The sequence below is a fragment of the Arvicola amphibius genome, chromosome 7 (genome assembly GCF_903992535.2).
Source record: "Arvicola amphibius chromosome 7, mArvAmp1.2, whole genome shotgun sequence".
Classification (NCBI taxonomy): Eukaryota; Metazoa; Chordata; class Mammalia; order Rodentia; family Cricetidae; genus Arvicola; species Arvicola amphibius.
The window spans coordinates 60,329,112-60,401,200 of NC_052053.1; the positions used below are offsets into that span (position 1 = coordinate 60,329,112).

Genomic DNA, 72,089 nt, shown 5'->3' on the forward strand with positions numbered 1-72,089 from the left:
TTTAATGTGGAAATTCTTGCAGAATGTTGGGCACCATATGTAAACAGTGACAGAGCTTCTCTTTTGTCCCAACCATCCAGTCCCAAATAATGACACAAAAGCTTACATACAAAGTGTGTTCAAGGAGATAAACAGATTAAGAAATTAAATAAAGAGAGTGATGACCTCAGAGCAAGATCCCACCCAGATAAACTTCAAATTTGTGAAAATGAATTAAAGAAAATATTAGAACCAGATGTGAGTGAACGTCCTTGTGGTTTGAGTGTGCATCTTTTGGGTATATACCCAAAAATGGTATTGCTGAGTCATAAGATAGATTGATTTCCAATTTTCTGAGAAACTGCCATACTGATTTCCAAAGTGGCTGTGCAAGTTTGCATTCCCACCAGCAATAAAGGAATGTTCCCCTTACTCCACATTTTCTCCAGCATAAGTTGTCATTGATGTTTTTTATTATAGCCAATCTGAGATGGGTACTGATCTTTTTGAGTTAATCTTGTATACTGTCTTATTACTGAAGGTTTTTATCAGCTGTAGGAGTTTCCTGGTAGAATTTTTTCGGGACACTTATCATATCATCTGCAAACAGCAAAAGTTTGAGTTCTTTATTTCCAATTTGTATCCTCTTGATCTCCTTTTGTTGTCTTATTGCTCTAGCTAGAACTTTGAGTATTATATTGAATAGAATGGAAAGAGTGGACAGCCTTTACTTGTTCCTCATTTTAGTGAAATTGCTTTGAGTTTATGTCCTTGTAGTTTGATGTTTGCTGTTGGATTGCTGTGTATTGATTTTATATTTTATATTTTAGGTATATTCCTTGTATCCTGATCTTTCCAAGTCCTTTATCATGAATGGTGTTGAAATTTGTCAATGGATTTTCAGCATCTAATGAGATAATTATTTGTTGTTTTTTCTTTCAGTTTGTTTATATGGTGGATTACATTGCCAGATTTTTATTTGTTGAACCACCCCTGCATCTCTGGGATAAAGTCTAGTTGATCATGGTGGATGACTTTTCCTGATGTGTTCTTATATTTGATTTGTCAGTATTTTATTTAGTATTTTTGCATCAATCCATGCTCATTAGGGATACTGGACTGTAATTCTTTTTCTTAGCTGTATCTTTGTGTGGTTTTGGTATCAGGGTAATTGTAGCCTCATAAAAAGGGCTTGACAATGTTCCTTCTGTTTCTATTAGTTCTTCTTTGAATAATTATGAACTGAAACTATCTGACCCAAGACTTTTTTTGGTTAGGAGACTTTTGATGACTCTTTCTATTTCCTTAGGGGTTATAGGCCTATTTAAATTATTTATCTGGTCTTGATTTAATTTTGGCATGTGCACCATCTTGAACATTGTCCATTTCCTTTAAATTTTCCAATTTTGTGGAGTACATGTTTTTGAAGTATGACCTGATGATTCTCTGGATTTTCTCAGTGTCTGTTGTTATGTTCCCCTTTTCATTTTTGATTTTGTTAATTTGGATATTCTCTCTCTGTCTTTTGCTTAGTTTGAATAAAGGTTTCTCTATCTTGTTGATTTGCTTATAAAACCAACTCTTTGTCTCATTGATTCTTTGTATTGTTTTCTTTGTTTATATTTTATTTATTTCAGACCTCAATTTGATTATTTCCTCTTGTCTACTCCTCCCGGGAGAGTCAGCTTCTTTTTTGTTCTAGAACTTTCAAGTGTGTTGTTAAGTTGCTAGTGTGAGATCTGTCCATTTTTTATTAATGTAGGCACTTAGTGCTATGAACCTTCCTCTTAGCACTACTTTCAAAGTGTCCCATAAATTTGGTCATGTTTTGCATTCATTTTCATTGAATTTTAGGAAGTGTTTGATTTTTCCTTTATTTCTTCCTTGAGCCAGTGGTGATTCAGTTGAGCAGTGTTCAATTTCCATGGGTTTGTGGACTTTCTGCGATTAATGTTGCTGCTGAATTCTAACTTTAAGTCATGGTGATCCGATAAAATATAGGGGGTTACTCCAATTTCTTGTGTATCTGTTGAGGTTTGCCTTGTTATAGAGTATGTGGTTGATATTAAAAAGATTCCATAAGGTGCTGAGAAGAAGGCATATTCTTTTGTGTTTGGGTGGAGTATTCCATAGATGTCTGTTAAACACATTTGAACATCTTTTCCAAAGTAACATATACTTAGACTCAAATTTTAAAGTCAAGATACCTTTATAGTACCTATGTAGGTTTAGGTTAGCAGCCCCAAGAATCAAAATTTTCTCAACAGTTAACTCATTAACAGTTAAAAATAAGAAAACATAGAAATACACATAATCCAGATATCTGTGTATATTCCATCTTGACATGGTTTTTAAAAATCTATTCCTTCTTAATATTTATTTTATTATCTTTACTCCTTTAATCTATGACTGTCTTATTCTTTCTTTTCTCTCTCCTAAGCCCATGCACATTTATCCCACACTGTGGCCCATTTAGAGGTCTTTTTTAAATGAATCTGTCTTTATTGCTTATCTGTAACCCTTTTCTGACCTGGAGTGCTAAGGCTGAAGCTTTGTCTTTTGTCTCCACCCAGTCCAACATGGTAGAGGTATGTTCCCCACCCTGCTCACTACTCCAGCTCCAGGGACACCATGAAGCAACTTGTAGCACTCTGTCCACAAACTCCATTTAAATTCTCAATACAAGTCCTCTTGAAAGCTTCAGAGCCATTAATGCTACCAGCACTAACCAGGAAGCAGGCTCTTAAGGAAGCCATGCCTCTGCTCACTACCAGCAAACAGAGCCTATCTGAAAAATGTGGCTACCAAGAAGTTCCAATTAACTCCCATTTTTTGTGGGTCTACAAGTCCCTTCCCTTTTTTTGGTTTTATAGGTTTTATGTGGATGTACACTGCCTAACATTGGGCACCATTATGTAAAAAGAGACTTTTTTTCTGTTTCCTGGCCACCTGGACCTGAATAATCACATAAAACTATATTAATTACAACACTGTTTGGCCAATGGCTTAGGCATATTCCTATCTAACTCTCATATTTTAAATTAACCATTTCTATTAATCTGTGTATTGCCCTGAGTCTGTGGCTTACCAGTATGGTTATAGCATCTTTCTCTTTTGGCAGCTACATGGTATCTGCCTGATATGGCTTTCTTTCCTCCTCTATCCCTGTTTGGATTTTCCAACTTGTTATATTCTGACACATAGGCCAAAACAGTTTTTTTATTAACCAATGGTAATAAAACATATTCACAGCATACTGAGGTGAATCCCACATCATCTGTTAGTTTCTTTATTTCTTTGTTAAGTTTCTGTCTGGCAGTTCTGTCCTTTGGTGAGAATGGGGTGTTGAGGTCTCCCACTATTTGTGTGTCAAGGTTGATGTGTGATTTAAGCTTTAGTAATGTTTCTCTTACAAATGTGGGAGCCCTTGTATTGTGGCATAAATGTCTAGAATTGAGACTTTATCTTGATAGTTTTTTCCTATGGTTAATATGAAAAGTCCTTCTTCATTTCCTTGGTTGTTTTTAATCTGAAGTCTATTTTGTTAGGTACTAGGATAGCAACATTGGCTGGTTCTTAGCTCCATTTGATTGGAAAATTCTTTTCCAATCCTTTACTCTGAGGTAATGTCTGTCTTTGAAGTTGAGATGTGTTTCTTGTACGCAGCAAAAGGATGTGTAACATATATGGTACAGGTCTCACTACTGTACCTTTTGTGAGCTGGGCAAGGGCCTGGAGATTAAAGGAACACACAAGAGACATGGGTTATTTGTGAGGAGAGAATGCTGAATGCCAGTTATTCAAGCTTAGAAAAAATTTATATGCCTAACTGCTGCACAATGAAAATCCCCCAAGCAGGTGGGAAATTACCAGACTCAAGAGTAAACAAATTCCCTAAGCTAACCATCAGTGGGTTGCAGAGGGAGCACAGGAACAAACAGGATGTTTAGTTGGAAACTGCAACAAGATATTTGGACAGAAACTGTCCTCAAGATAAACCCTGGGAGAAGGGGTAGCCCTGTGGGCCCTACAAATCCCCCTTTATTATAAATTACATGACTAGGCCTGTCTTAGGTGGCATTGAACATCAGGCAACACCCCTTACCTGTCATGAGAAAGCATCCAGATCAAAATACATTTCCTGTCTTAGGTTGGGGCAGCTCCCCAAACACCTTTCCTGTCATTGGCTCACAAGTCACCCATCACCATGTTCAGCTAGATTTGCACTGAAGGATCCTCTGGGGCAACAGCTAAGAGGACTCGCCGAATGGTGACATTGACCTGAGCTTGCCTCTAGCTCTGATGTCATGAAAGATGATGCTCCAGCACATATAAGCGCTCCAAAGGAGGCTGTGCCTGCTCAGTCTTTAATGAGTCTGCTTGTAAATTGGAGCTCTGTAAGTAAGGTCTCAGTGCTGGTGGGAGGAACCCTGGTATTGTTAACTAGAATAATCTCAAGAGTCAATTTGTAAATTGTTCACTACAGGGTCCGTGAATGCCAGCATTAAACATTATCACTGTATCTGTTAAATTGTAGCCTAGCAGTGGTCTTGAACCAAGACCAATTGCAAATTTAACTGCAATATTTATTTTGAGAGGCTGGAAAGATGGCTCATTGGTTAAGAGCACTGGCTGCTCTTCTAGAGGTCCTGAGTTCAATTCCCAGCAACCACATGTTGGCTCACAACCATTTATAATGAAATCTGGTGCCCTCCTCTGGTGTGAAGGCATACATGGAGGCAGAATGTTGTATACATAAAAAATAAATAAATAAAAATAAATATTTTTTAAAAAATATTCATTTTGAGCGGCAAAGGCATTTGCAACCTGCCCCAATAAGGTATCCATTGTGCTATCAGAAGCAACTGACTGACTAATGACTAATGACTGACCATTATGGCTGCTGTAAAGTCAAAATCTCTTCTTGTTCGATGCAGGGTGAGTTGATCATCATGGGATGGGTTGACAGGTCCTCCGCACCCAAACACCACAGCAGAACCCCAACAGCAATGCTTCAGTTGACAAACCTGCTCAGAACATTTGAAAACTCCAGAAATATTAGCAGGATGATAAAATACAATTTTTTGTTGAATGGGAATAAAGACTCTAGCAGGAGGTGGTAATGCACTCGGCCCAAAGTATGGAAAGATTCCTATCATAACTCAAGGGCCTAGGTCAGTAGTGACTGACTGGAGCCGGGAAAATTCTGCTAACAAAAGTATCTACAACTAAGGAATTTTCCAAAGCCCTGTGATAATATTTTGGGTAGTACCCAAAGGCACAGCGGGTTTACCTGTGCTAAAATTGGTAGTAAGAAATAGAGTCACACAGGGCTGTCCAACCCCACTGCCTGAAACAGAGGATTCTTCACCAGTGTCTATCTGATCTCTTGGCCCTGTCCTGTCCTCAGGCTCCTGGACAGGAAAATCCAAGCATGCACCAGGTGCTCAAGGACCCACACTGGACTGTCAGCATCCTGCAGGAAAACACAAACAGTCCCTCTTCCCGACAACAGTACAGGATCTGAACCACACCAAGTGCATCTGCTAGATTCTTCCATTTGATATGAAGCATTCCAGAAGAAACTGGCCTCCAATGCTGGTCGGCTGTGGTATGAAATTGAGCATCAACAGTCAAAAAATGTTAAATGTATAAAATAAAAGATAAATGATCTCTGTGGGTGGAACCATATTCCCCCTTTTGTGTTTTTTTGCCAATAGGCTTTGAGCGTACGATGCACTCACTCCACTATAGCCTGTCCTTGAGAATTATAAGGTATTCCTGTTTTATGAGAAATCGAGAACTCAGAGCAAAATTTAGCAAAGCCAATGCTGGTGTAGGCTGGCCCATTGTCAGTTTTTATAGTTTTTAGAACTCCCATGTAGGCAAAAACCTGGAAGACTGACTTTTAGCATCCCTTAATTTTTCTCCTGTATGGGCTGAAGCAAAATTAAGATGAGAATATGTATCCATGGTTACATGAACATATTGTATATGCTCAAAAGAAGGAGCATGGGTAACATCCATTTGCCACATGTGATTGGGGGCATGCCCATGATTATCTCCCAAATGGGGAACAGCTAAAAGTTCTGTACACAGAGAACATTTTTTTTAACAATATCAGTGGCCTTCTCTTGAGGCACATTAAAATGAAATCTTAAAGATCCAACATTGAGGTGAAAATGATTATGAACTTTTTCTGCAGCTTCATAAGATTCTTGACTAAGTGCACAAATTTGGCGAGTAAGCTGATCAGCCAATGCATTCCCCTTGCTCAAGGGACCAGGGAGGTCAGTATGTGTCTGCAAATGCCCTATGTAAATGGAAACAGATCAGGCCCAAAGCAATGTTTGAATAGCCAATAACTGCATCTGGTCTTGAAATACAGAGAAAATATAAGCTACAATATCCAAAGGTTAAATGGAATATCAACGTATTTTTCTAGGGCTATATGTACAGCGATCAATTCAGCCACCTGAGCAGATTTAACATCAACAGGCTGAATATCAAAATCAGGAGGGGAGGCTACCACAGCTCCCATCAGTAAACACATTCCAAGCCCCTGCCAGAGCTTGCAAAAAAAAAAAACTTTAGGGAAGCATACTGGGTGGTTTTTGAAAAAGGTTACCAACCTATCAGAAGGATAATGAGGATCAAACTTGTAGGAATTAGTACACAAAAACAAGGCCCAGTCAAAACAAATTTGCAGTGAAGTTATTTCTGCCTGGGTATATGGTGTAATAACCTTATCAGGTAACATTCCAAAGGTTTGCAAACTTAGTTTATATTCTTTCTGAATAACACATAGCACAGCAGAGGTGTATGAGATAAATTTTTGCAGGTGACACATGTTCATGTACCCAAAGGATGGGTTCTTATTGCCAAAAAACTCCAGTAGGGCTATGCTGAGAGTAGAAAATTATCAACAGCGGAGGCTGATTAGAGTCAATAGAATGAATACAAGCAGAGGCAAGCTTTTCTTTAATTAAAGTAATACATTGCCTTGCCTAAGGTATCAACTTACCAAAGGAGGATGGATCTGGATTCCCCTGAAGAATGTCAAAAAAGTGGTTTTAAGGCTCCTGTAGGAATTCCCAAACTGGGCCAGACCCAACTGAGGTCTCCAAGCAATTTTTGAAAATCATTCAAAGTGTGTAGTTTATCTAAGTAAAGAATAACTTTGTGTGGTTTCACTCCTGTCTGCAACAGCTGACGCCCCAAGGATTGATATGGAAACTGTTGTACCTTTTTAGAGGCTGTCATCAACCCAGCATGTGCTAGGCATTCCTGCAAGTCAGCAAAAGCATCAAAAACCATATCTGGGTCTTTTCCAGCTAATAGGATGCCATCCATATAATGAAAGATATACAGTTGAGAATACTTATACCTTATTGGGACAATAATCCAGGTAACAAACATTTGGCAAATGATAGGACTATTAGCCATGCCTTGGGGTAATATCACCCATTGGTAGATCTATATGGTTCCTTGAAATTTATAAATGGTACACTGAAAGCAAATTTATCAGAATTTTTTGGATGCAGTGGAAGCAAATTTATCAGAATCTTTTAAATGCAAAGGAATGGTGAAAAAACAATCTTTCAGGTCAATAACTAAAAAATGGTATCCTGCAGGAATACTCACAGGCTGAGACAGCCCAGGTTGAGCTGCCCCCATAATTTCCATACAATCACTTACTGCTCTTAGATCTTGCAGTAGCCTCCATTTACCAGACTTAATAACTTAATAACAAAGATAGGAGTATTCCTGGGAGAAGCGGATGGCATTATGCATCCTGCCTCTAACTGTTCCTGTACCAGGGTATGAGCAGCCTGTAATTTTTCCTTACTTAGGGGACATTGCTCTACCATACAGGTTTTTCAGTTTTTCATTTTATGGAAATGCTTTCTGGCTACTCTGCAATGGCCCCTAAGAAAAATTTCCCAACCCTGCATGCTGTCTGGGTAACTGTTGTATTATTTTCTTGTCTGCTAAAATTTGCAGGTCTCCCTGCAGATTTTTGTCCAACCCCTGCCCAGGGATAAATTCTTGATCTGTTAACATGCACTGCACAGGTTCAGTGGTCAGAACTGCTCCCATAGCTTGCAAAATATCTCCTTCACACAAATTGAGAGGAAGGTATTCTAGGAAAAATGGTTTTTAAATGCCCTTATTGCCTTCTTCATCCTTCCAATCTAAATATTGGGTACTGCATTCTGGAGAACTGGCCATTCCTATCCCCTGTAATGCTATAGAGGCTGGCTATAGAGGCCAGGATGCAGGCCAGTGTTTTTTAGCAATCACAGAAGAATCAGCTCCTGTATCTGGAAGGCCTTGGAACCATTTCCCATTAATTGTTAATTTAAGTTTGGGGCAGTTCTCTAAATTAGAAACCCAAAATGCTCCAGAGATTCCCGTGAAGCCAAACCCTTTGTCCCCTTGTTCTTGTTTACAGAATGGATTAGTAGAGCAAAACATGGGCAAAAGCAACAGTTGAGCTATTCTGGCTCCTTGAGAGATGACAAGGACTCCCACCCCAGCTTCAATCATAATTTTAATTTCTCCACTATAATCACAGTCTATAATACATGGTAAATTTTTAATTCCTTTAAGTGCCGAACTACTTTTACCCAAGAATATACATACCTACTTAACCCTCTGGAATAGGTCCAAATACCCCAGTCCCCAAGGCCTGCACATCTTTGGGGTCAATACTGCCCAGGTGGAGGTACAGAGGTCCAGTCCTACACTTCCTGGGGAGCCTCAGACAAGATCATGGACAGTGAGGCATTTCTGTGAGGAATGAATCTGATGGGAATAGCTGATCTGCTCATGGCCTCATACATTTGTGTTTTGGGGGCCCAGGACAGGCCCTTCCTAACATTTCCCAACATGGGAAGGGATTTCCTTGAATGCCAGTTTTAGAGAGGCATTCATTAGCCCAAATGGGCAAACACCTGGATTTCCCCTGTGTTGACTACCCATCTCTTTACCCACAGGGCAATTCCTTTTGAAATGTCCCAGTTGTCTGCACTGAAAACAAGTCTTTGATCTAGCTCCACCTTGACTTCCCCTAAGGGCAGAAACAATCACCTGTTCCATCACATGAGTGCCATCAATGTTCCTGCATAAACAGATATAGTCATTTAAGCTTCTATTTCTATGGGAGTGCATAGCCTCCTGACAGAATCTGTTAGCATTTTCATAGGCCAATTGCTTCATGACAGGCATAGCTGTGTCCAAATCCCCCAAAATGCAACCCCCCAGTTGTAACAGATGGTCAATAAACTCAGTATAAGGTTCTGAGGATCCTTGAAGAACCTTAGACAGTTGTTCCCCTGCTCCTTTATTAGGTAGAGCTTTCTACCCTTTAATGGCCATGGCAGCTATCTGAGCATAAACAGCAGGGTCATAGGTAATCTGTGCTGCTAAGCCCATGTACTGTCCTGCACCAGTTAACATGCCAAGGTTATGCTGGGGAAAACCCACAGTGGAGTTATGCTGTGCAATATCTGTGCAATTTTTCTGCATTTCACCTCTCCATAACAATCTCCTCCTAAAAGACAAGCCGTGCAAAGCTGAATCCATTTAATGGGCATAAGGTTGAATTCCACAAAAGATTCCAATAAAGCCACAGTGAAAGGGCATGGGTCCCAGAGGCCATAACTGCTTCTTTTAGTTGCTTAATGTCCTGAAAAGCCAAAGGGTTATGCTGCCTAATCCTCTGTCCTTGTGGATCAAAAACCTCCACAACAGGATAAATTTTCCTCTCTACTTAAATTATGTAGTCTATCCTGGATTTCTCAGATTTCTGCCTTTAAGTCAATAGGGGCAGAGGCAGCAGCAAAAGGATTTGAAGCAGTAAAAAATGGATTCTGCCATGAAGGTCTCCTAGAGACATCTCTGCTTGTTTTTTTTTCCTTTCTTCTTTTTCTAACTTCTTTTTTAGCAGTACAATCTCCCTTTATAAACTCTCTTCTTCCTCTTCTATATCCCTTTTAGTACTTTTAACTTCCCCCTCCTCAATGCTCTTAATAAACTTCACAGATTCTTCATCCTGAATCTCCTCAAACATTTTGACCAAATTCTCTAATTGCTCTTTCACTTTTACATTATCATTGAGAAGAGTGTCTTTGACTAAACGCCATAGTGAAAATGTTGCTATGGGAAATTCTTCTGACCCTCGCTCTTTTTTTTTCCAGTTTATTTATTTTTTATTAAAAATTGCCATCTCCTCCCCTCCTCCTCCCGCTTCCCTCCCCTACCCTCCACCCACACCCCCACTCCCTCCCTCTTGAGGCCAAACAGCCATCAGGGTTCTCTACACTATGTTGAGTCCAAGGTCCTCCCAACTCCCCCCAGGTCCAGGAAGGTGAGCAACCAAATTGACAAGGCTCACACAGAGCCCATCCATGTCGTAGAGACCAAGCCCATCGCCATTGTACTTGGCTCCTCGGTCAGCCTCCACCATCAGCCACCCTCAGAGAGTCCGATTTGGTCGCATGTTCCATCAGTCCCATTCCAAGTGGACTTGGTGGTCTCCCATTAGTTCTGTCCTGCCGTCTCAGTGGGTGAACGCGTCCCTCATGGTTCTGACTTTCTTTCTCACTCTCTCCATCCGCTCCTCATCAGAACTTTGGGAGCTCAGTCTGGTGCTCCTATGTGGGGCTCTGTCATTTTCTCCAGCCAATGCCAGGTGAAGGTTCTATGGTGATATGCAAGATATTCATGAGTATGGCAATAGGATCTGGACATTTCTGGCACCCTCTCCTCAGCTGCCCAAGGACCTAGCTGGGGGCGTCTTCCTGGACACCTGGGAACCCCTCTAGAGTCAAGCCTCTGCCAACCCTAGAATGGCTCCCTTAAGTAAGATATATAATTCCTTGTTCCCATATCCACCCTTCCTATATCCGAACCATCCTATTCCCCCAAGCTCTTCCCATCCTCCACTTCACACTTTTCTTGCCCCATCCCCCCTCCCCCCATCCCACCCCACCCCTATGTTCCCATTTTTTGTCCGGCAATCTTGTCTACTTCCAGTATCCAGGAGGATAACTATATGTTTTTCTTTGGGTTCACCTTCTTATATGGCTTCTCTAGGATTTTTACGAATTATAGGCTCGATGTCTTTTATTTATGGCTAGAACCCAATTATGAGTGAGTACATCCCATGTTCATCATTTTGGGCCTGGGTTACCTCACTCAGGATGGTGTTTTCTATTTCCCTCCATTTGCATGCAAAATTCAAGATGTCATTGTTTTTTACCGCTGAGTAGTATTCTAGCATGTATATATTCCACACTTTCTTCAACCATTCTTCCACTGAAGGGCATCTAGGTTGTTTCCAGGTTCTGGCTATTACAAATAATGCTGCTATAAACATAGTTGAACAGATGCTTTTGTAATATGATTGGGCATCTCTTGGGTAAATTCCCAAGAGTGGGATTGCTGGGTCCTGGGGTAGGTGGATCCCAAATTTCCTGAGAAACCTCCACACTGCTTTCCAAAGCGGTTGCACAAGTTTGCATTCCCACCAGCAATGGATGAGTGTACCCCTTACTCCACATCCTCTCCAGCAAAGGCTATCATTGGTGTTTTTGATTTTAGCCATTCTGACAATGTAAGATGGTATCTTAACGTTGTTTTGATTTGCATTTCCCTGATTGCTAAGGAGGTTGAGCATGCCCTAAAGTGTCTTTTGGCCATTCGAACTTCTTCTGTTGAGAATTCTCTGTTGAGTTCAGTGCCCCATTTTTTTAATTGGGTTCATTAGCATTTTAAAGTCTAGTCTCTTGAGTTCCTTATATATTTTAGAGATCAGACCTTTGTCTGTTGTGCGGTTGGTGAAGATCTTTTCCCAGTCAGTAGGCTGCCTTTTTGTCTTAGTGACAGTGTCCTTTGCTTTACAGAAGCTGCTCAGCTTCAGGAGGTCCCATTTATTCAATGTTGCCCTTAATGTCTGTGCAGCTGGGGCTATACGTAGGAAGCGGTCTCCTGTGCCCAAATGTTGTAGAGTACTTCCCACTTTCTCCTCTAACAGGTTCAGTGTGTTCAGATTGATATTGAGGTCTTTAATCCATTTGGACTTGAGTTTTGTGCATGGTGATAGACACGGATCTACTTTCATTCTTCTACAGGTTGACATCCAGTTATGCCAGCACCATTTGTTGAAGATGCTTTCTTTCTTCCATTGTGTGCTTTTAGCTCCTTTATCAAAAATCAGGTGTTCATAGGTTTGTGGGTTAAGATCTGGGTCTTCTATTCGATTCCATTGGTCGACTTCTCTATTTTTATGCCAATACCAAGCTGTTTTCAATACTGTAGCTCTGTAATAGAGTTTGAAGTCAGGGATTGTAATGCCTCCAGAAGTTCCTTTATTGTATAAGATTGTTTTGGCTATCCTGGGTTTCTTGTTCTTCCATATAAAGTTGATTATTGTCCTCTCAAGATCTGTGAAGAATTTTGATGGGATCTTTAAGGGGATTGCATTAAATCTATAGATTGCCTTTGGTAGTATTGCCATTTTTACTATGTTGATCCTCCCAATCCAAGAGCAAGGGAGATCCTTCCATTTTCTGGTATCCTCTTCAATTTCTTTCTTCAGAGACTTAAAGTTCTTGTCAAATAGGTCTTTCACTTCCTTGGTTAGAGTTACCCCAAGATATTTTATGCTATTTGTGGCTATCGTGAAAGGTGAAGCTTCTCTGATTTCTTTCTCTGCTTCCTTATCCTTTGTATATAGGAGGGCGACTGATTTTTTGGAGTTGATCTTGTAACCTGCCACGATACTAAAGGAGTTTATCAGCTGTAGGAGTTCTTTGGTGGAGTTTTTGGGGTCGCTTATGTACACTATCATATCATCTGCAAATAATGAAAGTTTAACTTCTTCCTTTCCAATATGAATCCCCTTGATCCCCTTGTTTTGTCTTATTGCTATTGCTAGAACTTCAAGTACTATATTGAAGAGATAAGGAGAGAGTGGACAGCCTTGTCGCGTTCCTGAATTTAGTGGGATGGCCTTGAGTTTCTCTCTGTTTAATTTGATGTTAGCTGTTGGCTTGCTGTAAATAGCCTTTATTATATTTAGGAATGACCCCTGTATCCCTAATCTCTCCAAGACCTTTATCATAAAGGGGTGCTGAATTTTGTCAAATGCTTTTTCTACATCTAATGAGATGATCATATGGTTTTTATCCTTCAGTTTATTTATATGATGGATTACATTGATAGATTTTCATATGTTGAACCAGCCCTGCATCTCTGGGATGAAGCCTACTTGATCGTAGTGGATAATTTTTCTAATGTGTTCTTGGATTCGGTTTGCCAGTATTTTATTGAGAATTTTTGCATCGATGTTCTTGAGTGAGATTGGCCTGTAATTCTCTTTCTTGGTTAAGTCTTTGTGTGGTTTAGGTATCAGGGTAATTGTAGCTTCATAAAAGGAATTTGGCAATGACTGTTCTGTTTCTATATTATTAAATACCTTAAGGAGTATAGGTATTAGGTCTTCTTGGAAGTTCTGGTAGAATTCTGCATTGAACCCATCAGGTCCTGGGCTCTTTTTTGGTAGGGAGGTTTCTGATAACAGTTTCCAATTCTTCGCAACTAACAGGACTATTTAGAGCATTTACCTGGTCCTGGTTTAACTTTGGTACATGGTACTTATCTAAAAAAGTGTCCATTTCTTTTACATTTTCCAATTTTGTGGCATACAGGCTGTTGTAGTAAGATCTAATGATTCTTTGGATTTCCTCTGTGTCTGTGGTTATGTCCCCTTTTTCATTTCTGATCTTATTAATTTGTGTGTTCTCTCTCTGCCGTTTGATTAGTTTGGCTAGGGGTTTGTCAATCTTGTTGATTTTCTCCAAGAACCAGCTTTTTGTTTCATTGATTCTTTGGATTGTTTTCTGTGTTTCTATTTTGTTGATTTCTGCCCTCAGTTTGATAATTTCAAGTCTTCTACTCCTCCTAGGTGAGTCTGCTTCTTTCTTTTCTAAAGCTTTCAGGTGTGCTGTTAAGTCTCCAACGTGTGCTTTCTCCGTTTTTTTTAAGTGGGCACTTAGTGCTATGAATTTTCCTCTTAGCACTGCTTTCATAGTGTCCCATAAGTTTGAGTATGTTGTGTCTTTATTTTCATTAAATTCAAGAAAGACTTTAATTTCTTTCTTTATTTCTTCCTTGACCCAGCTGTGGTTCAGTAGTTGACTGTTCAGATTCCATGAGTTTGTAGGCTTTCTGGGGGTAGCATTGTTGTTGAATTCTAATTTTAATCCATGGTGATCCGATAAGATGCAGGTGGTTACTAATATGTTTTTGTAACTGTGGAGGTTTGCTTTGTTACCGAGTATGTGGTCAATTTTCGAAAAGGTTCCATGAGCCGCAGAGAAGAAGGTATATTCTTTCCTGTTTGGGTGGAACGTTCTATAGATGTCTGTTAAGTCCATTTGGTTCATTACCTCTATTAAGTCTCTTAATTCTCTGTTAGGTTTCTGTCGAATTGACCTGTCCATTGGTGAAAGAGGAGTGTTGAAGTCTCCCACTATCAGTGTGTTTGGTTTGATGGCTGTCTTGAGTTCTAGTAATGTTTCTTTTATATAAGTGGGTGCTTTTGTATTAGGGGCATAGATATTCAGGATTGAGACTTCATTCTGATAGATTTTTCCTGTAATGAGTATAAAGTGTCCCTTTCCATCTCTTCTGATTGATTTTAGTTTGAAGTCAACTTTGTTAGAAATTAGTATGGCCACACCCGCTTGTTTCTTAGGTCCATTTGCTTGATAAACCTTTTCCCAACCCTTTACTCTGAGTAGATGTCTGTCTTTGTGGTTGAGGTGTGTTTCTTGTAAACAGCAGAATGTTGGATCCTGTTTTCATATCCAATCTCTTAGCCTGTGCCTTTTTATAGGTGAATTGAGTCCATTGATATTAAGTGATATTAATGACCAGTGGATGTTAACTCCGGTTGTCATTTTTTATTTGGTAGTAGAGATTGTGTGCTTCCTTTCTTTGGGATGTGCTGGTGAAGGGTCGCTAGATTTCTGAGTTATTTTGGGCAATGCTGGACTCCTTTGTTTGTGAATTTCCTTCTATTACTTTCTGTAAGGCTGGATTTGTGGCTATGTATTGTTTCAATTTGTTTTTATCCTGGAATATTTTGTTTTCTCCATTTATAGTGAATGAAAGCTTGGCTGGGTATAGTAATCTGGGCTTGCATCCATGGTCTCTTAGTTTCTGCAAAACATCTATCCAGGACCTTCTGGCTTTCATGGTTTCCATAGAGAAGTCAGGTGTTAAGCTGATAGGTTTACCTTTATATGTTACTTGACCTTTTTCCTTTGCAGCTCTTAATATTCTTTCTTTATTCTGTATGTTTTGTGTTTTGAATATAATATGGCGAGGGGAATTTTTTTTTTGATCCAGTCTATTTGGTGTTCTGTAAGCTTCTTGAACCTTAATAAGAATATCTTTTTTTAGGTTTGGAAAGTTTTCTTCTATAATTTTATTAAATATATTTTCTGAACCATTGAGCTGTATTTCTTCTCCTTCTTCTACGCCTATTATTCTTAGGTTTGGTCTTTTTATTGTGTCCCAGATTTCCTGAATGTTTTGTGATGAGGATTTGTTGGATTTGCTGTTTTCTTTGATCAGTGCATTTATTTTCTCTATGGTATCTTCAGAATCTGAGATTCTTTCTGCTATCTCTTGTATTCTGTTGGTTATGCTTGTTTCTGTAGTCTCTGTTCGTTTACATAGATTTTCCAAATCCAGTTGGCCCTCGGGTTGTCTTTTCTTCCTTGCCTCCATTTCAGTTTTCAAGTCTTGCACTGTTTCCATTATCTGTTTGATTGTTTTTTCTTGGTTTCCTAGGATATCGTTTACAGATTTACTCAATTCTTCAAACTTTTTGTTATTCTTCTCGTCCATTTCCTTAAGGGAGTTTTTCACCTCCTGTTTAAGGGACTCTATTACTTTCATAAAGTCAATTTTTTCTACTTCTTCTTGATTAGTGTGTTCAAGTCCTCCTGTTATAAGTTCGCTGGGTTCTGGTGCTTTCATGTTGTTTTTCAAATTGTTGGAGGAATTCTTGCATTGGCGTCTGCCCATTTCTTCCTCTGAATAATCCCCTTTGGGTCTTCTTTTAGAAGTTCAATTCCCCACTGCAGCACTTGAAAGAGGCCTCCACAGTGCCCACGGCAGCAGCTTCTGTGGGGTCCCTGGTGATAGGCGCCAGACGGTGGAGTTCCTCGAATAACTGCAGGTGGTAGATGGTGGCCTCCGCCTCACGGGCAATCAGGTGCTGCATGCGAACGGCCTCCAGAGGATAGTCCCCTTTGGCGGTCTCTCCTGACAGCATGATGCAGTCTGCTCCATCTAGGACCGCATTGGCCACATCACTGCCCTCAGCACGGGTGGGGCGGGGCTTCTTGATCATGCTCTCCAGCATCTGTGTGGAGCAGATAACTGGCTTCCTGGCGCGGTTGCATCGGCCAATCATCATCTTCTGAGCCAGGAAGACTTTCTCTGCGGGAATCTCAATGCCCAAGTCACCATGAGCCACCATGATCCCATCACTGGCCTCCAAAATCTCATCAAACCTGCGGACACCTTCGTGGTTCTCGATTTTGCTGATGATCTTGATGTTCTTGCCCTTCTCTCCCAGGACCTTCCTAACCTCGTGCACATCGGCTGCCTTGCGGATGAAAGACGCAAACACCATGTCTACATCCTGCTCCACCCCAAACTTCAGGTTCTGGATGTCCTTTTCTGACACAGCAGGGAGGTCCACAGCAGCTCCAGGGAGGTTCACCCCCTTCTTGCTGCCCAAGGAACCACCATTCTCCACCTCTGTCACCAGGAAGTCAGCGCCTTTCTCCTTCACTTGTAGTGAAATGAGCCCATCATCTACGTAGATCTTGCTGCCCACTTCCACCACCTTACAGATGTTCTTATAGTCCAGCCACAGCGTGTTCTCATCACACTTTTCCATGTAGGCGTTGTCCAGGGTGATCTTCAGGGTAGCTCCCTTCTTTAGCTCCACTTCTGCAGTGCCGCTGCCTTTGATGAGTCCAGTCCGGATCTCAGGCCCCCTTGTGTCCAGAGCCACAGCAACAGGCCGGTAAAGAATGGGATCAGAGGCGAAGCTTTCTGTGGCTGCACGCACGTTCTTGATAGTTTCTGCATGGTACTCATGAGTTCCATGAGAGAAATTGAGACGAGCCACGTTCATTCCCGACTTGATCATCTCCTTCAGCATCTCCACAGACCGGGAAGCAGGACCAATGGTACAAATGATGCCAGTGTTGCAGGCTGTGATGGGTGCGGAGTCAATGTCCAGGCGGCACATATGTTCTAAGAAGGTGTCAGCCATGGCTGCATGCAGCTGCTGGGTTTGAATGAAGGCAGTCCCTGCTTCGCTGTGTGGTTTCGGCATGGTTCCTGAGGTCCTCGGGCGTACTCCGGATCCTGCAGCGATACCCAAGTCGGACGACTGGAGGGTCAGGACGAGTCTCTGCTGTGCGGGCTGACCCTCGCTCTTTTAACACTTTTTGAAGGTCAGCTTTTACCTGCTCCCAATCAGGAATATTAAAGCCCCCTGCTTGTAGAAACCAGGAACTACACTCTAAAACCATCTTAATGATCTCTTGTGCTTCTCTAAAAGAACTATCAATTGGCCCATCATTCAGCCCATCAATACTGGACTAGAATTACTAGCACCCATCTTCAATTCACTCTCACCATCAATTTCTTACCTGCTGGCCAGCCTTCCAAGGGTGCTCTCTCAGGAGTCCCCTACTTGCTTATCTTGCTAGTGGCCTCCAACTGTAACACCTGCATTACTATCTACAGCACAGTTCACACTATTGTACCATCCATGAGCTGGGCAAGGGCCTGGAAATTAAACAAACACACAAGAGATATGGGTCATTTGTGAGGAGAGCATGCAGAATGCAGCTTATTCAAGCTTAGAAAAAACCTTATATACCTAGCTGCTGCACAACAGAAATCCCCTCAGTCAAGTGGGAAATTGCCAGGCTAAAGAGTAAACAAAACCCCTAAGCTAACCACGAGTGGGGGCAGAGGGAGCACAGGAACAGTCCGAAACTGCAACAAGATGTTTGACCAGACACTGTCCTCAAGATAAACCCTGGGAGGGAGGGTAGCCCTGTGGGCCCCTACAGTATGAATCCTCTTTTGTATTCATTCTGTTAGCCTCTATCTTTTTTATAGGTGAATTGAGAACATTGACATTAATGACCACTGATTGTTAGTTCCTATTATTTTTGGTTTTGTTGTCGTTGATGGTATTATGTGTGTGTTTTCCTTCTTTGGGTTTTGTGTGTGATTATCTATTGTCTATGTTTTTGTGGGTGTAACTAACTTACTTGGGTTGGAACTTTCCTTGTAGTACTTTCTGTAGGTATGGATTTGTGGCTATGTATTGTTTAAATCTGATTTTGTCATGGAATATCTTGTTTTCACTGTCTGTGGTGATTAAAAGCTTTGCTAGGTATATTAGCCCGGGCTGGCATCCATGATCTCTTAGTGTCTGCAGAACATCTATCCAAGACTTTCTGGCTTCAGAGTTTCCATTGAGAAGTTGGGTGTAACTGCAGAACCATATTCTTAGCTCCTGGTCTCTGATTTTTGACTGCAGACACCATGGGACTGGTTGCCTCATGCTTCCGCAGCAATGCCTCTCCCCTGTGATTTCTGTACCCCTTGAACTATAAGCCAAAATAAGTCCTTACTCCCTTAATTTGTTTCTTGTCAGATATTTGGTCTTCGTGATGAGAAAAATACTACTACAAGATTATACAAAGGAAGACTAAAATTTGATGATGTACCTTTTGCTCTTCTAGGCACTATCAGACCTCAGAAGAATCCTGTGAGCTTTAAGTTACATCTCAAGCATTAAGTGGAGGCCAGTGAATTTTGACAATTCAGTTTCAAATGCTTAATGATTGATGAGCTAGGGTCCTGAATCTACATTTCTAAATTTATATCTTATATCTTGTTGACCACAGCACATCACCTAATACTTGGAGAGAATAAAATCTTTCCCACAATATTCGCGAGGGATCAAGGAAGCATCTAATCAATGAAATATAAGAACAGTTCCCTTCAGAACAGAAGCAATGGAAGAAAGATTTCTACCTTGTTCCTGTCGGCTTCTGCTCAGCATCTTTCATATACAGCCCAGGACTATCTGCCCAAGGGCAACACTATCCACAGTGATGTGGAATTTTCTCCATCAATTATCAATCAAGAAAATGTTCCACATACTTGTTACAGGTCAGTCCAGTGGAATCCATTCCTCCAGTCAGATTCCCAGGTAACTCTAGTTGGTATCAAGTTGACAAGTAAGACAATGACACTGGATTTCTACAAGTTCTTATCTTCCCCACAACCTTTTTCCATTTCCTCTCCTTACTAGTTTTTCCTTTATATACAAACAGTTCCTTTAAAATTCCAGTTCAGAAGCTTATAGATGCCCACTACTGAACAGGAGGGGAGAGAAGTACAAGCAGAGGCACTAAGCAGGGATTTCATGGGGAAATGTGAATGTTTATGGCCTCTCTCATCTACTCTTCACCTGTAAAATAAGATTGACAGTTGCTTTTGTTTTGTTTTGTTTTCAAGATAGCTGTGGCTATCCTGAAACTCACTCTGTAGCCAAGGCTGGCCTCAAACTCATAGAGATCTGCCTGTCTCTGCCTCCTAAGAGCTGGGATTAAAAGTGTGTGCCACCACCACCCAGCTAGATGACAGTTGCTTTATGTCACAATGTGAGTGGTTTGCTTACCCAAAAAGTAGAAAGAATTTGTTATTACAGTATGCTCTCAAATGTATTAAATAATTTAGTCTCATTTTTAGCGCATTTACTAACAAAGTGACCATATTAAAGTCTAATTTTGTTCTCACCAAATAAAGTCTAATCAATTTAGAATGCAACTCTGAATCTTCAAGATGAAGCCACAAAGCAAATGTTTGGCACCATCACCCATCTCTTCTCTCTTAGGGCACACATATTTATCATTTGTGTTTGTTTGTTTGAGGTAGCATCTCACTGTGTGGTTCAGGTTGGCCTTGAACTCTTAAACCTCCTGTGTCAGCTGCACCGTGAGGGCCAAAATTACAGGTTAGGACCACCACACCTAGCTTTGTTATTTAGAGTTTTATCAATATCAAATAAACTTCCATTTTGAGCCCTCTACCAGTTCTTTCCCACGTGATCCAGTAACAGTGAAACATTGCCTTCACATTCCCTTTAAGCATTGCTGATAGGTTTGCTCTGCATTCACACAAGATGGGAGAAAAAGAGATAGCTGACTGCTTTTAACTTCTCCCTTCCCTAGGTAAGAGGCCTTCACCATGTCCTGTAGTGAGGAGCTGCGGGCAGGCCTGCTTTTTGTCCCACCCGGCTCCAGCATAGCTAGCTTTACACCCGAAATAACAAGACACAAAACTGTATTCATTTAAACACTGCCTGGCCCATTAGTTCCAGCCTCTTATTGTCTAATTCTCACATCTTACTTTAACCTATATTTAGTAATGTGTGTAGCACCATGAAGTGGTGTCTTACTGGGAAAGATTCAGCATGTCTGACCTGGTGGCTGGCTTCATGGCATCTGCCCCAGAGGGGAGAGGCATGGTGACTGTCTGAGCCATCTACCTCACTTCCTTCTTCCTGTTCTGTCTACTCCACCCACCTAAGGGCTTGCCTATTAAATGGGTCAATGCAGTTTCTTTATTAAGAAATGAAATCAACACAAACAGAAAACTCTCCCACATCAATGTCCCAAAGGTTCATCAACTTGTACAGTTTGCCATGGATCTTCCCAGGAGAATTGGGAAATGAAAGAAAACACTTAGAGCATTGGAGGGGAGGTTGCCAATCCCTGGCATCATGGAGGAGAGGAACCATCTTCAAGACAGGAAGGAGTCTGATGTTTCATGGTAGGTGAGTGAGTTGGCATGGCTGAGTACCCAAGGAGTAAGGCTGTCTTGGTGGCCGTGGTGAAACTAGCACTTGAGACCACACCTCTTTGGTCACTCCACCTGTGCTGGACTTATTTATTAGCTAACTCTGACTCTACCCCTTAGGTTTTAATTTCTTAAAGTCAAATATCATTTCTTTTTCCATTTTCTATTAAGATCTCATCTCTGTTCTGTCTCATCCCACCATCCATTTATCAATATGCTTTGAAAGTAGCAGGCACTTGACAGGTCATTTCTCCCTTAAGTCTGCTGGACAGTCATGGTAAGTGGAAAGATCCCCAGGTGCTATGCTTCCGTGCCTCCATGTAAACTGGAGAGGTACCACTTCCAAGCTTGGTTAACTGCTGAGCATGGGCATTGCTAGATTCCAACAACAAGTGCTTTCCTTCCGATGGCAGTGGCAGCCTCACCATATGCCGTGCCGTTCTGGAAGACATGACGGTTCACAGCAACTCATCACCGCCAGCAGCAAAGCGAACCAGCTCGTGTGCTCTGCAGCCCGTGGTTCACCTGGGAGATAAAGGCTAAGACTGCACTGGCAAGTTCTGTGTCAACTCGACACAAACTGGAGTCATGTGGAAAGAGCTAGGCTCATCTCAGGAAATGTCTCCACAAGACTAACCTGTTTCCTTGATTGATGATTGATGTGGGAGGGCCCATATCACTGTGGGTAGTACCATCCCTCAGCTGGTGGTACGGGGTGCTATAAGGAAGTAGGCTAAGCTAGTTGTGAGGAAGCAATGCAGTAGGCAGTACTCTACCATGTCCTCTGCATCAGCTCCTGCCTCCAGGTTCCTACCTTGACTTCCCTGGATGGTAGACTACAAACTGTAGTTTGAAACAAACCCTTTCCTCCCCAGTCTGCTTTTGCTCATGTTGTTTATCACAGCAGTAGAAACCTTAACTAACACAGATACCTTCTTATGTTTTCTACTAAATTGATAGTGCTGACTAATTTAGTTTTCAAATAATTTGGCTTCAAATCTATTTGGACAGCAAACTGAAAACCTGCATAGTGCTCAGGGTTTTCTAGAAAAATAGAACTGTTAGATTAAATTCTCTCCCTCTCTCTCTCTCTCTCTCTCTCTCTCTCTCTCACACACACACACACACACACACACACACACACACGATTTATTAGAGCAGTTTACAGACTGTTGCTCAGTTAATCAAAAAATGGTTGTCTACCAAAAAGAAAGCAGTAGTTGTTCAGTCCATGAGACCAGTTGTCTCAGTTGGTCTTCAGAATATGCCAGAATCTCAGAAATATGCTTGAATAACAGAGGAAGAATGGACTTGGCAGCCAGAGTGAGGGGAGACAGGTAAAGGGAGAAAGAGAGAGAGAGAGAGAGAGAGAGAGAGAGAGAGAGAGAGAGAGAGAGAGAGAGAGAGAGAGACAGAGAGAGAGAGAGAGAGAGAGAGAGAGAGAGAGAGAGAGTTTCCTTTTTCTATATCCTTCCATAGGCTGAGAAGTAGGTGGGTCCAGATTAAAGGCGGATCTTCCCAGCTCAAAAAATTCTGGATTACTTCAAATGATTTAATTGAGAAATATCCCTCCTAGGTGTACCCAGCCTCTTGGGTTTAGTTGCATCTATATGTAGTCAAGTTGATACCAAGAATAGCCATCACAAAATTGTCATTTTATTTTACTTTATTGTTTGACAGTTTCATATATGTGTATAGTATGGTATGCTCTAATAACACTCACCCTTCACCCACTCATATTTCCCTCCCACATCAATTCTGCCTCTCACCTTCATATCTTCTTTCTTTTGTGTTGTTTTCCACTGAGTTTAGCTGGGTTACCCACCTGGACATGGTGGAGCTCCAGATATTGGTGCCTAGCCATCTTAGCAGTAGCTGCATTACTGAAGATAATGACTCTCTCTACCTCATCATATATCAACTACCAATAGCTTCTTAAGGAGGGGTCAGACCCCGATGGAATGTGAACAGGCCCTGTTACGTGTGGCCAGCTTGGCTGCTGTGAGCTCTCAAGTGCCATATCATGCCCAGAAGACATTTTACAGCCCTCTTCCCTCTTATCTAGTTCTTACATTCTTTCCACCATTTCTTCCATGTTTGTGTTTCCTGGTCCTCTAATGCAGTTATACACGTCCTGTTCAGGGATGCTATATAGTCACTTATTCTTAACATCCTGACCAGCTAAAAGTCTCTATATCAACTACCATTTGCTTTAAAAAGAATTTCTTTCTCATCAAGGATGAAGGCAGAAGTAATCTATGGGTATAAAAATACATATTTAAAAGGCAATTTGAGAACAACCTCATTTAGCAAAACAAAAGCAACAGGTTCACTGCTTCCCTCTTTGGAAGTGGACCTCACATCTAATCAGAAAGTAGCTGGTTATCCCCATATCAGTGATACTAAAGTAAAATAAGCTTGAAAATTGTGTTAGATACTGATTTATTGATTAAGCACTACTTATACTGCTTCCTTGCCAAACAGGACTTCTCTTTCTCCTTAACACAAAATGAACTGAAAAAGTAGCTGAAACAATGGGCCATTGCCCTTAACAACCTGTTGAATGTCAAGTGAGCTTCTGTAAAATCTTCCTTGCTTACCTATCACACCTTGTAGTTTTAAAATATAAAATAAAAACACAAATTGGACCTGGGATTGAAGACTTCCAGGAGCTGCCCTTCATTCCCAGAGACATCCACTTTCTTCTGATCTCACTGGTGTTGGGGTACTTATTCCAGAAAGGTTCTGACCCTGTACAATTTTATTTTAGCTATTTGTAAACAGTCTGTTAGCTTTCCATTTCTGTGACTAAAAAAAAAAGATAAACATCATACAAACAACAAAATGTTTATCTTGGTACAAGGCATTGGAGGTCTCTATCCACTGTCAGTCCTCCTTGTCGTCTTGGTGTCTGTGGTGAGGAAAGGTTACTCAACACATAATAGATCAGAAACACACAGAGAAGGGAAAGGTAGGGGATTCTGGTCTTCCTTTCAAGAGCTTCCCCTCCATGGCTTACTGTCTTAGTTAGGGTTCTCTTGCTGTGATAAAATATAGGAAGAAGCAGTTTAAAGGGGAAGGGTTTATTCTGGCTCACAGTTTGAGAAGGTACAGCATATAGAAACATGCCAGCCACAACACCTCCTAGATTGGCTATTAGGAGTATGAGCTAATGTTACAATGGGTAGATCTGCAAACAGCCAGTCAGAACCAGAATCAGAGAAAGTATGACTCCCTAAGCCTTCTCTGACAGCTTTACACATGCCAGCTAAACCTCATGTCTGAAAGGTACTGTAGCCTCCTACAATAGCGCCACCAGCTGGGGGTCAACTGTTAAAGCATACGAATATATGGCAGAGGTATATACAATAGAAATAATTTGAGTCTGTGTTATTTACCACGTAGAGAAGATTGACTGAAATATCTATGTTTCAAATTCCATCCTCTTTCAAGCTGTGAAATATAGACACTTTGAGATTAAGCACCCAAATCTATGAACTAGTTCTGAAAGACCCCTGGAGTGGGGAAACTCTCACTTAAGTCTTGGGATAAAATGACCCCACAGGAACTCACAAGAGACCATCCTTGCTACAATCACATGAGGTTTATTGACAGGACAGGAACCAGTGCACTGCGCCCAAAACTCATATCCCACGCAGGGGTAGAGGAGTTTGACCCCGAGTAGCTGGGTGAAGGGGCACTTAAGGGAAGAAACCATAACCCAATAACCCATAGGGGGTAGGGAGGGCATCACTGGAAAATTTTGAAAATACCAGTGATAATCACAAGGGGGCAACTCCCTGTTTCTCAAGATTATAATCTAAATTTGTGGTCAGCTAGTTCCTGGAACAGAGTCACTGAACAGCTAACAAGATTTTTGGTTCTTTTCTCCCTGCTAGATTGTTTTTTGGCTCTACTCTTCTCATTAGAGGGGTTTGAATTTATCTAGGTTTTCATCTCCCCACTTTTTCTAGTACTAGATTTCAATGTCTTCTTGACCTTATAAAATGCTATATTGGTGGCATAATATCAAAATCTGAACAGCACTTATTCTTTCTCTAATGAAGGTAATTAGTTTATTTAATATGCATGAACCTATAATCAGTACTAGAAGCAAAATTAGAAATGGTCCCATAAGGGAAGATATCAGAGTAGTCATCCAAGGAGATCTACTAAACCAGCTCTCAAACTATCCCTGATGTGTTTCTTTCTCTCTTTGTCTTTTGTCTAACCTTTCCCTAAGTTTACTCATGGAGTCTTTAATTACTCCTGAATGGTCCACATAAAAACAACATTCTTCTCTGAGAGCAGGACATAATCCTCCATCTTTTAAGAATAACAAATCTAGCCGGGCAGTGGTGGCGCACGCCTTTAATCCCAGCACTCGGGAGGCAGAGGCAGGCGGATCTCTGAGTTCGAGGCCAGCCTGGCCTACAAGAGCTAGTTCCAGGACAGGCTCTAGAAACTACAGGGAAACCCTGTCTCGAAAAACCAAAAAAAAAAAAAAAAAAAAAAAAAAAAAAAAAAAAAAAAAAAAAAAAAGAATAACAAATCTAATCCCCTTTTATTCTGTAAGACCACTTCTGGGAGGGAAGTCAATGACTCTTTGAGTTTGAAAATAGATTGTTCTAGAGCCCTCAAATCTTCATCCATGGCTATTCTTAATTCATTAAAGTACTGAGGGGCCTGTATTAGGGCAGCGGTACCTGTCCCATCACCGGCCCCCAGGCCCAGGATTACTGCTAGTGTCAGAGAAATAGGCTCATGTCGAAAGCGAGTTGGTGCTTGTTAAACTCATCTTCAAGCATGTTGGATAATAAAAGACCCTATGTACAAGTTGTATAAGCACACAGTAATCCTTGATGTTATTAAAAACTAATGTCGACAGGCAAGGCATCAGGCCTGTACTACAAGCCTACCATTTATCTAAACCAGGAAGCAAGTACCTGGTGTCAGAAGTCTTAAGGCTCTTAAGAGTCTCATTACACAAATGTTTGTAGGCAGCCAGTGGACTTCCCAAGCATGACCCTACACCTGTAACCTCAATAAGAGTCATCTTATGATTAGTCCCCCAAACACAAGCATCCTGACTGGTGGTGGTGTTGAAAGCCCCAGATACTGCAATTCTTCAAGAATACCAAGTATGGCCCTATCCTTCAAGATTCCCAACTCGATGCTGCTGGACAAAATCGGCATCCTCTAACTTCGAGCTGATGTGGCACGTGTGAGTCTTCAGCATTATATACTTCTTTTAGTTGTTCCCAGATCTGGTGTCTCACCACTTCAAGGGCCTTTAGGTGGGCAAATAAAGGTCTAGAAAGAATAGCATCAGGATTATACTCTCTATCCTACTCAGTGAGCAATGGCAGTCCCCCACATAAGATCTCAAAAGGGGTGAGTTTAAATCGCCCTGGGGTGTTCTGAACATGGAACAGGGCAAAGGGAAGGAGGGCTGTTCAGTCATTTCCACCAATCTCTAGGACCAATTTTGTCAGGGTCACTTTAAGGGTTCTATTCATCCTTTCTACCTGACCTGAGCTTTGGGGTCGGTAAGCACAATGCAATTTCCAATTGATTCCCAGTTGGTATCCAGTCCCTGACTTACATGGGCAACAAAGGCAGGTCCATTATCAGACCTGATTACCTTGGGTATCCCAAACCTTGGGAAGATTTCTCCTATGATCTTAGCCACCACATTGTCTGTCTCAGTCCTGGTAGAAAAAGCTTTTACCAAGCCTGAAAAAGTATCTATAATAACTAATAAGTACTTGTTACCATATCTGGCTGGCTTAATTTCTGTAAAATCTACCTCCCAGTAGGTCCCAGGCCAGTCGCTCCTGAGCCTCTTCCCAGGAATATATATGGAATGTCCTGCATTAGTCATAGCACAGGACTTGCAGCTTTTGGCTACTTCTTCTGCCAAGTCAGAGAGTCCCATAACATAATAGTCAGAGGACCTAACCACATCTTTTAGTTTCTTGGCCCCAAAGTGGGTCAGGTAATGTATGCTGGTAACATACTTGTGTCCTTCTTTTCGTGGGAGAACTAGTTATCCTCCTTCTGTCTCTACCACCGCATATGGGATTCCTTTACCAGTCCTAATTTTCCCATGACTTGATGGTCCTCAGAGGTGTATCTAAAGTTGGTTTCACTGATATCATGATAATCTTTATGTTCTTTGACTGCCAGGACCATTGCTCCTTGGGCTGCCTGTTTAGTGGTTAGATCTGATTTCCTTTAGCCACAGCATCTTGAGCTTTTGGTGTCCTGGACAGTGTATGATGGCTACCTTCCTTGGCAAATGTATGGCTTCCAGGAGGCTCAAAATTTTTTCGTTATTTTTTATGTCTTTTCCTGTAGATGTTAACAGTCTTCTTTGTCTGTATATTGCACCATGTATATGGGCAGTGGAAAAAGCATACCTGCTGTCAGTGTAGATGTTGATAGACTTCCCCTCTGCCATCCATAGAGCTTGTATCAAAGCCACAAGTTTGGCTTTCTGGACTAACATCCCTTTAGGGAAGCTACTGGCCCAGATCATTTGCTTTCCATCCACCACTGCTGTCCCTGCCTTCCACTTACCTTCAACCATGAAACTGCTGCCATCTGTATGCCAGCTTGGACTCCCAGGCCAAGGCTGATCCTTCAAATCATTATGGGTACCAGCTTCTTCTGCCAAAATGTCAGCACAATGATGGGTAGGTGAGGAGTCATCAGTCTCTGGCAGTAAGGTAGTGGAATTGAGGACAGCAGGGGAAGTGAAGGTTATTTGTTCAGTCAACAAAAGGCTTTGCTCACCTCTGGCCTGGTTTGAGTAAACCTGATCTGGGCCTTCAACTTTGTTAACAAGTTTCTTTCTAATAAAGGCATGGGACACTCAGGGATAACCAGGAAGGAATGAGTCACTTGTCCTCTCCCCAAATCTATAGTTTGTAAGGTGGTCCACGGATATTGTTTCTGTCCAGTTGCTCCAATTACTATAGTTTTTGAATTCCTTAGATTCCCCAATGGTTGTTTCAGCATAGAGTGCTCAGCCCCTGTGTCCACTAGAAAATCCATAGGAGTCCCCTCCACAGTCAGGGTTACTCTAGGATTGGGGAGGGGGTTCGAGCCCCATCCCCTCTAATCATCTTCTTTGAAGGCCAGTACCTTAGAGGCCCTCCCTTTCTTCTTTGGGCATTCTCTTGCCCAATGTCCTTTTTCTTTGCAATAAGCACATTGGTCTTTGTCCAATCTTCACTCATCTTTGGTCTTCTGTTGCCCAGGTTCTAGTTCTATCTGTCTAGGTCCTGTCTTTTCTTTCTCTCCTATCACTGTGACCAAAATTCTAGTCAAATTTCTCTTTTGTCTACAATCCCTGTGGTCCTCTCTTTCCTCTGCCTCCTGCTTCTCTCTCTCTCTCTCTCTCTCTCTCTCTCTCTCTCTCTCTCTCTCTCTCTGTCTGTCTCTCTCACTTTTCTTCCTCAGTCTCTCACTTATGAAATACTTCTTCTGCTTCCTTAACCTGCAAGGTATAATCCTGCAACCCTTCTAACTGATATAACTTTTTCTTAATATCTGATGCTGACTGTCCTATGAAGGCCATAGCTACCACTGCTTGCTGACCCTCAGAGGTTGGGTCACAGGGAGTATAATGCCTGTATGCCTCCATTAAGTGTTCAAGAAACACAGATGGTGATTCAACCATCCCCTGAAGAACCTCTCTTACCTTGGCCAAATCAGTGGGGCATCTTGCAGCCTCTCTGAGATCTTCCACAAGAGCTCAGCGATAGACTGTCAGCAGCTCCCTACCTGCTGCTGTATTGAAGTCCCAATCAGGTTGGTTAAGAAGAAACCTGGCATCTATTTCATTCAGAAGATTGGTTGGTGCCCCATTTGCTCCTTTCTTTCTCTTCAGTAGTGAAGAGAACCTGTAGAAGCTGGTGACAGTCATCCCAGGTGGGTTGGTGGGAAAACATCAAAGACTCCACCCATCCTGTCAGGCTGGAAGGATTCTCTGAAAAGGAAGGGTGATTAGTTTTCAGTTTTAAAGATCAGTAGAGGAAAATGGCCAATACTGGAGGGGTTGGAGTTGGGGTGGGTATACCAGAGGCCCATAGATGCGCAGCAGCAACACCACTGTCAAATCTGGTTCTCTGGGACCCTGTGCACGGCTCTGAGCATGCCAACTTCGTGTGCCCGTCTTGGCCCCCACCTTGGCACTGCTGCTAGCACCAGGATCAGGCATCTGGGGCAGTGGCTAAGGGGGTGGTGGAGGGCTTGGCCATTCAGGTGGCTCCTCAATCATGGGATAGATTTTAAAGGAGCCAAAGGTTGGATCTTGGGTGAATTCTCAGGCCTCAGAGCTACAGATTTTGGTTTGTGCTCTGACTCTCGGAGATCCAGGGCTCGGGAGCCTAGCTTCCATCTATGCACCCAGAGTTTAACCCAACGTGGGGGATCCTGGACCAAATCTTGCCATACAGTAATGTATGGTTGTTGATCAGGATGGGATCCCTGTCCTTCCTGAAAAACAATAGCTTTAATTTAAAAAATAATGATTAAATCAAGGGTGCCCTCAAGGACCAGCCACTCCAAGGAACAAAAAGTCTTTCATTGCCCTTTCTTAATCTCAACTGACAAGTTGTGTGCTCTAGCCCTAACTTCAGTTCAAGGATCCAGAGTCAACATTCACAGTCTGTCCCATTGTCAAAGTCACAAGTAAGACAAAACAAAGACTGAAGACACACAAACAACACACAAACAAAGGCTAATAAATGTCCATCTCTACCTAGACAGACAAAACCACTCCAGAAATACAGACGGCCGGGAGGGCATATAGCTTCTAGAACCCAGGAGAACTTCTGTATCCTCACCAGCACCCAGACGGGAATCTTCCAGGCATCCATGGGGTCCCTCCTCACCTCCCAGGACATCTCCCAGGGTGTCAGTCAGTGATCTCCTAGCAGGTCTGCTGATCACTCCCTCCATCTCCTCCAAGATGCAAGTGGCTTTAAAACTGAAAGTACAGAACCTGAATTCAGCCAGCATAGAAACAAAAAGACACAGACAATGTCTCACTTCCAAGTGGGTCTTTGGAGACAAGGGTGGTTGCCAATCCCGGGACGAGCCCCCAAATGAAAGACCCCCGGAGTGGGGAGCCTCTCACTCGTCTTAGGATAACATGATCCCCCAGGAACTCACAAGAGACCGTCCTTGCTGCAATAACACGAGGTTTGTTGACAGGACCTCGCCTGCATAAAAGCAGGTAGACACATACAAAATGCTGGTTCACATAGAACATGTGAAATATGTGACTAACCATGCCTCCGGGACTGTGTGAAGCCCAAGGTGGGAGCGGCTCTCTCAGCATGTCCAAAGAAGGCAGAAAAGCGTGGGTTATGGGGTGGAAAGAGTCAGAGGGCTCCCACACGGGCTAGGAGTGTCTGCAGGAAACTGCTGCTCCACAGTGCATGGAGGGATGAGAACAGGAGGAAGTGGTACATTTAGAGGGAACTAGGGTAGGGGGAGCTGGATTTGAAGTTTTTGTGGGAAATTCAAGATGGGCAGTGGCCAGTGGGAAATGTGTTTATAAGAGAAGATAAAGCCAGAGGTGTATTTATAGTCACCAAAGCCATCAATCACTCAGCCGACTTCTCAGTGAGTTGTGGAGAAGTTACCCTGCTGCGGTTTCTGCCAATGAGAGCAGGAGCCAGCACAGTCAATCACACCTCTTCCTGTCTCTGAACAACAGCTTCAGACAGGAAGACACAAGAAGCTCCCCGCCCAGCAGCTTTCCCACCTCAGCACCCCAAAACATAGCCAACACCATATGAGTGCCCTGGGCCTTTGAAAGCTGTCGTCTCAGAGTGGTCCAATGGACTAGGTCATATGGGAAGTCAAGAAGACCCCATCCCAGACAGGAGGACAATGTGGGGGGGGGGTCACTCTTTTTTCTAACAATCAAGATCATTGGAGGAAGCTCATCACAATTTGGAGATGTAGTCTGGGCCACTAAGAGCCTCTCTTTGGCTCACTGGTGATGGATGACTTCTTGGGGTCTGCAGGACTATTAGATGAATGGTCACTGTGTATGACTCCACTCAGTTCAGGTGATCCTTCCCAAGTCTTGCCCCTCCCCCAGAGGATGTTTGTTCTATTGCTCCTTTCTCTTGCCCACTCTACCATCTGACAAACTAAGCTGTCTTCACATAGTAAGGGGCAGAAGACAAGCACTTTGCTCATCATGTAGATATGTAATCATGTGTGTGTGTGCATGCATGTATGCATGCAGACATTTGTACATATACCTATGGAAGTCATCTACCTAGTTGTCTTTAACCTGCCTCACCCACCTTGTCTTTCAAGCTGTGTTCTTTTATTGGCCTAGAGCATGCCATGCAGATTAGGTTGGCTGACCGTGAGCCCCGTTGATCTGCCCGTCTCCACTTCCATGGCCTGGGATTACACACATGCACCAGACCATGCTCTATGTCTTACACATAGCTTCTGGGGATCACACTCAGGTCCACATGCTTACATTTTATTACCCCAGCCTTCAAACCTGGTTTTACATTATTATTTTACACATTAAATTTGACTTTGGGGATTTAACAACAAAGACTTAGATGATTTTTTTATGGTGCCTCTGTTTCTGCACATCATGAAGGAATGGGTACACTGAGTATGATCTCATGGAGAGTCACTAATGAAATACAGTTGGCCTTCAATATTCTAGGCTTTCATGCTTGTAGATGAACCAACCTTATGTAAAATTATCATAATGAAAAAACTGATTTGTACTGAAATGCACAGATATTTTTTCTGGATGTTATTTCTTAAACAAAGCATTACTGCTGTCTCCATAGTATTTATGTTGTATTGAAAGTTATGTACCATCTAGAGATTACTTAAATTTATACAAGAAATTGTGTGGAAACCATTTGCCAATGTGACAGTATCTCATATACAAGTCTAAGCATCTGCACTTTTGATATCCACAAAGGCCTGGAACCCAGTCCCCTGTGGACAGCAAGGGGACAACTGTACTAGAAACAATCAGCATTTATTTGCATACCAAAATGATGCGGGAGAATTGTCTGTAATCTGTCAATCATGTTTTATTTTTTTTTCTCATGGTTTATTTTTTTATATTTAAAAATTTCCATCTCCTCCCCTCCTCCTCCCCCCTCCCTCCCCTCCTCCTCCCCCTTTCCTTCTCTCCTTCTCCCCCTTCCCTCCCCTCCCCTCCACCCATACCTCCCCTCCATCCCTCTCAAGGCCAAGGAGCCATCAGGGTTCCCTACTCTATGCTAAGACCAAGGTCCTCCCAACTCCCCCCAGGTCCAGGAAGGTGATCGACCAAGCTGAGAAGGCTCCCACAGAGCCCGTCCATGCAGAAGAATCAGAGCCCAGCGCCATTGTCCTTTGCTTCTCAGTCAGCCCCCGCTGTTGTCCACATTCAGAGAGACGGGTTTGGTTGCATGATCCATCAGTCCCATTCCAACTGGACTTGGTGATTTCACATTAGTTCTGTCCCACCATCTCCATGAGTGAACGCACCCCTCACGTTCCTGACTTTCTCCCTCATGTTCTCTCTCCTTCTGCTCCTCATCAGGACCTTGGGAGCTCAGTCCAGTGCTCCAATGTGGGGCTCTGTCATTTTCTTCATCTATCGTCAGGTGCAGGTTCTATGGTGATATGCAAGAAATTCATCAGTATGGCTATAGGAACTGGCCTTTTCAGGCTCCCTCTCCTCAGCTGCCCAAGGAACTAACTGGGGGCGTCTCCCTGGAAACCTGGGAACCCCTCTAGGGTCAAGTTCTTGACAACCCTCAGGTGGCTCCTTAAATTAAGATATATGCTTCCCTGCTCCCATATCCACCCTTCCTGTATCCCAAGCATCCCATTCCTCCGAGCTCCCCCCATTCTCCCCTTCACACTTTTCTCTCCCCATCTTCCCTTGGCCCAGTCTCGCCCAACCCTCAAGTTCCCAATTTTGCCTGGCAATCGTGTCTACTTCCAATATCCAGGAGGATTACTATATCTTTTTTGGGGAGTTCACCTTATTATTATCTTCTCAAGGATCCCAAATTTATAGGCTCGATGTCCTTTAATTATGGCTAGAAACCGATTATGAGTGAGTATATCCCATGTTCATCTTTTTGGGCCTGGGTTACCTCACTCAGAATAGTGTTTTCTATTTCCATCCATTTGCCTGCAAAATTCAAGATGTCATTGTTTTTTACCGCTGAGTAGTATTCTAGCATGTATATATTCCACAGTTTCTTCATCCATTCTTCCACTGAAGGGCATCTAGGTTGTTTCCAGGATCTGGCTATTACAAATAATGCTGCTATGAACATAGATGAGCATAGGCTTTTGTAGTATGATTGGGCATCTCTTGGGTAGATTCCCAATAGTGGAATTGCTGGGTCCTGGGGTAGGTTGATCCCAAATTTCCTGAGAAACCGCCACACTGCTTTCCAAAGTGGTTGCACAAGTGTGCATTCCCACCAGCAATGGATGAGTGTACCCCTTACCCCACAACCTCTCCAGCAAAGGTTATTATTAGTGTTTTGGATTTTAGCCAATCTGACAGGTGTAAGATGATATCTCAAAGTTGTTTTGATTTGCATTTCCCTGATAGCTAAGGAGGTTGAGCATGACCTTAAGTGTCTTTTGGCCATTTGAATTTCTTCTGTTGAGAATTCTCTGTTCAGTTCAGCACCCCATTTTTTAATTGGGTTAATTGGCATTTTACCGTCTAGTCTCTTGAGTTCCTTATATATTTTAGAGATCAGACCTTTGTCAGTTGCAGGGTTGGTGAAGATCTTTTCCCAGTTAGTAGGCTGCCTTTGTGTCTTAGTGACAATGTCCTTTGCTTTACAGAAGCTGCTCAACTTCAGGAGGTCCCATTTATTCAATGTTGCCCTTAATGTCTGTGCAGCTGGGGTTATGCTTAGGAAACTGTTCCCGGTGCCCATTTGTTGTAGAGTACTTCCCACTTTCTCCTCTATCAAGCTCAATGTGTTCAGATTAATATTGAGGTCTTTAATCCATTTGGACTTGAGTTTTGTGCATGGTGATAGATATGGATCTACTTTCATTCTTCTACAGGTTGACATCCAGTTATGCCAGCACCATTTGTTGAAGATGCCCTCTTTCTTCCATTGTGTACTTTTGGCTCCTTTATCAAAAATCAGGTGTTCGTAGGTTTGTGGTTTAAGATCCGGGTCTTCTATACGATTCCATTGGTCAACTTCTCTGTTTTTATGCAAATACCAAGCTGTTTTCAATACTGTAGCTCTGTAATAGAGTTTGAAGTCAGGGATGGTAATGCCTCCAGAAGTACCTTTATTGTATAAGAATTTTTTGGCTATCCTGGGTTTCTTGTTTTTCCATATAAAGTTGATTATTGTCCTCTCAATCTCTGTGAAGAATTTTAATGGGACCTTGATTGGGATTGCATTGAATCTATAGATTGCCTTTGGTAGAATTGCCATTTTTACTATGTTGATCCTCCCAATCCACGAGCAGGGGAGATCCTTCCATTTTCTGGTATCCTCTTCAATTTCTTTCTTCAAAGACTTAAAGTTCTTGTCAAATAAATCCTTCACTTCCTTGGTTAGAGATACTCCCAGATATCTTATGCTGTTTGTGGCTATTGTGAAAGGTGATACTTCTCTGATTTCCCTCTCTGCTTCCTTATCCTTTGTGTATAGGAGGAGGACTGATTTTTTGGAGTTGATCTTGTAACCTGCCACGTTACTGAAGGAGTTTATCAGCTGTAGGAGTTCTTTGGTGGAGTTTTTGGGGTCGCTTATGTATACTATCATATCATCTGCAAATAATGAAAGTTTAACTTCTTCCTTTCCAAATTGAATCCCCTTGATTCCCTTATGTTGTCTTATTGCTATTGCTAGAACTTCAAGCACTATATTGAAGAGATAAGGAGAGAGTGGACAGCCTTGTCGTGCTCCTGAATTTAGTGGGATAGCCTTGAGTTACTCTCCGTTTAATTTGATGTTAGCTGTCGGCTTGCTGTAAATAGCTTTTATTATATTTAGGAATCACCCTTGTGTCCCTAATCTCTCCAAGACCTTTATCATAAACAGGTGCTGAATTTTGTCAAATGCTTTTTCAGCATCTAATGAGATGACCATATGGTTTTTTTCCTTCAGTTTATTTATATGATGGATTACACTGATAGATTTTCGTATGTTGAATCAGCCCTGCATCTCTGGGATGAAGCCTACTTGATCGTAGTGGATAATTTTTCTAATGTGTTCTTGGTTTCGGTTTGCCAGTATTTTATTGAGAATTTTTGCATCGATGTTCTTGAGTGAGATTGGCCTGTAATTCTCTTTCTTGTTTGAGTCTTTGTGTGGTTTAGGTATCAGGGTAACTGTAGCTTCATAGAAGGAATTTGGCAATGACTCTTGTGTTTCTATATTATGAAATACCTTAAGGAGTATAGGTATTAGGTCTTCTTGGAAGTTCTGGTAGAATTCTGCATTGAAACCATCTGGTCCTGGGCTCTTTTTGGTAGGGAGGTTTCTGATAACAGTTTCTAATTCTTCGCGACTAACAGGACGATTTAGAGCATTTACCTGGTTCTGGTTTAACTTTGGTATATGGTATTTATCTAAAAAAGTGTCCATTTCTTTTACATTTTCCAATTTTGTGGCATACAGGCTGTTGTAGTAAGATCTAATGATTCTCTGGATTTCCTCTGTGTCTGTGGTTATGTCCCCCTTTTCATTTCTGATCTTATTAATTTGTGTGTTCTCCCTCTGCCGTTTGATTAGTTTGGCTAAGGGTTTGTCAATCTTGTTGATTTTCTCCAAGAACCAGCTTCTTGTTTCATTGATTCTTTGGATTGTTTTCTGTGTTTCTATTTTGTTGATTTCTGCCCTCAGTTTGATTATTTCCAGTCTTCTACTTCTCCTAGGTGAGTCTGCTTCTTTTTTTTCCAGAGCTTTCAGGTGTGCTGTTAAGTCACCAATGAGTGCTTTCTCCGTTTTCTTTAAGTGGGCACTTAGTGCTATGAACTTTCCTCTTAGCACTGCTTTCATTGTGTCCCATAGGTTTGAGTATGTTGTGTCTTTGTTTTCATTAAATTCAAGAAAGACTTTAATTTCTTTCTTTATTTCTTCCTTGACCCAGGTGTGGGTCAGTAGTTGACTGTTCAGTTTCCATGAGTTTGTGGGCTTTCTGGGGGTAGCATTGTTGTTGAATTCTAATTTTAATCCATGGTGATCCGATAAGACACAGGTGGTTACTAATATTTTTTTGTAACTGTGGAAGTTTGCTTTGTTACCAAGTATATGGTCAATTTTCGAAAAGGTTCCATGAGCCGCAGAGAAGAAGGTATATTCTTTCCTATTTGGGTGGAATGTTCTATAGATGTCTGTTAAGTCCATTTGGTTCATTACCTCCATTAAGTCTTTCAATTGTCTGTTAGGTTTCTGTCTGATTGACCTGTCCATTGGTGAGAGAGGAGTGTTGAAGTCTCCAACTATTAGTGTGTGTGGTTTGATGGCTGCCTTGAGTTCTAGAAGTGTTTCTTTTACATAAGTGGGAGCTTTTATATTAGGGGCATAGAAATTCAGGATTGAGACTTCATTCTGATGGATTTTTCCTGTTATGAGTATAAAGTGTCCCTTTCCATCTCTTCTGATTGATTTTAGTTTGAAGTCAACTTTGTTGGAAATTAGTATGGCCACATCCGCTTGTTTCTTAGGGCCATTTGCTTGATAAACCTTTTCCCAACCCTTTACTCTGAGTAGGTGTCTATCTTTGTGGTTGAGGTGTGTTTCTTGTAAACAGCAAAATGTTGGATCCTGTTTTCGTATCCAGTCTCTTAGCCTGTGCCTTTTTATAGGTGAATTGAGTCCATTGATATTAAGTGATATTAATGACCAGTGGTTGTTAACTTCGGTCATTTTTTGTAGTAGAGTTTGTGTGTTTCCCTTCTTCTAGTTGTGCTGGTGAAGGGTCGCTAGATGCCTGAGTTATTGTGGGTGTTGTTGGACTCCTTGGTTTGTGATTTTCCTTCTATTACTTTCTGCAAGGCTGGATTTGTGGCTACGTATTGTTTAAATCTGTTTTTGTTCTGGAATATCTTGTTTTCTCCATCAAAGGTGAATGCAAGCTTTGCTGGGTATAGTAGTCTAGGCTTGCATCCATGTTCCCTTAGTGTCTGTAGCACATCTATCCAAGCTCTTCTGGCTTTCATGGTTTCCATTGAGAAATCAGGTGTAATTCTGATAGGTTTCCCTTTATATGTTACTTGACCTTTTTCCTTTGCAGCTCTTAATATCTGTTCTTTATTCCGTATGTTTTGTGTTTTGATTATTATATGGCGTGGGGATTCTTTCTTTTGATCCAGTCTATTTGGTGTTCTGTAGGCTTCTTGTACCTTCATAGGAACATCCTTCTTTAGGTTGGGGAAGTTTTCTTCTATAATTTTGTTGAATATGTTTTCTGGGCCTTTGAGTTGTAATTCTTCTCCTTCTTCTACCCCAATTATTCTTAGGTTTGGTCTTTTCATGGTGTCCCAGATTTCCTGAATGTTTTGTGTTAAGAATTTGTTAGATTTGTTTAGTTCTTTAATCTGTGAATTTATTTCCTCTATAGTATCTTCAGAGTCCGAGATTCTTTCTTCCATCTCTTGTATTCAGTTGGAAATACTTGTCTCTGAAGTTTCTGTTCGTTTACTCAGAGTTTCCATTTCCAGTCGTCCCTCAGATTGTGTTTTCTTCAATACCTCCATTTCATTTATCAGGTCTTGTACTGTTTCCCTTACCTGTTTGATTGCTTTTTCTTGTTTTTCTTGGGTATCTTTGAGAGATTTATTTATTTCGTCTACCTTTTTGTTTGTCATCTCCATTTCTTTATGGCAGTTTTTACCTCTTGTTTAAGGTCCTCTATTATTTTCATAAAGTACTGTTTAAGGTCGGTTACTTCTATATCTTCTGGGGTAGGGTGTTCAATTCTTGTTGTTTCGGGATGTCTGGATTGTGGCGATGTCATGTTGCCTTTCATGTTGTTGGAGGAGCTCCTGCATTGGTGCCTGCCCATCTCTTCCTTCAAAAGGAGCCCGGAGGTGCTTGGTGTCCTAGACCAATCTTTGTTGTGACTGAAACTGGTTGGATCTCCCCAGTGCCAGAGGATGACCTATTCCTTGCATCACAATCTGAAGAAGCCCGCACTCCCTTGCAGGAATCGTCAAACCTGCCTGGAGGCCAGAGTCTGACCTCTTTGGGTGGATGTCCTTAGAACAGGAGCAGGACACCTGAGATCACTAGGGAAAACTTGGGAGAGACAGGGACGGGAGAAACAGAGACAAGCCTGCAGAGGGAGCTGGGGGGAGGGGGTCTGTGCTCTCTTCCAGGGCAGGTTGCCCCAGGGTCCGCATTCACTCACCAGTTCAGATGGGATGTCAGTGCACAGGATCAGGGATTCCAGGCAGCCCAGGGTCGCCACCCAGACAAAAGGGCCAAGGTGGGGGCAGGGCGGGATGGAATATCACACAGCGAACCTGGCAGCACAATCTGAAGGAGCCCGCACCCCTCCACAGGAATCCTCAGACCTGCCTGGAGGCCAGAGTCTGACCCCTTTGGGTGGATGGCCTTAGAACAGGAGCAGGACACCTGAGAACACTAGGGAGAGCTTGGGAGAGACCTGTCAATCATGTTTTAAATAAACACTGATTGGCCAGGCAGGAAGTATAGGTGGGAAAACCAGACAGGAAGTAGACATGATGCAATGAGAACAGGAGAATTCTGGGAAGTAGGAAGTTGATTCCTCCCAGTCCTGTGCAGACCACCGAGGAAGCAGGATGTGACCTGCCAGATGAAAAAGGTACTGAGCCATATGGCAAAAATAGATCAGAATAATGGGTTAGTATAAGCTACAAGAACTAATAAGTAGCCTGAGCTAATGGGCCAATCGATTTTATAACTTATAGAGATCTCTATGTGATTTTGTTTGGGGCTTGCCGGCTGTTGGGTACCTGGTGGGACAGAAACCCCAACAAGCAGCCCATCCCTCATGTTACACCAAAATAAGAGCTAAGGATGGAGTCCTGTGAACAAAGACATCTCACATTTTGGTGGGGAAGAAACAGAGAGGGAAAGAATGGACTCACAGATCCCAGTGAGTTGTGTGACATTTTCAGAGTCCCTTTGAACCTATGCTTCCCTCTATGGTAGAAACTATGGGCTAGCAATTGGAGAGATGAGTTTTGATTTTAGCTCTACTCCCCACTCAGGACACAGGTGACCTTGATGTTAGCTTCTGCTCTTCAATTCTTTCTCTTTAAAGTAAGTTCTCCGGGCCACTGGTTCTCAGAGCACAGCCCTGAGAGCAGGTCCACCAGCAGGACCTAGTAGTCTATAGAAGCACAATCATTGAGCCTACCGTCTGTTGCAGAATGAGGAACCTGGGACAATGGTGTCTTACCCAGCCTGTCAGGGTGCCCCCCAGAATTGGTGCTGCGTGTCAAACAGACGGACATGCAAGAACAACACTGCTGGCAAGGACTGGGTCCTAAGTCACAGCATCACCATGCCCCTTCATTCTCACCTTCACTCTGTCTTTCCTCCACTCATCTTCAGGTCCAGTCCCTCTCTTTGTTCCTCTCTGTCTTCTCTTCCACACCCCATTACAGAACAGGGCTCTAGCACGCTCACCCCTCCCAGGCCAATTATTGACAATGTGGTCCACATGCTGATGAAAGAACCAATTAGTGAAAATGACTTTTTTCTTTTCACTGAAAAGAAAAACACTAACTGGCTATTTAAAGTCATGCGGGAACTGCCACACACAAAGCCCAATGATTTGGCTGAAATGTTCACTTTCCAATTGCTTATGTGGGTGCTGTGTAGACAAAACCCAAACTAATTACTCTGTAGGTCGCTGGCTTTCAGCGCAGCAACAGAATGTGGGAGTCATGGACAGAAGATGCAGCCAAATGGGGTCCCTGGGAAGAGGAAATCAGCGATGCTGCCCCTTAAACCCAGGCCTGTATTTATTGCTAGTAAAAGCTCCTAAAGAAAATTGCTGCTCTCGCAAGCTGACAGCACACTGAGGTGAACAGATCCTCCACACTTGGCACAGCATGGACTTCGCTCCACAGTGCTTGCTTGTGTAACGTTTTCATCACTTACCAGAACTTTGTTTTCCTAATCACTAGATTGATAGAAGTAAGTATGGAGTGTCGGGGAGGAAGGCAAAGCTTAGAAACAAATAAGCAGCCCCGCACTTTTATCAATCCATTGGCTTAATTGATAATCAGTATGTTTCCATTTGGTTTAAAACCAATCATTGTGACTTAGCTGAATCAAAAGGAAGTCTCCTTTGAAAGCTTAATTTGAGGTACTAGAAATAACTTTGAAAACGTCACAATTTCAATCAATTTTATTAGGCAGATTATATATTATCAAGCGTCAATTCTGTCTTGGCAATTGTCAGTCAGTGGAGTTTGGTACTGTGATCTGGAGGAGCTTTTAAACCTGTTCATATGGGCCTGGATCCAGCGTCTTCAACCCAGGTGGGTTTATCAGTGTTCGTCTCATTTCTCCTAGGACTGTCGCTCAGCGCCACCCAGCTGCGCTGCTGCTCCTTTCCGAGAGCTCTGCGCTGTGCCTCCTGTGTCTGTCTCAGCATCAGACAGTATTTACAGGCTCAGTACCCCAGGCCTGGCCCTGCAGCTCTCCTACAGGAAGAAACTGGCCAGGGATGCTTCTTAAACATGGGTCCATGCTGAGGGGTGCTCGGTTGGACTGGTGACAAATTTGATTCCGCTTTCCCTTTTTATAGTTATTATCATTCTATTTTATATTTACTAAAGGTGGGCATTGGTTTTCAAGGACTGCTGTGTTAAGTCCGCACTCCAAGTCCAATCATGTAGATTGTCAGTCTAGGATGCTGCGGTACCAGGGAGACAGACCCCCCCCCCCCCGCACCACACAGGAAGTCTCCATGACTATATCTGCAGAGACTATCTCACTTAACTTTCCTAGAACCCCGGGAGAAAGACATAGCTGTCACCCCATTTGACAGGTGAGAAAACTATCACTCAGACTCCTCACCAAAAACAGGAAGGTGGCTGGCCGTTTTTATCTGCAACCCAGGCGTGACTCACTCAAGAGCCCCAGTGCTGGTCTGGCGGGTTGGAGTGTTCTAAAACTTACTCCCCTTGAAGTCAGAACCTGAGCCTGAGCCTCAACCCTGGGCAAACTACAGATGAATTTACTGATGACATCAGCAACCCCAAAGGCTCTAGAGCACTGCTTCCCCTCCTCCCCACCAACAAGCTCTTCCTGTGGAGGAGGGGATGAGGAAGTCAACACAGCCTTCTCCAGGAACCACCCTTCAGATGCTCAGTGAGGCTTGAATCTTACTTGGTGGTTCTAGCACCTACTGTGTGTGTGATCTTAAACAGGTGACTTGGCCTCTTTCACCCCAGCTTCCTATTAGGCAAAGTGACTTAGTATACCGACTGTGCACCTTTGCCATGTATGGTGCCAATGACACAGCTTCTCACCCACATCTTGAGCTACAGGGAATTTCTAAAAACATCAAATGGTCTCTGATGCTACTTTTGCTTTGATGGCTTCATAAGCAGGTAGTCATTGAACATGAGCAATAGAAAGCAATCTGATTTGTTGTATTAAAGCTAATGAGCTTATACTATTCAGTCTAGTAATATAGCTGCCTTGCAAAAGGATTGCGGTCCCTATCTAATCAGAATCTCTAAAGACCGTAGTGAGTAGCTGAGGAAGGCGGTTCCCGTCACGGTGATTGCACCACTGCACACATGCTGAGCTGCTGTCTTAGTTTCTTTTCTCACTGCTGTGACGAGAGTGACTTAAAAAAGAAAGGTTTTATTCTGACATATGACTTGAAGGTACAATCCACCATGGCGAGAAAGTCCCATCAGCAGGACGAGGAGGCAGCCCGTCACATTACACCTGCAGTTAGGAAGCAGAAAGAGATGAATGTTGCTGCTCATCCTGGTCTCCTTTTTATTCAAAGCCCAGGGTTCATGAAATAGTGACAGCCCTATTTAGGGTGTGTCTTCCCACATCAGTTTAGCCCAATCTAGTAATCCCTTCAGAGACATGCCCAGAGGTTTGTCTCTGGATGATTCCAGATCCTATCAACTGGGTAAGCAATACCAACCATCACAGATGTGCATACCACTTCATGTCTCAGAAGCCTGGCTTTCTCCTAAAATTATCCAAAATCCAGATGACATATCAAGTCTCTGTACTTAGAGCACAGCAAGCCATATAATATCAACAACAAACACACAATTACTTCTGCTAAATCCTTCCAAACTCCAAACACATTAATGCTCTAATTCCCCTTGCTCACTGCTTTTGGACACCTTTATAATCTGAGCACAGAAGTCACCAGAAGGTGACTGTTTAAGACTTAATTAAATCTTAGATGTTCTTAATTAATACAGAGCCATGCTTAGGGCCCCCACCCCCTCTGAGGTACTGGGAATTGAGTCCAAGGCTCATGTCCCTCAGTCAAGTGCTCTACCACTTAACCACACCCACAGGACTTACTAAATTATTCAGGCTGGTTTTGAACTCACTTTGTAGCCCACTCAGACCTCAAACTCTGATTCTCCTACCTCAACCTTCTGAGTCAAAGGATGTATGGATAAAACAGAAAACAAATGGTCTTTTCATATTAAATAGTCAGGTCATCTCAGCAGAACAACTCTAAATAAATCCAGTGACTTGAGCTCCCTACTCCAGTTCAGAGTGGGTATGCTATGGAATAACCTGGTCCGTCATGTCTTGGCACAACTGGAGTCTTTGCTCAGAGGCCAAAATTGAAAGGTCAGTAGGCTTGGAGCTTAGTACAGATCTGAGGGCAAATCCTTGTCCAAGTTCATCTGGGTTCCTGTCAGATCCAGACTCTTGCAGCTGGGCACTGAGTTCCCATTGCCTTGAAGTTTATCATCTAGGGCCACCTTGGATGCCTTCCAGACACAGAGAATCTACTTAGCTCTACTGTTCAGATGTCCCTGGCAGTCTCTCCTCCTGGCCATAACCAGAAAAGACTAGTGTTTCTAGGTCTGTGCTATTTGGTTGCACCAATCAAGGCCACTCTTCCCAGGTCACAGTGTCCCAGTCAGTCCAGGTCCAGGGTGTGGGGTATGGCATTTTCAAAAGATTTTGCTTGATAATTGTCATCAAGGGGCTCCAGCCAGTGGGAATGAGTAAATGCAACACTGTGGTAAACAACACATAGTAAGACCATGTGAGGGAATATTATTCGGTCATTGAAAAGAAAAGAATCCTGATGCATATCACAATGTGAACAAATTTAGTGACTATAGAAATGAAATAAGCCTAATTCCACTTTCACTCGGTACTAGAATAGACAAATTCATACTTAGAGAAAATAGAACAGAAGTTCCCAGGTAGAGCTGGGGAAGGGCAATAAGATAGTTATTATTTTATTTCCAAAATATTTTTGTTTGAGACAATGAAAATGTTCTGATATTAGAGAGTGGCAGTGGCTGCAGAGGACTATAGATGTAATAATGGCACTGAATCACACACCTAAAATGATTTAAATAGTAAATTTCATGATACACATACTCACATACATTTTCCGCACAATAATGAAAAATTAAAATATTAAAAAAATATGGAGAAGAGCTTAAGAAAGGACTAGAAAGGATCACTACCTGAAAGAGGCAGTTTGGGCAGAAGATAAGATCAGCTAAGGGGCAGGAAGGGTATGGACTGGCTGGGGGAGGGCTGTCATGATTTTGATTCCCTTTCTGGTTGTGAAGCCAGAAGTGACCTGACTTTTGTTCTGCCCTGACTCTTGTTCACATAGGCTGCCCAGAGAGCAAATCTCATTGGCAGCATAGGACCTCTAGAGTTGATGGTAGGTGTATGAGTTAAGTAGCTGTTATTTATTAAATGCCACGATGAGGGCTTTCTCAGAAACAAAAGGAAGAAGGCATCACAGTAATTGGACACTGCCTAGCACTGGGCTTAGCTTAGCAGAAGGCTGCTTACTAACAATACAAGTTCACTATTGTGATCTTTGGGTTCCAGACAATGAGGTCAGCAGTTGCCCACATGGAAGGTATTGATAAGGGCAAGACACTTTCCACCTTGCCAGGGTCTTGTGTTATCTCCTCTTCATAGAATGTCTGCCTTACCAGGCAGCCCATGCTGGCCTGTGACTTGCTATGTAGGCCAGGCTTACCTCAAACCCAGAGAGACATTCTTGGCCCTAAAATGCTGACGTTAAAAGAGTGTACCGCCACACAAACCAATTCTTTATTCTCATCTTCTAGATGCTCCCAGGTTGTCTGATAATTTAACCACAATGAAGCAATAGAGATGACTGTGTAAGAGAAAGGCAGGCTCACAGATAATTACTGATTCTAACTCAAATCCTCCAAAATTCTGGTCCTGTCACTAGGTTGCTTAACCTGTTGGGATGTCACTGAATCAAATGGCACTCTCGTAATTCCTGTCCGTGCAGATCCTGGTACTGGACTGTGATGCTCAGATCACAGGGACCCCCCAAAAGAGCACCACAGAGACTGTCTCCTGCATAGAAAAGTAAAGAGCCTTTATTGAAGCTCAGGCTTGGATTCTCTGTCTGTCTGTCACAACAGTTGAGAGCAGAGAGTGCCCAGCCCATTCAGGGTAGTGGTTTTGCCATAGTATAGATTGGGAAGAGGGGGTTTTCAGGGTTAAGGACCCTAATTGGCTAACATTTGTCTATGGGTCTTGACAAAAGAGGAGTAGGTGAGTTCTGGACTCGGGGACTTCTGGTAACCTTATCTATTGGTTGAAATGTCAAGTACTTCCTTTTAGATGCTGGCCCTCTCTGAGTGGTGTCAGCTTATGGCTTTTCTTAGAAGCCAGCACTGCTGTCAGTAAACTGAAAGTCAGACCTCCATTTTGGCTGATCTCTATTAAGCCTGCCAAGGTAACTGTGCGGCTTGCACCCCATATTTGGGCCAGGCTACATGGGGTCCCACAGGACCTTACGTGGACATCAAGAGTTTGGAAGTAAAATGAGGCCCTACTGGATTAAGAGGCCCTAAATCCACTTGCTGGTGTCTTTACAGGATAGAGAGAGATTCAAATACAGACTCAGAGAGAAATATCGGAAGGCCACAGCTGGAACCAGGGATGCTAAGCATACCCAGTCAAGGTCAACTAGGAGCACAGGGGAGGGAGGGAGTTCTTTCTCAGGTCGAGGAGGCCCTGTTGACACTTCGATTTGGGTGTTCTAGCCTTAAGAACCTCAAAAGAGGGGGTCCCAGGTAACCATTGATATGTCCACAGCTAGTTCCTTGAGCAGCTGAGGAGAGGGAGCCTGAAATCAGGCCCTTTCCTATAGCCATACTGATGAATATCTTGCATATCACCATAGAAGCTTCATCTGGTGATGGAGGGAGATAGAGACAGAGACCCACACTGGATACAGGATTGAGCTCCCAAGGCCCAAATGAGGAGCTGAAGGAGGGATAACATGAGCAAGAAAGACAGGACCGCGAGGAGTGCGCCCACCCACTGAGACTGCTGGGCTGGTCTAAAGGGAGCTCACCAAGGACAGCGCGACCTGGACTGAAAAAACATGGATCAAACCAAATACTCTGAATGTATCGGCCAATGAAGGCTGACTGAGAAGCCAAGAACAATGGCATTGGGTTTTGATCCTACCGCATGTACTGGCTTTTGGGGAGCCTAGTCTGTTTAGATGCGCACCTTCCGGGACCCAGATGGAGTGGGTTGAACCTTGGACTTTCCGCAGGGCAGGGAACCCTGACTGCTCTGGCAAGGGAGGGGGAGGGGAGTTAAGGGAGGGGGAGGGAAATGGGAGGTGGGGAGGAGGTGGAAATTTTTAATAATAAAAATAAATAAAAAAATTTTAAAAAGAACCTCAAAAGAATAATTTATTCTTCTTTTAAGTCAGTTTAAAACTCCAGTTCCTAGGGGCTAGAGAGATGGCTCAGAGGTTAAGAGCATTGCCTGCTCTTCCAAAGGTCCTGAGTTCGATTCCCAGCAACCACATGGTGGCTCACAACCATCTCTAATGGGGTCTGGTGCCCTCTTCTGGTGTGCAGGCATACACACAGACAGAATATTGTATACATAATAAATAAAAAAAAAAAAAACTCCAGTTCCTAGTACTCTGTATTGTAGACCTTTGAAACCAATAGCCAGGATTTACTGAGGGCCCAAATGACCCAGGAGCTGTAGCAAATGTTCAACCTTACTGGCTTAATAGCAGAAGTAAACCTCAGCTACTACCATCTGTTGAAGACATCTAAGTACATTGTGTTATGATTTAAATAAAACAGCGCCATTTCGCCAGTGGCTGCAGCATGGCCAATGAGAGTCGCTTGGTGGGGGGGGTGGGGGGATAGGGGGGGCTAGACAGAGATGTGCCATGAGGAGAAAGTGGGTATTTATTTAGTGGATTATGAAGGGGAATGGGAAACGGGAGAAGAGGAGAAGGGGGAGAGCAAAGAGAGGCAGAGAGAAAGAGGAGAGAGGAGAGAGACAGAGACAGAGACACAGACAGAGACAGAGACAGAGACAGAGACAGAGACGAAGACGAGAGGGGTGAGAGGGAGAGGAGCCATGCAACAGCTACCTCTTCAGGACAGAGATGAAAGAAAAGAACTCACAGGCTGAAAGCAGAAGGAAGATATATGTGTCTCGGCAGACAAGGGAGGGAGTAGGCAGGGCTTGTCTCCTAAAGGGGCAGGACAGACCATGACAATCCCATCTCTTTTTTATAATAAAAAGGCAGGAGGTTAGGCATAACAGGTTAAAGGACTTGGGGCAGCAGATTCTCAAGACTGCTTTCTGCAGTGTGTCTGACCTGCTTACTAGGTAATTGATAATTTGTATTTTGATGTGAGTTGTTGGGTGAGGCCTGGTCCTTTAAAGCTGATAGAAACCTCTCAGCTGTCAAACTGCATCAGAGACTTCGAAAAGGATAAAATTTTGCTTAAGGTATTACTAAAAATGACAGAGAACGTAGTTGGTTGGCACCTACAGAAGATCTACTCAATTGACAGCCTTGCTACTCAGGTCAAGGTAGGCTTGTCTTCCTATAGATTTCTTAGCTCATGGGATTTTCTGGAGCTTGGCAAGCCCTGCACTAAACAGCAGAAGGAAAATACAACCCTCAGTGACCATGGAGGACCTTGAGGAGTACCTGTACAAATTATCAAATTTCTCTCTCATCATGCTGTAGTGAGGAGCTGCAGGCAGGGCCCGCTTTCATCCTGCCCAGCTTCCAGCTACCGGCTAGCTTATGCCCCGAAATAACAACACACAAATTGTATTCTTTTAAATACTGCCTGGCCCATTATTTTCAGCCTCTTACTCACATTTTGACTAACCCATATCGAATAATCTGTGTAACACCATGAGTGGTGTCTTACCGGGAAAGATTCAGCATGTCTGATCTGGTGGCTGGCTTCATGGCATCTGGCTCACTGAGGAGAGTCATGGCAGTCTGCCCCACTTAGGAGAGGCGTGGCAATTGTCTGAGCCATCTACCTCACTTCCTTCTTCCTCTTCTGTCTACTCCACCCACCTAAGGGTGGGCCTATAAAATGGGCTAAGGCAGTTACTTTATTAACAAATGAAATCAACAGACAGATAGAAGACACACCTACATCATCATGCTTTCATAGTCTTAAAAATACTTTCATTATGCAAAAATATCTGTCACAAGCCGGGCGGTGGTGGCGCATGCCTTTAATCCCAGCACTCGGGAGGCAGAGGCAGGCGGATCTCTGTGAGTTCGAGGCCAGCATGGTCTACAAGAGCTAGTTCCAGGACAGGCTCTAAAAAAGCTGCAGAGAAACCATGTCTCGAAAAACCAAAAAAAAAAAAAAAATATCTGTCACAATAGTTTTGATATAAATATGCTACTATTTAAAACTTATGTTTTCACAAACCCAAAAAATTTTTGTGAGTTCCAGGGAGCTGAATTGAAAGATCCACCTTAAACAGGTCAGATATACCCCTCTCAATTCCCTGGTCCTAATTTTTTTTTTGACCTAAACTTAACTTTGTCTTCTGTTCTGCCAATACCGTAAATAGGTGTAAGAGACACCAGACATTTCCATACCACAAACACCATACAGGAACAAAGAGACCAGCTATCCCAGGATGTGACCAGCACCCAACTTTCTCAGTTCCCCCCAAGACAACGCCCACAAGTAGCAGAAAGCAGTCTTGAGAGTCCGCTGCCCCAATTCCTTTAACCTGTTATGCCTAACCTCCTGCCTTTTTATTATAAAACAGAAATGGGACTGTCATGGTCTGTCCTGCCCCTTTAAGAGACAAGCCCCACCTACTTCCTCCCTTGTCTGCTGAGGCAAGTGTATCTTCCTTCTGCTTTTAGCCTGTGAGTTCTTTTCTTTCCACCTCTGTCTTGAAGAGTGGCTCCTCTCCTCCCCCCCCCCCTCTCCTGCCTCTTTATGCTCTTCCCCTTCTCCTCTTCCCACTTTCCCTTTCCCCCTCCATAACCCACTAAATAAATACCCCTTTCTCTGTATGGTGTACCTATCCATCTGTCTCTCCACCTGTCATGCGTGCCCTTCTGGGACCCATTGTCCCTCGTGGCCCACGGCCACTCAGAACCACAGTGTTTAACTACCACAGCTCCTCACAGCTTGCTGCCCGCTTCAGCCACTCAGGGACCAGTGCTGCTTTACTTTTCCCATAACACATTGGCTGCTGCCCTCTATAGCAGCTTGGGATCTTGTGCCTCCAAAACTTGTGTCCACATCTTTCTCTTGTATTTTGAGGGTAGAATAGATTAGAGGACCTATTTCTAATTGCCCTGACTTAAAAGTATTAAAAATTTGTGTGTATATTCCATCAACAAAAATTTGTCTCATAGCCCCAATAGATAAAAAGTGTTGGTGTGTGCTCATAATTTAGACATTCAAAGTACTGAGGTAAGAGGGAATCATGAGTTCCAGGGCAGTCTGGACTGCATATGGAGATTGTGGAGAAAAAGGGGAGCGAGGAAGAGATCTTGTGTAAAGGAACAGGAGTGCTACACAGAGCACCTCTGCTGCTCGACCCTCCCCCAACCCAGTGCAGCAAATTTGAGCAGTAAGTTTATAATTAGCCTAAGACAGTGGGCTTGGTTAATCTGACTCCCATTCTTAGGAATTTTTAGACCCTTAGAGAGATGTGGAATATCCCTTTATACTATGGGAAGATGAGTCACTATGATTGGTTTAATAAAGAGATGAATGGTCATTACCTATGCAGGAAGAGGTTAGGCAGGACTTCTGGGGACAGAGAGCTCTGAAAAAAGAGAGCAGGAGTAGCCAGCCAGAAGTGGCAGAAGGAGGATGGGCAGTACAGAGTAACTGAGACACGTCAAAGATGTACATTGAAAGATTAGAGGTAATTTAACTTATAAGAAACTCATTAGAACAAGCCTAAGAGAAGGCCAAACTTTCATAATTGATGATAAGTCTCCATGTTGTTTTTTGTGAGCTGGCTGCCAAGGAAAAAGCCATCTACAGAGAGGCTGTATTGGTGAAGAGCCAAAGTTGTCTCAGGTGGGTCATGCCCACAGTCATAGTTAGGGTTTCTATTGCTGTGAATAGGCACCATGACCGTGGCAACTCTTTTTTGTTTTTTGTTTTTTTTGTTTTGTTTTGTTTTGTTTTGTTTTGTTTCCTGGTTTTTTTGAGACAGGGTTTCTCTGTGGCTTTGGAGACTGTCCTGGAACTAGCTCTTGTAGAACCAGGCTGGCCTGAACTCACAGAGATCTATCTACCCCTATTTCCCAAGTGTTGGGATTATAGGCATGCACCCCCACTGCCCCAACAACCAAGGCAACTCTTATAAGAAAAACATTTGATGGAGTGGCTCGCTTACAGTTCAGAAGTTCAGTCCATTTTTTTCATCATGGTGGGGCATGGTAGCTTGCAGGCAGACATGGTGCCTATAGAAATAGCTGAGAGTTCTTTATCTTGTAGGCAACAGGAAATGGCCTGAGACACTAGGAAGTACCTTCAGCACATTTGAGACCTCAAAGTCTGCCTCCACAGTGACACACTTCCTCCAACAGGACCACACATACTCCAACAATGCCACACCCCCTAATAGTGTCACTCTCTTTGGGGGACATGTTCTTTCAAACTACCATAGCCACTAATACTTCCAAGAGAAGCACACATTCTGAAGAAGCAGCATTCGTGAGTGATCAGGAAGTATGGTGGGCAGGCAAGTCAACAGGATGAGATCAGCTCACTGACTCCAGGGAGTACAAAGTCCATGTCAGCAGTAGGCCATGGAAAATGAAACTCTACAATCACTTCTGTTGTGGCCCACTAGGCATCCTGGGTTCAAGTGTCAGCTCTTCTGGGACTTGACAGTATTTCCTGTTCTTGGTTCTGCTGACATCTAAATAGCCATTGCTACGTAGGTGTGATTTCAGTATTGTCCCATGTTTCAAGCACCTGTTACTCAGATAGTTTAGGTAGGTGTTCCTTGGCATCTAAAAACAAAACAACCCGTTATTCTGTGTCTTGGAGAAAAAAAGCAAATTAGCTCATAGATGTACACTGGAAGACTGTCACACACAACTTGCCTTCTGGTTCTCCTGGGCATTGTGGCCGCTAAAATTAAACACTCTGGTCAAAGAGAACTTGATGTGTGGTAGTTATTTAAGCAGAAAAGGATCCATTTTAGGATAATAGGTCCTGATCAAATTTGTAGAACAAAAAACAAAGTTTAGATTCCACAGAGCTGATGACAACAGAAAAGAATCCAGAAAGAAAGAAAAAGGAAGGAATGAAGGAAGGAAGGAAGGAAGGAAAGAAGGAAGGAAGGAAGATCAACGCCTCACAAGGCTTCCCCAGAAATAACATAAAAGCTCAGCTCCCAGGGGTGGGAAATTGAACAGGAGTCTCTTCACAAGGGCTGTCAATAAACAACATCCCTCTGCCCTTGTGTCTCACTAGAGTTCTGGTTCATTGGCTGTCTTCTTTAGTACTTCCTACTCTCCCCTTTCTCCCCAGCAAATCTAGATCCCTCAAGGAAATATGGCAAGTGCACTCTTCAGCAGTGTTCAGCATTTCTAGCTATAGAGATAGGATGACAAGTGCAAAGGCGCTTGGGAAGGCTGTAAAGGAGCTAGTCCCTAGCACATCTCAGCTCCCAGAAATTGACTCCTAGGGTGAGCACCCACACACATTGTTTTCCACACACCTAACATTGCCTCTGTAAAGACAGGTTGCCTGCTCTACTGGTCTCAGCAAATCCAAAGGGCTTTGGCTCCAGGTCATTTCACTCACTATGCTTTAGGGCTACAAGGAGACCGTTGATCACCAGCTCTGAGCATCCAGTCATTGTAGAAGTTTGAGAATTATGTAATATGCACTTTACAGTACAACTTTGAGGTGGTCTACATGATCAAAGAATAAAAAGGTGGGGCTGGAGGGAATATGTCAACTTGATAGAGTCTTCCTGGCATTCTTAGGACACACTGAGGATTTTCCCAGGACTGTGTAAGTATGAACTAGGCCAGGTGGCACATACCCTTACTCTCAGTATTCCAGAGGCAGGGAAATCAGAAAGTCAAGGTCACCCCCAGCTACATACCAAGTTCAAGGCTAGCCTGTACCACAAGATACCCCATCTCAGAAAAAGGAAGGGACTCAAGTTTTAACAGTCAGTAAATTCTAAGAATAAGAATAAGACACCAAGGTGGGTGCTAGAGAGAAAAACCTTGTATAAACCACTTAAAGTCAACAGTGTGGGGGCTGAAGATATGGACCATCAGCTAAGAGTGCACACTGCTCTTACAGAGGACCTAAGTTCTGTCTTCGGTCCCTGTGTCAGGCGGCTCACAACTCGCTGTAGCTGCAGCTTCAGGGGGATTCAGCACCTCTGACCTCTGGTAACAGTACACTCGCATAAATATATCCACTCACAGAGGCCCACATATTCTCATAATTTAAAGTAAGAAAAACAAATATTTCAAAAATGAGTAATATGGACAATAAATACAAGCTGCTACTCTTGGAAATGATAGTCAACTCTGGTTTTCTGAGGTAACCCAAGGTTAGGAAAATAAAGCAATGTAATTCCATCAAGACCTCCTTTAAGTGAATTCATCTCAGAGATAAAGAATGCCACTCACCACCTTCCCCACTTTACAGACTTCAGGCTCTCACTTTAAAAAGATAAACATCTCCCCATTGTTTAAAGAGCAAGCTGCTAGCAGTTGGGCCTGGGACAAGCTCACTCTCTAGTTGATAGTTTTACATTTTGTGGTCAAGCTGGCGTCTTGCTTGTCTACCAGAGGCATTGGGGAACTTCCTTCCACAATGCTTGTTGAAATCACCTCAGTCTCAAGGTGATGCTTTTTCTTCAAGGTCCAGAGTCTGCTGCTATCTCACTCTAAAATCTTTCCTGATGATACCTCAGAAGCTGAACTGGGTCTCTTACCACATGGTCACTTATAGACAGCTTGGGCATATGTGATTTTTAGCTTTTGCTTAAGCCTCTGCCAGATTTCTCTATCTGATTCATCAATATTCCCTGCCAAGTATTTTGCCCTGTGGCTTACACATGGGATTCATGCACATGAGCTGTGTGCACAGTAGGTGAACAAACAAATTAGAAAGCATTAAGAGTAAAAGCTTGGGCCAGGGATGTAGCTCAAAGGAGAGCTTGAGGAGAGCAAGACCCTGGATTCCATCTTCATTTTAGAGGGGAACGGAAAGGAAGAGCTCTCTCTGTATGGTCTGTACCCATTATATAGACCATGGTGCTCATGCCGGTAACTTCAAGAAACTGAAATCGAAGGATAGCCCTGAAGTCAACACCACCTTCTACTACATAGTGACGTCTATGCTAGCCTGAGTTACCAGGTGAGACCATACTGTCTAGACCTGACTGTTTAACACAAACCAACAGACTTTATGGGGTTTGTAGTTATATTTGCTCCATTTGTAAAGAAATCAATCATGTCAACTGTAGTGGTGTGCACCCACAATCTCAGCCCTTCTGAGAGCCTGTGGAGAGAGGATAAGGAATGGAAAAGCAGCCTGGGCTGCATAGAAAGACTCTGTCTCATATAAAAATATAAAAATGAGGTTGGGATTTGGCTAAGTTGGTAGAGGACTTGTCCAGCACTTAGGAAACCTGGGTTTGATTCCCAGCACTACATGACCCCAGCATGGTGTGCGTGCCTGAAATCCCAGCACTTTCAAGGTAGAGCCAAGAAAATCACCTACATAGCAATTTTGCAATGTCTTGGATACATAAGACCCTGTTAGGAAATGAAATGATCAGCTGGTCCTAATTTTCAGTTTTACAGAGTTCTGCATCCCCAGTACAGGAGGTCTAGCGTTGGAGGAAGCTGTGCTCTCTCTCTCTCTCTCTCTCTCTCTCTCTCTCTCTCTCTCTCTCTCTCTCTCTCTCTCTCTCTCTCTCCAGGCAGCCTGGATCTGGTGCAATGGTGTGGTCTTCAGCACAAAGCCACATCAGATGAGTTCTGGTTTTCTGCTTGATCTCACAGCAGCAGCCACCCCAGCCACATAGAGTTAGCACTTAGGGGCATTGGCAACCAGCGTGAGAGACTCCACCCTAATGTGAGCACTTCAATCACACTTCTACGGGCAGAACTACCTAGGTTACTAGATGTCAAATCCATTTTGTGCTCTTCGGTGCATTTGCTCTAAGCAAACCAAGGTTACCAGGGCCTCTGAGGCACAATAAATTGTCTCCTAGAGAAACACCTTCAATTTCAGACACCTGGGAATGTGGGACTTGAAGTGAAAGATAAAGAGGTGTACAAAATGCAGTAAATCAAAGCATTTTTTTTCCTCAATGGAGTTTGCTCAGGAGCCTGCTCTTCTGCCGACAGCTCTGTTCATTTGCTTCCTCTCAGAAGCCACACTTCTTGATGCTACATAATTTCAAGAGAAAGCAATCTTCTTTGCTCCCTCATGAGTGTCAGGAACTGGTCCCTAGAGAAGAGATGAATTCTGTGATTTGTCCAAAGCCTTTTATTGCAATCTGCATGAGGCTTTCAAAATAACCATTCTTTGTAAACACTAACCACCACTCAATCGCTGAAGAAGAGGACAGTGAAATATGGCCAGTGTCAAGAGGCAGTCCTTTTCTTGAGGTCATAAAAGGAGGAGATTCATATGGACTATTAAGCTCTGCCACAGCCACTATATTGGATAAGTAAATTCCAGCCAAGGAAGAGTAAGAGCTGGGCTGTGGCTATAACTCAATTGGTAGGAGTTAGCCTAGCATGTTCGAAACTGTGGCTTCTATCCTTAGCACTGGGCTTAGCGGCATTTGCCTAGCTGTGATTGCGACACTCAGGAGATTAAGGCAGAAAGATCATAACTTCAGGTCAGTCTTGGCTATATGGCAAGTTTGAAGCCAACCTGGGCTACATGAAACACTGTGTCAAATGAGGGGTGTGTATTTGACCTTCATACTTCACCAGCAGACTGGCACATTTTCCTAGCATGGCATGGATTTATTAAGCAGGGGATACCTTGGAACAGTAAAAGAAAACTTAGATTGCTATTTTTAGACATTTTTTTTGTAACTACCCCTTTATTTATTCTATGCCCAAGCGAACTTAAGGAGAAGTTTGGGGTGACCTTTGTTGGAACAATAAAAGGTACTATTGCCTTTTGGTAGGTCGGATGAGTGACATTTGCAACTACTTACTTGCCTGTTCCAAATGGTTCAATTACTCCTGCAACAAAAAGTGAGAAAATCTAGCCACTACTGCGAATACAACCACAATAAGTAGTCTTGAAACCTCACTGGTACTCACTAAAGGGAGATTGAGAATGATGACAGAGAATTCCCTCACTGTTTCCCAGCGAGATAAAAAAACAGCACGTGCAGACCCAGAAACATGCTTGGTAGCAATGGACGCTGCTCCCAATTTCATGTTTAGATTGGGTTGCCACTATGACAACCCTGGAAAGTGGGGCCTCTGAGAGGAAACTAGTTCCTTAAGAGGGAACAATGCCTTTCTTAGGGGACGGGGCTTAATGTCTTCCCCTCATCACTGTGTGTGATGTGGAGAGAGAAATACTCCCTCCTCTGGAGAAGTTCTCAAGCGAGTCAATTAAGTACGTTATTAATTATGTTTCCAGACCTTGTCCAGAGCCATTCCTGGATAACCTCTGACCTTCAGGTCTGACATTGGCTTTCTGGCTAGATACCTTTTGGGACACAAGTAGAGCCTTCCTCTCCAGCCATTTTATCCAGATTGGCTCACTCCAACACAAGGCCTTGGGCAGATAAAAACTTTGACAGTCAGTCTCTTGTCGTCCTGTCCTTCTCCTGCTTTCCTTCCTTTTGTATGTGTCACTAGAGGCTGTCATTGCTGTGACCAGAGCCAAAACAAGACAATAACATGAGAGGGAGGGTGTGATGGGACCGAGACACTCCCTCAGTGTATCCTGGAAGCAGAAAGGGGCAGGACAAGGTAACTCTCTCCTATCCACACAGGTTTGGATATTTACTATATCAGGGACCCCTTTTGCTTTTGTTTGGTTGATTTTGGAGACAATGCTTCACTATGTAACCCAGACTAACCTCAAACTCAGGATCCTCTTGCTTTGACTTCCCAAGTCCCAGAGTTAGACAGAAGCTACCACGTCAAGAGTGTTTCTCAAGTCTGTGTCCCCTGAGCTTATTTTCTTCCTGTACAAAGCCGACATCCTATGTTCAGTTTGTTAGAAATGTGTTTTCCCTTCCCACACAGATGGAGCACACAGTCAGTCACTCAATGGTTGCTTCACCCTCACGTTACGTTGTGAGTGCAATTCGTTTCCTAAGGATGAACAAACCCACTGTGTGCACCATCACCCTTATTGCTAGAGTTCATCCATCCATTTACTGATCCACTAATAGTAATTAAGTGTGTTGGAGACCTGACACTACTCTATGCTAGACAGATGAGACTAACAAAAACAAAGTCCAAGCCATAGATAGATAGATAGATAGAGAGAGAGAGAGGGGGGGGGGGCACCAAACACAACCTTGGTGTGGTATCCTCTGGCAGGAAAAAAACCAAAGGGGAAATGTAGAGACTAGGGGAAAGTTTTTTTTATAACTTGGCCACACTTGGGTCAGGAACTGTGTGTGTGCTGTGTCTGTACATCTATGTGAGCATGCACATAGAGGCCAGAAGTTGGTATCAGGTGTGTCTTTTTCAATTGCTCCCCACCTTAGTTTTGAGAAAACATCTCTTATTGACCCTGTAACTTATGAATTCATCTATACTGGCTGGCTAAAAAGCCCTAAAGATCCTCCTATCCTGCCTTCCAGTGCTGGCTTACAAGTGAATATCATGATACCCAGCATTTTTTTATATGAGCTCAAATCAAATTCTCATGTTCATACAGCAACCAGCAAGCACTTCACCAACCCAGTCCTTCTCCAGCCTCAGGACCCACTCCTTACATACCAACCCATATACCACTTCAGAACACCCCTGTGGTGCAGGTACTGTCAAAACCTCCTAAAAACAAGGAAACAGGCCACACGGAGGTCACCTGATGAGGTCACACTACCAGCAGATGAGAGACATATGTGGGACACACACACACACACACACACACACACACGCCAGTTCCCCACACCATTTTGTGAACTAGTGCTACCTTTTGCTTCATTATCACAAGTATAGCCTCAGGGCTGCAAAGACTTTATCACTTAGCAGCTACTACTAGGATGGTAGCAATTTTTAAAACGTGAGATGATAAGGTTGGATCAGTAACCATCATTTAATGATGGCAGGGTTGTGAACTGCTGTGGTCACTGTATAAATCATTGAGGTATGAAAAATATAACTGGTGCCATTTAGGAGGCAGTAGAAGCTTATGAGGGAGGTTGTAGTCAGGTTACTGGAGACATCATGCCTCTGAAGGCATGACCCTTCCTCTTCCTCACTCTGCTTTCTGACTGTGGTTAAATGAGCATCTTCCAATGCCAGACATTCCTGCCATGAGTAATACTATCTCACCACAGTCTCAAAAGCAGGGAGGCAAACCAACCATGGGATGAAGTCTCCAAAACCATGGGACTCAACAAAATTTTCTTCTCTCTAAGTTAATTATCTTGGATGTTGGCAGTGCTGACTATCTATAAACCATATATGTGAAAGATCTCAAGCTATTAAATTCATAGAGGCTGAAAATAGAATGTTGGCTGCCAGGGGCTGGGTGACAGTATGAAAGCTGTTTAATGGGTGTGGAGTTCCCTCAATAAGTACTATTTAGTTGGGGGTTTCACCCCAGCCCCCTGGCATCCATTTTTGAAATGTTGGGTGGAAAACTCCATTCCAAGCTCCCTCCCCTTGGAGTTGCCTCAGTCCAAACTTTACCTCTGAGAGAGCCCGCCAAACGGTGACCCCTCCTCAGGGAGGGTCGAGACCACTCCCACAGGCTATTTAAACTGCCCCCAGAGAAAGAACACGTGATCTCCCCTTTTTCCTCTCCAGTGTGTACCGGCGGGTACGGCGAGTACTGGCGGTCGGAGGGGTTTGGAAATAACCAAAATAGTCCTTTTATAATAAATCAGTTTTAACAAAAGGGGAAATAAGGGAACTTACAGAACCAAGGGTCCAGTGGAGCAGAAGGTAACGCGGGGAATAGCAAACAGGGCTCCTTCCGGCACCCCCATCCTTTTTAAGGGTATCCTACTCCCCTGGGGCAGCCACGCCCCTGAACTCAGGGATTGGGCCAGCTGCCCCAACATCTCCCCCTTTTGTCTAAATAAGGCAGATTCAGAAACCAAATACAACTATATACAACAGGAACAGATCATATAAAATTACAAGAAGTAAACAATATCAGGCGAGGAGCATATAACAAAAAAAAAATTTTACTAATCACTCTACTTTGGGAAGTCTAAATAATGTAGAAGGTAGCTACCATTATCTAATCTTCAACCCCATCAAAGATCTGAGAAGGAAAGTAATATTACCAAAGCAACCAGGAAGCACAAACAAGAAACTTCCAAAATGTGCAACAGACGACAGAGACAATTGACTACCTGGGCAACCACACGAAATCTTGATAGAAATGTTGAGGCAACCAACTTTGGCTGAGGCCTGAAAAAACCTGACATACCATTATACAACGGCAAGGAACCTTTAGTAGAACTATCCTATCCTGTCTTGGCAAGATAAGACAATTCTGTTTTATCCACTTATGGATATTTCGTAGTTTAGTCAGTAATGGAGGTATGGGCTTTTCTTTGCCCCAAGGCCAGTTCTGCCAAGTAGAAGACAAACTCCCAGTGTTTCTCTCGGGAGTAGAGCATTGTTGCCAGGAGTGATTGTGTCTCATAATTACAAAACTCTAGGTTAGATTAAAGGCCATGTTCTACAGCTCTTCAAAGAGGTCGAAGATTATGCTATCTATACTAAATGCAACCTCTATGTGTCTAAAAAACCTGATTATCCTAAATATAAATATGACCAACATATAATTCTCAACACTTATCTAACTGTATGACTAATAGAATAGACAACTGTGCAATAAATGAAGACAATGATTTCCAAATGTAAACAGGGTCATTACATAAATAATATCTGAGGTAGAAATGTACATTGCAATATAGCAAACAATGTCATTACATAAATAATATCAGAGGTAGAGATGTACATTGCAATATAGTAAACAATGTCAATATAACAATTGTTTCAAACAGAGGTAGTATCATACTCTCATACAATGTTCAATATATCAATATACAAGAATCAACACTCATATAGTTTTTCAAAAAACAATAACTCACAAAAATCAATTATTCCTTCAGATCACCAGTTAATCCCTCCCCCCCCTTTTTTTAATATATATATATATATATATATATATATATACACACACACACACACACACACATAATTTATACCCCTGAGTCCATATAAAGCCTTCCACAACCCGACAACCCTATACCAGCCACCAATTAGTGTCCCTAAACCTGAGGGTAAACTTTGTTGGGGGGGGGCGTCGTCATCTAATATTGCTTCCCGCTGACATAGGGGCGACTTTTTTCTCAGGGGTTCCTGTGAAAGCAAATGATGGTAGAGTACCCAGGGTAACATTTAATCTAGGAAAAATGTGTCCAGCCTCTGAATATTTTGAGGAAAACAGGCCAGAATGTTGTCAAAAATGTGCACTATTCAAAAGTGTTCTGTGCAGTTGGTACCAAAAAACAGGCCAAATATTAGCGCTACAAAAACATGACGTCATAATAACCAGTTGGAGTTGATGTTGTGGGGCCCTGTCTTCATCCTGGAAACTGCAAAGATTACTGAAGAAAAAATTTGTCGTTTGTTGCGAGAAAGATAAGCATTATCTACAAAGACTCATACAGACGTATACGTGCATATCTTCAATGAAAGGTGCATTAAAGACAACCATAGATATGAAGGAAGGCAAAGAAGGCAAATATATTGGTACCATTATCAACATTATTGTTATTAGTATTCTGTCTCATAACATGACTCCTAACCTGAGACAGAAACCCTGAGAAATCTCTTATAAACAAGCTTGGAATTGGAGAGGGACTGGGCCAGAGTCCAACTCCAAGAAACCAGCTCTAAATATCTATAAAGAAATGCATATTGACACACATTCAAAAAATTGTTTTTTATACTCACGGAGCTTACCCAATGTTAATGCTGATCCTTGATGGGTTGCAATTGGTTTCCATCCATCAGTATTCAAGGTATCCAGGGTCCCTCAGATCCTTCGAAGGTGAGCATCTTCCTGTGGAGATAAGAAAAGAACCCTGCCCCCGAACTATAGGTCTCTTACCATCAGTATGGTCACCATCCTTGTGCATGAATTGTTATTTTTCTTTTCCAAGGGGCTTCTCCTCTTCAAACCGAACCTTTATTAACTTTGATGGTATCCACGATTTTTCTTCTCCTGTGGAGACAAGAGCAAAACCCCTTCCCCAATGCAGCACATCCCCTGGCTTCCATTGTGAGGTCAGCACATCCTTGAAATAAACTGGTTGATTTAATTCAACAGACTTTTCCATTATCCAATGTCTTTCTGCAGCCATTGTCCCCTTCTCATTAGCGTTGAGAAAATTCAAGGTTAGTAAAGCATTATGTAATCTATTTCTGGGGGTATTTTCCACTCCCTTTTGCTTGTTCAACATATCCTTTATAGTCCTATTTGATCTTTCAATGACTGCTTGACCTGTAGGATTGTAGGGTATACCTGTAACATGCTTAATGTTGTAATAAGCAAAAAACCGTTTCATTTTCCTAGAGACATAAGCTGGACCATTATCCGTCTTTATTTGTGCAGGTATACCCATGATGGCCATAACTTCTAATAAGTGAGTGATTACTGAATGGGCCTTTTCTGAGCTTAAAGCAGTTGCCCATTGGAATCCTGAATAAGTGTCAATGGTATGGTGTACATATTTTAATTTTCCAAATTCTGCGAAATGGAACACATCCATCTGCCAGATTTCATTCCTTTTAGTGCCCTTTGGATTAGTCCCTGCAGGCAGTGGTGCTTGGTTATAGAAAGAGCAAGTAGGGCATTTCTTTACAATCTCCTTAGCTTGTTGTCATGTAATAGAAAACTCTTTCGCCGGGCGGTGGTGGCGCACGCCTTTAATCCCAGCACTCGGGAGGCAGAGGCAGGCGGATCTCTGTGAGTTCGAGACCAGCCTGGTCTACAAGAGCTAGTTCCAGGACAGGCTCCAAAGCCACAGAGAAACCCTGTCTCGAAAAACAAAAAAAAAAAAAAAAAAAGAAAAAAAGAAAACTCTTTCTTCAAGCCTTTGCTATTGACATGATGCTTTTCATGAAATTCAGAAGCCTGCAGCACACTACCAATCAATAACTGATCAATATCTGCATTACCTCGTGCTAAAGGACCTGGCAGACCCGTATGGGATCGGATGTGTGTTATATACATAGGGCAAAGTCTGTTCCTGATCATTTCTTGTACATGGATAAACAATAAGGTTAGTTCAGTATCATCAGGTATGAATTCAGCAGTTTCAATATGTAAGATAACTCTTTCTGCATATTGTGAGTCAGTAATAATGTTAAGAGGTTCCTTAAAATCCCTTAGCACCATAAGAATGGCAAATAACTCTGCCTTTTGGACAGAATCGTAAGGACTTTGTTCCACCTTACTCAAGTCTTCTGATTTGTAGCCTGCCTTCCCTGATTTATTAGCATCAGTATAAAACGTGTGGGCTCCAGTTATTGGAGCATCACGGACAATTCGAGGAAGAATCCAAGAAGTTCTCTTTATAAAGTTAAGCCTTTTGCTTTTTGGATAGTTGTTATTAATTTCTCCTAAAAAGTTAGCACAAGCGCTTTGCCATGGTTCATTATCTTCCCACAATTTTCGTATCTCATCAGCGGTGAAAGGCACTATGATTTCTGCTGGGTCCATGCCTGATAGTTGACGAAGTCTCAATTTGCCTTTTATGATTAGTTCAGAAACCTTTTCCACATAGGTTTTTAATTTCTTACTTGGCTTATGAGGTAGAAAGATCCACTGTAAGATAATATCATCTCTTTGCATTAAAATTCCTGTAGGAGAAATTTTTGAAGGCAATATGACGAGAATGCAACTGAGTTCTGGATTCACCCTATCCACATGTGCTTCCTGCAATCTTTCTTCAACCATTGTCAGTTCTTTTTCTGCTTCAGCTGTTAATTCTCTGGGACTGTTTAGGTCTCTTTTCCCATCTAAGGTTTTGTTTAAGTGAATTATCATATCAGGTGTTATCCCAACAGCCAGTCGAAGGCTGGAAATGTCTCCCAACAACCTTTGAAAGTCATTAAGAGTTTGTAGTTGATCCCTCCTAATTTGTGCCTTTTGTGTCTTAATTTTCTGCAAGCCTATTCTATAACCTAGATAATCAACAGAATCTCCTCTCTGATTTTTTTCGGGAGCAATCTGTAATCCCCATTTAGGTAGAACTATTTTCACCTCTTCAAACAGTCTCTCTAAGGTATCCACGTTTGAATCAGACAATAAAATATCATCTACATAATGGTAGATAATGGATTTGGGAAACATCTTGCGTATTATTTGTAATGGTTGATTCACAAAGTATTGGCACAGGGTGGGAGAGTTCAACATGCCCTGTGGGAGGACAGTCCACTGGTATCTCTTGGTAGGTTGAGAGTTATTATAAGTAGGCACTGTGAAGGCAAACTTTTCTCTATCTTTTTCTTGTAAAGGTATGGTGAAGAAACAGTCCTTCAAATCAATAACTATGAGAGGCCATCCTTTTGGTAATAAAGAAGGCAGAGGAAGTCCAGATTGCAGAGATCCCATAGGTTGAATAATCCTGTTAATAGCTCTGAGATCCGTCACCATTCTCCATTTACCAGATTTTTTTTCTTAACCACAAATACAGGAGAATTCCAAGGGCTGGTAGATTCTTCTATATGTTGAGCATCCAATTGCTCTTGTACTAGCTGTTCTAAAGCTTGCAACTTTTCCTCAGATAAAGGCCATTGTTTTGTCCATATCGGTTTCTCGGTCAACCATTTTAGAGGTAGGGCCGTTGGTGATTCTGGAGGGGCATCCATTGGTTTGTGTTCTTGTACAGCCCGAATGGCTGGTTTTCGCCATCTGTAATACCTTTTGATGTTTTCCTCAGAAATATATGCTCTAGAGGCAGCAGGAATATTAATTTGAGTATTCCATTGCTGCAATAGGTCACGACCCCATAAATTTACTGCAATATTAGCTACATATGGCCTTAATTTTCCTATTTGTCCTTCTGGTCCTATGCACTTAACCAATCTCGTGCTTTGTCTTACTCGAGATAGGGTCCCAATTCCCAAGAGTCGAACATTTACATCCTGTAGTGGCCAATACGGATGCCAAGATTCTGGAGTAATGATACTAACATCCGCTCCTGTGTCCAGCAGGCCAGTAATGAAAATGCCATTTACACACACTCTTAACTTTGGTCTTTGATCACTTATAGAAGTTTGCCAAAATACACGTAATTTATCTTTTGGGCTATTTTTGCTTCCAACAGCAGACATGGGGATTTCTAATTGTCCTGACAAGGCATGTTCTCCGTTGTAACGGGAAATGACTGGACCACACTTGCCATGGGGGCCTGCGAGAGGCCCCACATGGCGTTTTCCGCCTGTAGCGGATTTCCTTGCCTATCTCTTGACGATCTGCATTCACTGTCCCAATGTCTACCTTTTCCACATCTCCTACATAACCCTGAAGGCTGAGGCCTCCTATTCCTGTTATTCCTGGAAAAGGCATTATTATTATTATTATTATTTCTGTAAATCCTTTGTCTGCAATTCCGTTTCATATGTTCCATTCTGCCACAATTAAAACATTTGGTATTTTGATGTCTCCTTTTACCGTTGGCAATGGCTTCTTCTACCCAGGTGTCGGTGTGAAACTCAGTCGATTCAATATTCATTGTATGTAAGACCCATTCCTCCAGGGGTGCTGATCTGATCTTTAGAGGCGTCAAAACCCTTTTGCACTCTACATTGGCATTCTCATAAGCCAAGGACTCAATTATTACCTGCCTTGCTTTTGGGTCAGATATCCCTATTTGTACAGCTTTAGTTAGTCTATGTAAAAAGTCAACAAATGGTTCTCTCGGACCCTGTTTAACTCTGATATATGATTCCGTTCTCTGTCTTGGGTCTTGAACCCTGTCCCAAGCCTTCAAAGCTGCGGTAGTACATATGGATAAAGTGTGTTCATCATAATTAGCTTGTTCTAGAGGATCAGAATAAAGTCCTTCATCCATAATTTGATCTAGGGTGATGTCAACTTCCTTTGATCTTTTTTGCTGTTCTAAAAGCCTAGCCTCTTGTCTGAACATACACTTCCAGCTCAATTGATGTCCATTCTCTAAAACTGTCGAGACTAGGTCCAACCAGTCCCTTGGGGTGGGGTTAATTGTTATGGACCAAGACTTTAGCATCTCCTTATCAAAGGAGCTATGCATCCCAAAATTCATAACAGCTTGTTTAATTTCTTTCAGATCATTCATACGGATGGGTTCCCATGTATATTCCTTGGTGACCTTAGGGTTTTTAGAACCAGTCACCTTTTCTGTAGTTATCACTGGGAAAATAGGTAGAGTTCTGTTAAAGCTATCCCGGAGAGTTCTATTTATCGATGGGGTTGGGACTTTATTTTGTACTATTTGCTCCTGTTCATGAGAGTCCATAATTTCCTCGATCTTTTCAAATCTATTTACCATTGCCTTATGCAATGCCTCAATCTCTTTCCCAGTATTATGTTCCAAGGCTTTCATAGAGGATTCAAAGGTATGAAGTTTGTCCAACACCAATAACATCTCATCCTTGGACAGAATTTTTATGGCATGAATGGTGCCATCTTGTATTGAAATTCTGTCCAGTAATCTTTCATAGCCCTTTGATAAAGTCTTGTTAATACATTCAACGGTTCAAATCTTCTCAGATAATGTTTCAGTTTCTACCGACAGGGATTGCAACTTATGATTCAAATTTTTAGATAGTGTTTCAGTTCCTACCGACAGGGATTGCAACTTATGATTCAAATCAGCTGTTCCTGCCTCATATCTTGCATTTTCCTCTCAAGTGATAAAGCCATCTCAGAGAGAGATCTGTTATTCCTTTCCTCATGAGATTCAAACTTCTCCTTGAAAGCTTCAAACCGTTTGCAAAACTCTTGCATATTTTTCTCAATTAACAAAGCCATCGCAGAGGAAACTCTACAAGACTCTTGCATATTTTTCTCAATTGACAAAGCCATCTCAGAGGAGACTCTATTATTCCTTTCCTCGAGAGCTGCAACCGTCTTTTCAAGCTGTTTATTAGTGTTTTCTAAACCAGTTATGTCCTTGTTTAGTTTTTTAACTCCTGCCTGTAAGGACTCTATCACTTTTCTATCTTCCAACCACGTTGTAATGAAAAAAATAAAATTAAAGAAGATACCAAGCCCTGTAAATATCCAGCCAAAGGAAACCACATCTGTATCGCTCAAAAATTCAGTCATTGTGTAATTAAACAAATTATAGAATCCTTTAATAGTGATATTATCAGACATTTTCAATCTGAATGCTTAATTTCAATCAAATGAAAAATTACCTGTAATTACCGTTGTCTGCCAATAGATGGCGCAGTGCACCTAGGTTCACGTGTTTTTGGGAAACCAAAGATGGTGTCCCGCGCAGAGCTCACAGTAGCTGTGGAAGCGGTGGCGATGTTCAGCTAGCTTAAAATCAACGTTGAATCTCTGCAAATGCTGCACAAACAGCTGGCGGGTGAGCGGGCAGCGATCTGCTAGCTTAATATCAACGTTGAATCTCTGCAAGAGCTTCACAAACAATTTGGCAGGCGACCTGGTGCCCTGGGGGTAGGAGGGGGGACACGAGTGCGTGCGGGGGCGGCTGGACGGGACTGAGCGCGTTGGTGGCTACGGGATGCGGCAGGAGGGCAGGAGCAGCACGAGCGGTGACACCATGGGGCAGGAGCAAGCCACGGTTTTGTCTGGTCCAGCGGTGCAGAGCAGCCTGTGAGGTGGCCTAAGCACACACGGGCAAAGAGCTCCTGGGCGGAGCAAAGCAGCAGGCCTGGCGCAGCATAGGATACTGCGTCGTTTGGCCGCGGGCTGTCTCCATATGGAGACCTGGAAATAAAAAAAAAGTGCATGCTCTGGCTCAATCAGCTAAATTAGAATTGAGCCGGTTCAGTCCGCCTGTGAATTGCGAGCAGAAATCTGCCGACTGCAGCAGACTCAGGTGGCTACTGCCCCCAGGGTTCTGCCCCACGTGGAAGGCGCCAAATGTACCGGCAGGTACCAGCGTGTACTGGTGGTCGGAGGGGTTTGGAAATAACCAAAATAGTCCTTTTATAATAAATTAGTTTTAATAAAAGGGGAAATAAGGGAACTTACAGAACCAAGGGTCCAGCGGAGCAGAAGGTAACACGGGGAATAGCAAACAGGGCTCCTTCCGGCGCCCCCATCCTTTTTAAGGGTATCCTACTCCCCTGGGGCAGCCACGCCCCTGAACTCAGGGATTGGGCCAGCTGCCCCAACATCAGTGGTCATTTCAGTTTTCCTCCCCAACCCTTCCATGTTTTCCTGGGACCACCCGGGAGTGATGGCACCCATTAAACCTGGGTATCATTTAATTATGTCTGATTTGGTCTGATTGGTATTATTTGCATTGGTGGAGAGGTTTGTTGGCCAGAAAGTACTTAACAGATACCTTGGGAAAGAAATATTCTGGAGCTAGACCGCGGTGATGGGTGCACAGCTTTGTGGCTATGCTGCTCCTGGTGCACTATTGGTGTGTTAGCATGGTTTCCAGGAGTTTTAAATATGTGGAAAAGAGTTGAGTAATTTGCTTAAGGTGGATTTGCAATCATACTGGGGAGAACCCACTTCAAGTACTGCAAGTTGTCTGATGTGAGCACATTAAATATACATGAAGATAGGTAAGGGGGTAACAGACGGGAAAAGGTGGGGGAGGGAATCCATCTCTGTAGCTGGAATTTTCTTTGGGCCACCAACCAGTTCCCAAATAAAAACACAGAGATTTATTATTAATTATGAATGCTCAGTCGTAGCTTAGGCTTATCCCACTAGCTCTTTTAACTTAGTTTAACCTGTTTCTGTCTATCTGAATTTTGCCTCAGGGCTTTTACCTTTCATTCTGAATGTTATACTTTGTTTCCTCTAGAGCTGGCCAGCTAGGCTCTGGCATCTCCCTGGGGTCTCCCTGCCTCCCACCCCAGCATAAATTCCTCCTCCTCCTTACTCTTCCCACCCAGAAGTCCTGCTTAAATCTCCTCCCTTTCTACTGGCCTATCAGCTAGGTGTCTTAGGCAGGCAAGGTAAAACAGCAACATATCTTTACAGAATTAAACAAATGCAACACATATTTACATAATTAAACAATATTCTGTAACACATCTCCATTATGAAGGCATTGTCCAAGGTAGCTGGAGACAACCTTAGCGGAACTGACTGACACAGGAATTAAAGTCTCAGGAAGAGAGGGTGCCCCAAAATTCTCGTGCTAGTTGGGAGTATTCCCTGTCACATGCACTGAGAAAGTGACTGCCAAAACAGAATGAAGACCAACATTACTTAGTTACCACCCTGTGCCCTAACCTAACATTGAAAGTAGGAATATTGATTTTATAAAACAGAGATAATCATATACTTCCTGGACCATATATTTGCCATAAAGATGAGGTGGGCTGATGCATGCAACATCCCAGGAGAGCGTTTGGCGCAAATTCAATGCTATACAATTTTTGGTTGTTATTACTTTTCTGGTTTCCGTAAAGTGTTTCTTAGCCCTACTCATTTCATCTGATGGAATGGAACAGGCCCTCTCTTACCTGGACTGCTCACCCGGGTGCACCGCACTTTGTTAACCAGAAGGAAAAAAATCATGAAACTTGACCTCGTGGGAAGCAGCATTATCTACCATGGCATCTGCATTTTACATTTATGATGTGCATTTCCTTCCTGGTTGCTTTGATAACAGAGGCAAAAATGTTCTCAGACTAGTTATACTTGTCAACATATAATTTAGTGGTACTAATAGAGTCCTATCCAATTTTAACACAAGAAAATGAACTAATTAACTTTATTCATTTAAGTAAAAAGACATGAGATTTCCTTTTATGGTTCAGTATGAGCATTGCCCTCTTCCTCACAGACACACAATGAAGAGGACAAAAGCAAGGGGGATTTAGACACTTTAGATTCTGCAACTGTCTGTTATGCTGCTGAGCTTCCTGCACCAAGGCTCACTAATCAGATCTCACACATCCTCATTATGTGAAATGTGTACCAGTAAATGTGAAAATGAGCCCTCTTTCACTGGAACCAGGCCTGGGGAAAGAAAACTTAAATCCTAGCATTTCAGGCTGTTTATTAATGACAGCAGTGTGATAAACAGTTCATTAATCCTATTTCTCAGGCTGTGAAATAAGCCAAAATTGCCACAGGCAAGTAATAATTTAAAGAGGCCTTTAAAATATTAATCTAAACTAGAGTTCTAGACTTACAAAAAGGGTTGGAGAAGATATATCTTAGGCTTCACTGGCCATAAACCCTTGATCACAATTACACATCTCTCCCTTTTAAATGAGAAAGCAGCCCAGGGTGACATGTGAATGAATAGGCCTTGTTTTGTCCAAAATAAAACTTTATTTATAAATGCTACAATATGGTTCAATCTCAAAACATTATTCTAAGTTAAGCAAGCTATACACAAAAGGACAAATGTCTGACTCCATCTGTATATGATATTCATGCAGATGGGAAGTAGAGTAGTGGTTGGCAGGTGCTAGGAGAAGAGAGAAACAGCAATTTATTGTTTAATGGGTGCAAAGTCCCAGTCTGGAATGATGATAAAGTTCTGAAAATTGTGCTGTGAATGCCCTCAGAGCTACTTCAATAGGGTTTGTGAGCAGAGTGCTACAAGTTGTTGATGGCGACATAGACCCTCTGCATCCCTGGAGCTGGGACGGTGAGCATGACTCACAGAGGCAGTGAACATACCTCCACCATGCTGGACAGGATGGAGCCAACAGGCAGGGCCAGGCATTAAAAACAACAACAACAACAACAAAAACGGCAATCTTGGTTGGAAAGCGATTACAGATATACAATAAAGACAGATTCAGGTGAAAAATAAACCTAGTGTTTTTTAAAAATGTATATAGGCTTGGGAGAGAGAGAAAAAAGAGTACAGTCAAGAATACAGACAGTTATAGATTAAAGGAGTAAAGATAATAAATTAAATATTAAAAAGTAATAGAGCTAACAAAAATAAGCCACATGAAGATTTGGATATACTCAGAAAGTCTGGATTATGTATATTATTGTGTTTTCCTTGAATTTGTTGACTGTGAATAAGCTAAGTACAGAGAGACATTTCATTGTACAGGCTGCTAAACTAAACCAACATATACGTTTTAAAGGTATCTTGACTTGAAAATTTGGATCTAAGGATATGTTGCTTTGGAAAAGAGGTTCTGCTTTTGTTTCCACAGAAGATGAGAACCTGTGGATTCTTTCCACACTAATGTGGTTTGAGGGAACAAGACCCCTGAAAGGTCTCTGTGAACCCTAAAAATACCTGTCCAACAAACAGATGGAATTAGTTTGAAGAAAACTACACCCAAATTCCCAAAATGATTGCTAATAAATGTTTGTTTTCATTTAAAGGGAGATGTGATATAACCATGAATACTTTGCATTGGTATAAATCTTAGTCTATGGATATAAGATTAGGTCAATTTTGTTATTATATATATATATATATATATATATATATATATATATATACATACAGTGTTGTTTAAGATGTTATGTTTATATGGTTCATTTAAAAATATAATGTATAATTAGAAATTACAGATCAATAGACATTTAAAATAGTCAAACTTGTAGTCATGTTAGTTAGGTTTTCTAGATAGATATATATTCGAGTTAGACAGATAATCTTCAACATTTCAAAGACCTACAGAATATGGCCTTTAAAATTTTTGTTAACTTAAGACTTTTCATGATAATGGGATCTGCTCCCGGTAGCACCAATCTACTTCAAGAAGATGATAGGCATTGAAGAGGCTCCTTATGCAATTTGCAAGCTCTTTGTGCAAGAAAATGCTTTTGTCTGGACTGCTTGATGCTATGCTATATGAACTGGACATGCGGGACCCACAGAAATGACTGCTAAACTTGCCTAAAGGTGAGACAGTCCTTCAGGGTTCCTGCTTCATGAAAAAGTCTGCCAGACATTCTGCAAGACACAGAAGAAAGTGACTGACAAACTGTGAATATATGTGAAAGTCTTTCAAATTTCCTGCTTCATGGGAAAGTCTGCCAGATAAAATGGGCTGATAGGCTGCAGATGGATGCCTCAACATTACAGAAGAACTTTGACTAACTGTCCAAGAAGCAAGATGTCTCTGTCAATTCTAGAGTTTTGGAAGTTGCTTTCAATGCTCTTCCTGTTAACTGAGGTATTATTATATTCTTCTGGAATCTTTGGAATTGAAGACTAGGTAGTTTCCTTAGTTATGATAAAAATAAATATGAAACTTTAGAATCACAAAAATAAAATAGATGATAGATTATTTTTTAATTTTTCCAGATACAAGTAGACTAAATATTGTAACTGTAATTCTTGCTTGGTAATTGTTTTGTTGTATGTAATTTTATTATGCTAAAGTTAAAACCTTCCTTTTTAATTAGAAAAGGGGAGATGATGTGGGATGTCTTTTTTATATGTGTTGTTTTTATTGGTTGATGAATAAAACCATTTTGACCAATGACTTAACAAAGTCAGAAAATTCAAACAGAGATAGGGAGAATAGGTAGAGTCAAGGAGATGCCATGTAGCTGTCAAAGGAGAAAGATGCCCACTCGAATCTTACAGGTAGGCCACAGTGTCGTGGTGATACACAGATTAATAGAGATGAGTTAATTTATGATAAAGAGCTAGCTAGAGATGTGAATGAACTATTGGCCAAACAATGTTGGAATTAATATAGTTTTGTGTTATTATTCAGGTCTGGGTGGCCAGGAAACAAATGAACAGTCTCCATTTACAATGCCACTTAACTATCAGCCTAAACTTGTTTAAATGGTTAATATTATGTGGTGTACTTTTTTTTTAAATTTTTAAAAAAGATTTATTTATTAATTATGTGTACAGGGATCTTCCTCCATGTATTTGTGCAGGTCAGACGAGGGCACCAGGTCTTCTTACAAATGGTTGTGAGCCACCATGTGGTTGCTGGGAATTGAACTCAGGACCTCTGGAAGAGCAGGCAGTGCTCTTAACCTCTGAGCCATCTCTCCAGCCCTGTGGTGTACTTTTAAATACATTTATTCTTCCTTATTTATAAGAATAGGAGCCAACTTGCCAGGCAAAATTTGCTTCTGGCTGTGGAGTCCTGGTTGTTAATATTGTCTCTGTTCTGTTGCTCCCTCCATTAAGATGCTGTGTGCAGAGAAAAACAAGTGTGTGCATTCATGGAGGCTGCATTCTTTTCAGGGTTTGTCTCTATAGACACCAACAACTTTAGGAAATATGGATTCATGAGATAAATTCAAGAGTGTGCTGTTTCCTGCATCTGGAGACAGGCTTGAGTGTGTTTCCAGTATTACAGCAGGATCCAGCAAGCCATAAGTTTCCTTTTCTAATAGCTAATGACAGGTTCAGGGGCCAATGCTAGAATGCATCTGCAGGACAAAGCTGCCAGCAGGCTCATCTCTGCCTGAAAGTGATTAGGTTGTTAATATACTGATCCCATGGCTTTGACTCCTGTTTCTTCTCTAATCAGGTAATGAGGTCAGTTGACTTTGACCTAACAGGGATCTCCCTAATGCAGCAGTAAATGCTCAACTCAGCCTTTCCTAACAAACCTGATTTCTTGTGATTAAAACCGTGTGGTAGGCAGAAATCTTCACATTTAAAAAAAAAAACATTTTTGAGATATGCATTATTCTGGGAAAGTATCATTAATCCAACTAACTAATCCATCAAGACTGCTTAATGATTAGAGCTCCTCATTTTCTTGAGTCTCCTGTAACAATAATGATGACCTGAGATGGATCAAGGTAAACTATCCACAGGATCATTTATTCTACATCTTTAACTTTAATACAATAAAGATCATAATTTTTATTGATCTGAGAAAATCAAGTTATTGATTTCAAATAAAGAAAAAATCTTTTTCTGCTAATAATAATCTAATCTTTTTTAAAAACACCAATATTTTTAAATATTGCTAGCTTGAAACTCACTCATATTGTATGACTTAGAACTTAGACACTGAAATAATATATTTTTAATTTTTTTTATTTTCAGGTTTTTTGAGATTGTCATGGAACTACATTTCTCCCTTCCCTTTTCTACCGCCAAACCCTCCCATTTACTTCTTTCCACCATCTTCAAATTAATGACCTCTTTTTTCACTGTTATTGCATGAGTATAAAATATATATTCACATGTATTCTTAAATATCAAACCTGTCCAGTCCATAAATGTTACTTTTATGTATGTTTTCAGGCTGAC

At 42.2% G+C, this 72,089-nt stretch overlaps 1 protein-coding gene and 1 pseudogene across 1 annotated transcript; both read right to left on the reverse strand.

Moving 5' to 3' along the window:
• Nucleotides 1-16,117: 16,117 nt before the first annotated feature.
• Nucleotides 16,118-17,419, reverse strand: LOC119819773 (pyruvate kinase PKM-like). The gene has a single exon (XM_038338086.1). It carries the CDS (start codon nt 17,408-17,410, stop codon nt 16,118-16,120), a length of 1,293 nt encoding a protein of 430 aa, XP_038194014.1. The 5' UTR covers nt 17,411-17,419.
• Nucleotides 17,420-17,832: 413 nt separating this feature from the next.
• Nucleotides 17,833-29,650, reverse strand: LOC121677251 (annotated as a pseudogene).
• Between the last annotated feature and the right edge of the window lie 42,439 nt (nt 29,651-72,089).

What these genes read in the sequence shown, in the direction of transcription:
- LOC119819773 (XM_038338086.1), bottom strand. Translation starts at nt 17,410, where the DNA reads ATGCCGAAACCACACAGCGAAGCAGGGACTGCCTTCATTCAAACCCAG.